General features: G+C 29.1%; 1 protein-coding gene across 3 annotated transcripts; it reads left to right on the top strand.

Moving 5' to 3' along the window:
* The first annotated feature begins 19,165 nt into the window (after positions 1–19,165).
* Positions 19,166–71,746, top strand: LOC130669276 (hemicentin-1-like). 3 transcript variants are annotated; one of them, XM_057472070.1, is made up of 8 exons: positions 19,166–19,271; positions 20,523–20,691; positions 21,045–21,328; positions 56,468–56,643; positions 56,737–56,947; positions 60,784–60,895; positions 62,025–62,203; positions 68,731–71,746. In XM_057472070.1, the coding sequence occupies exons 3-8, from the start codon at positions 21,259–21,261 to the stop codon at positions 68,838–68,840; spliced, it is 858 nt and encodes a 285-aa protein (XP_057328053.1). In that variant the 5' UTR covers positions 19,166–19,271; positions 20,523–20,691; positions 21,045–21,258; the 3' UTR covers positions 68,841–71,746. The 3 variants fall into 3 exon arrangements, with proteins under 3 accessions (XP_057328053.1, XP_057328045.1, XP_057328061.1); XM_057472062.1 differs by having other exon boundaries at positions 20,523–21,328; XM_057472078.1 differs by lacking the exon at positions 20,523–20,691 and having other exon boundaries at positions 19,202–19,271; positions 21,037–21,328.
* Positions 71,747–72,089: the final 343 nt, after the last annotated feature.

Raw genomic sequence — 72,089 nt, 5'->3', positions numbered from 1 at the left:
GGGGCATAATAGGTATAGTTTTATAACCTACTATGCTCCAAAGAGATTACTGTTACCATGTATTTATTTATCTTTCTTCCTTTCTCTCACTCTCTCTCTCTCGCTCCTTTCATTTTGGCTGTAGATGTGGCACGCTTGTATACCAAAAGTACATGTACATGCGTGCATGGATATGAACCGAGAGCTTAGTTTTGTTACACGCAAGTGACTCGGATCGTACCGAATAGAGGATCATACATGAGATAATATTAAAGCATTCGTGTTTTAATGTTTATAATTAAATTCAAACAAAATTTAGAGTAGGGCCGAGCAAAATGGGAGCCCCAAGAAAAAAAGTTCACACTTTTTATACTGAATACGCTAATTTTTTTTTTTTTTTTTTTAGCTTATTAACGATGAAAATAATTCAAATTCATAATTGCCGTGGGAATATTTTTTGTGGACAAAAGGAGCATCAGAAAAATAAACTAAAAATATTTTCTAAGCATTTTTGAAGAAGATATGTGATTTAAAAGTTCATAAAAGAAAATTTATTGCAAAATTTTAATTTTTGGATAATTATGAAAATTTTAAAAAAATCACACATCGGTCTTAGAAGCCTTAAATATTTATTTCGAGCCTTCAGCAGTCTGCCGATTAAATTTTTTCATTGTTAGTAGATATTATAGAAATCTGGCTACACGGAAAGAAAATTGTGGAAACGTTTCCCATATAATTCTATAAAATTTTTTTCCATAACCAGCGTAGGAATTATGACCATAAAGTATGCACGGAGAAAAAAATATTGCTCCTCGAACGATCTAAAGTATAGTAACTCGTAGATCGTTACAACAACAATACGTATGCTTATGGTAACAATACCGTATCGTTCCAGTAACTATCTATTAGATAACTGTGAGCCCTATACGACTTTCCGTAGTCGTCACCTTACACGGCACCACCTAACCTAACTAAACATCGATTTTCGCGCCAACTTTTGAATATTGTATAATTATTGCTAGCAGACGTTTAATAAAAAAAATAGTGTAAAACATAATTGTGATGTTGAAATATGGACCCACGGATAATTAATAAATTAACAGAGTAGAATCTCCATAACTATGTTGATATATTTATTGATAAGTGTTTTTTTATGCTTTTTGTAATCAAATATACATTCATAACCAAAAATCTAAATATTATATATAGTCGGTGTTTTATAATTTAAATGTAATACGTAAATAGTAGAAAAATAATTAATAAACAAATAAGATCTGAATTATTATTTAATTTAAAATTAAATTAATAATAAATAAATTCAAAAAATTAAAAGATATATTTATATTTATATTTATATTTCAAATTTATTTAGATTATAACTAACTAATAAATCAGTTTTATAAATTATTTTATTTAATCAAAGTTATTTGCTTATCATTTATTTATGAATGATAAAAGGTTTTTAAATATCTCATATAATTTTCAATGTGCGTGACGTCAGATAGGGCTCAGAACGATACCGTATAGATCTCAGAGCTATCCACCGTATTGTTGTCAGAACGATACAGTAGATCGTTGCAGTAACAATCTAGTAGATAACTATAGCGTATTGTTACTGTAACTATACAGTATACTTCTGAGAACAATATTTTTTTCGACTACAAAAAATTATTTACACGGAAAAAAAGTTGTGGTTCTTCTAATCACAATATTGTAGTGAAACGTTTATAGTAGCGGTTACTTAAATACGTAGTAAAGGATACTACATAAATAATACTGACGTTTTACAACGTGTGTGGAAAAAATTAAGATATTTACTACATATCCTCACAGTATCAAACTTTTTGGGTATTTTTTACTAAAAATTTCTCTGCGTGTATGCACTTAGAAAAAAAAATTTTGCCCAAGCGAATCCGATATATTTACCACAATTAACAGATTAAGAGATATGCCAAATTTTTATGACTCATATTATTTAAAAATAAATATATATATTATTTAATCAATAACCGGGTGAATAGAGCGCAATGAGTTAATAAAAAAAATGATTATTTATCCGTTCAAAACTTGATATTACTCTGTACCCGTATCCAGCAGGTCTATAGTCAAATATATCTGCTGGCAAAGCACTTATACCCGGATTCCAACAAACGATTGCCAACATCTGGTGCTCACTTATTGACTACTGCAGCTATGTTGCATAATATAATACCGAATAGTTGGTCTGTTATCTCGCACGCGTCTACATTCAATAAAAATATTATTATCTACTTTATATTATATATGTATAACTTGATGATACTTTTTATACCCATGCATACGTATTTACATGCTTCATGCTTCATGCTGACTTACAACAATGCCTGATATTTATTGGGTTTTAAATTTATTTAAAGTGCAATCAATTTTTTTAAACATTATTTTATGGAGTATGCGTGTTTGAGAGAAACAATAACGTTTTGTTTTTTTTCTCTTTCTTTTTTAGTATGAACAATTAATTGTTATCTTAAAGTTAGTACACAGGTGTAGAGCTATGTGTGCATACATAAGTAAACTGTATGTATGTGAGTAAGTGTAGCATATATATGAGAGTAAGGGTGTCACGATAACGTCGTTGGCCCTTACCTCAGGAAACTAGCCCGTAGTCCAGCTGGATATAATCATCGTGATTCATAACATCTCTAGCGTGCTTGAACACCGTAACACCGTACCAATGCTTCCTTTTCACCAATTGAAATTTATTGAAATTCTCACGATTAATTGCTCCCGAGTTCATCTACTAGATCGATGTCTACCATAAGAAAGAGGAAGAGAAATAAAAAAACATGTAACGATAAAAGCTGTTCATATTAAATTAAACTCGCGCGGAAACTTTTAAATTGAAAGTCATGAGAAAATTATTTCAAATATTTTTTATGTTCGACACAACTAGTAGAAAAAGAAGGTGGGGCACAACGGGATCACTCAAAAATTTGGTAGGATCATTTTTTGTAGTTATTTTGAGTTCATTATAGATTTTTTAAGGAAATCAATCATCAGAAATAAAATAGTTGAAATAAACTTTTTAATTTAAATTATTGAAAAATAGTCTCGGAAAAATTCACAAAAATGAATGACCTGCTCAGGGATCTCGCCTTGCCTCAACTCTATCATATTTAAACAGAAGTAGGAGTTGAGAAATTATGGAATTAATTTTTGTTCAAAGTTTTTTTATTATCTCGCCAAAAATAATTACTTGAAAATCGTTTTCAAGAGCTAAAAATTATTAATTTTTTTTTTAATTCTGGCTGTTTGAACTTCAATATTTACATCCCTCTAAATCCATATTTATTCAACGATATCCAGTAATTACAGGTTATTCTGGTTAAATTTTCTATTTCATCCAAAACAGAATTTCCCACAGATGAGTCGTGAATTATTAGCGTTTCGCTTCTGCTTCTTGCCTCTAATGACGTGAGCTTTTGATTTTCCTTTGAATCAGTTAATTTGAAAAAACTTATTGAAAAAGCGGTTCTATTTTTTTTTTTTTATTTAGTTTGATGTCTAAATCGTCATACATAGTAATGACAGAAATCCATATCGAAATATTGTCTAATCATTTATATATACATCTTATCATCCATTTTGTAACTCATGGTTTTAATAGCTGATTATTCTGTCAAACGAGTAAATTTTAGACCAATCTGATTTAGTGGGTATGAAATCATCGAGTTCCTCTCTAGGGCAAAACATGTTTAGTTTCACCCCTGACAGAATTGATATTGTTCATTGTAAGCCTCATAATACCATTACGACTGGCTCTGGGCATTTAAACTCAATTTTTGAATATCTACGGTATTATACACTAGTCTGATGCTACGTACTGAATACTACAGAGTTAAATTTAAAATCCACTTTTTATTTTAATTTTTTTTTTAATCTAAGGCAGTATTCTAACTATGAATAAAGATATATATGTAGGGTTTGTTAGGCTTAATAAATATACTATTAAAATACATCTAAAAAAATTTGATTACATATTTTACATACATTTAACATACAAAAGCATCATTCGAATACAACGCCTCGATTAGAAGGTGGATCTGCGCTTGGTGTTAGAATTTCAAAAATAGACAATCTGAAACAGATACTTTTTGAATTTTTAGATTCAATATATATATCACTAGCAACCGGCTGAACTAGAATTTTTAAAGTACATGGAAAAATCCTAGTTCACCCGTGTGCATTTTAATAAAAGTGATATCGCTCATTTTAAAATAAGTAATTAAATTTGTTTTTACCTCCATAAACGAAAGTTTCGTAATTTGAACGAAATATTATTATACTTATCTCTTTACTATTTTGTTGATCTTAAAACACTTATACGCACGCCCTCATACTCCGATCTGAGTAATTTACTCTGCATGTACACTGTTTGGATAACACCGCTAAGTAGCACTGCTACATCTGTGTGAGTTCATTTTAACATCACACGGGTGTTAAAATAAGTACACTTTAACACCGTTTTCCTTAGAGTGTATTATAAAATAAAGAAAGAATATTCTTCTATCTTTCATAAATTTTTAGACAATTTCAATATTTTTATTAAATTTCTAACTTTACTTCATTTTTCGTCCTCTCGGAGCATGGATATATATGTATATTTTTTTATGTATACGTATCAAATAACTCTGTTTCAATTTATCTTCTTCTATATTATGAAATAATAATATGTAATTAATAAAAAATGTAAGTATACTTGTTTAAAGATAACGATATATACATATACATGAGATTATATATAAAATTTAATTCATAATGACAATATGAATTTAAAATAACGTTATATTATATAGCTGTTAATGAATAGCTACATTAAAGAGAGAGCATGTGTGTATAACCAGACGAAGAAGCCTGAGCGTTGGAGTGGAAAGAAAGGACAGAATGATGGTCGCGGTAAGCTAACGGTAGGGGTGAGTTCACCCCGGACTCAACGCTGAGAATGGTAGGAAGCAATTAATAACTTTGTCGTGGCAGGTAGGCAGCTCGGCAGGCTGAAAGGCTGGCTGGCAGGCAGGCAGGCAGTGCAGGCTTCGTACTACACTACTACTACTACCACTACTTGACTATTACTCCTACAACAACAACTACTAGTACTACGTTGCAATAATTACGACGTTACGCCTCCTGCCCAACCTAATTAACTAATGTTATGGTACTCTCTTCTCTTTACTACTGCCGGTCTTAACATTATTTTTTGCTAATTCGTAAATTTTCTTACGTGATATACACGAAAAAGTTGCTGGCTCCTACCCAACTACCTCGAAAATCTACAACATTCTCAATTTTTCATACTTAAATGTATTACATATTACAAACTTTTTTCAAATCATTATTTCAGCCCAACAAAATCTACATTTTTCATTACTACACTTTTATAGTTTTTTAAGGTGTTTTTATTGGAACACTTATAGGTCACTTAAAGACCGATTTCTTCTGTTTGTTATTTTTCATATATTCAGCAAATCATTTTAAATTTGGCATAGACACAAAGTTAATCTTTTCAAATAAAATGGGAGCTTCAATAGTTATTAATAAAATTATTTTATTTATACACGCTGAGAATTTTATGGCAATTATTTGCATCGAGGACGCATACTGTGTATAGTAATTTTATAATTTTCTATAATAATGTTATTAAAAACCATCATATGATGATAACTATTAATATTTTCGAATAATAATCCTTCTCACCAACAATAGTATCACTTACAAATAGCAATATTGACAATTCTTATATTTTCCAATGAAATCAAAATAAACATAACAGGGATTATTAGATATTTTCGGCTGAGTTTTTTTCGGAACCAAAATCTCTAAATACAAACTATAGACCCCACATTGCTGCACTATTGTCTAATCTAGCGAAGTGCGCTTTAATTGTTTTATAGAATTCGTTTGTTCAAGAGAAAAACTCGGCCATAGTTGCCATTTACTGCACAAGTGCATCAAAGATAGTATCGTTTGAGGACTTGAGTGTAATAGAGAGAAAAGTGCAAACCCCTCATAATTAATAAATATTCAAATGTAAAGTAAATAACGAATTGAACACTAACTGCTCAACGCACTAAACAATCGATTTAAAACAGGTTGTTGTGGAATGTTTTTGAGTTTTTGAACATGATGACAATCATTCTCATCGGAAATTATAATACTTGTCATGTAATTTGTAATGATTACGATCGTGAGAAGACAACCACTACCATCGCTGTATTGTAAAAAATATCATCGAGTGATTGTAATATCTGCACGGAGAGAAATGTCAAGTAAATATGTCTATGGAAGCATAGTAATTACTACATTACTCTATAGTTTGTGCAATCAGTCACATAAGAGCGGCGTGACACAAACTATAGAGTAATGTAATTATTACTATGCTGCATATGCATATTTACTTGACTTTTCTCTCCGTGTGTCATGTGATATATTATGAGCTACTATTTTTGGGATGATAACTATAGTCATCGTGTGTTTTAAGTATTAACATATTATATTGCTAAGCTTACAATAATTATGAGATTAATAGGCACCGGGAGAAAAAAATTAATTCTATCATCATCAGATGATAATCATTACCATAAAATTATCAGCGTGTAGTGAGATTTTTTTGTGACAAAAATTTTTTTTTTCACTAATACACTGTAAAAAATTACCGGGGTAAGTCCAAAAGGTGTAGGTGTTAAAATTATCGGTGTTAAATTTACCCCCGAAAGCGGTGTGAAAATAACGCCGCCACCGGTGTAAATATTCTAGACCGGTGTTAAAATAACGCCGCCACCGGTGTAAATATTCTAGACCGGTGTTAAAATTACGCCACCGCCTGTGTAAATATTCTTTACCAGTGTTAAAATATTTTACTTTGTGAATATTTTTACTTACTCGATCACTATACTTGTTAATAAATGATATTCTTTATTAATTTTCATAAAAAACTGACATTTTTTGTGTTTTATAATCTTTAAAGTTAATAATCCAAGCGGACGCAGTTTACCCTGCTTTTACACCGGTTATTCCGTTTTTACACCGATGTTACTCCGTTTTTACACCGGTTACCCCGCCTTTACACCGATTTTACTCCGCTTTTACACCGGTTATCCCGATTTAACACCGGTATTTTTAACACCGGTGTAATTTTATTTTAACACCGAGCGGAGTTAAAATGAGTTCATTTTTAACACCGCTCTTTTTACAGTGTATGCCTATTGAGTATCAAGTGAAAGTTTTTGGCTCATAGATGATTGTTATATTTTTTGTAAATTATTTTCATGGGTTTAATGAGGTGAAAATCCTGATTAAAGATGCTTACTTGAATGTCTGTCATAATCTTCGAAGATATGATTTTAAAAAATTCAATATCACGTTGTGTTGTCTATATTCTTAGTAAAAATTACTTGCTTGTGTAAAAATGTTTATTTTTTTCTGCAAAGATTTATAAATTTCCTGATAAGTAGAAAAGTCTACTGTTTAAAATTAAAATATATAAAGAAAATATCAAGTACACAACGCCTCTTTAGACTAAATAATAAATTTTCGTTTGAAATTATGTATTTTTTAATTTATTAAAAAATTTAATTAAATATTGGGAAAAAGAAAATTGAAATTTCCGTGAGTAGTCTAACATGTCGTTAATGTTATTAAACGAACCGTGTAATATAATACTGAACCTGACTAAATAAAATCTGTTTCTGACAGAAAGTTTTTAAGCAATTTTTAACAAAACACGATGCAGTAACTGTTAAAATTATAAAATAGTTATGTCCGCTCTAGATGCGTACATTATTTTTATATTATATCATATAGAAACAAAAAGTTATGTACATAATTCATTTTTAACGGAAACTTTTTAGCCAAAATATTATTAACACTGTTTCCATAAAATTTACATTTATAATTGAATATTAAACGAATAATATTACATATACATTTAGATATATTATAGCGATTCAAAAAAATCAATTATTTTTTTTTTATGGACACACACGCAAAAGTTTATTAAAATAAAAAGAGACGCCTGTTAAAATTCGAGCCCTTGATATTAAAATTAAACACTTCTTAATTACAATTTTCTATTTCCTTTTTAAATAACACGGGGAAATTAGTTTTTTTAAATTTGAAACTTTGTCATCTAATAATTGTACCTGAACTCTTGTAGGAAGTGAAAATGGACCCAGGCTTGGTTGAAGCTTGGCCCAATACTTACTAATTCTGGGCCAAGCTAGAAATCCAAGCCTGGTCCAAACTTGTTTGAGTATCGGAATGATAACTTCATGCCAGGCCTGACACTCTATCCTGGCCCAATAACGAGTACCAGTAACGTGCCAAGACTATATCTTAATATTGTCCCAATATCGAATGTCAGTAATGTGTCAAGACTACATCTAAGTATTGGTCCAATATGCGTCTTGGCCCAATTAGCGTCTTCTTTTATCGTACTGAAACTTTTGAGTGTGTCGTTGAAAAAAAAACACTGATTTTTTTGAATCGGTCTAATATATATATATATATATATATATATATATATATATATATATATATATATATATATATATACCTAAGAACCTTATTTGCCAGACTTAATTAATCCATAAATAAATTTTTCTACAAGACGTTTAAATGTTGAACATCTATTAAGAAGTAGATTCGGCCTGGTACAAGTCATGCACTTTGATCTGTAATCACGAGTCAAAAGGCGTTTGAGTTCTTACAAAGTTCGTTAATGATTTGTAAACTGACACAACGCTTTTCTTTTACAAAATATTCAACTCTCTAATTGCTAAACAAACTCGATGGCTAACGTCAACTTTCTTAAATATTTCTCGTCATTATTATTATTATTATTATTATTATTATTATTATTATTATTATTAATATTACTATCATTATTATTACAGTTGGATGCTAATTTTCACAGTAATTTCTACAGCAATGTCTGTCGCTTTAAATAGTCGTGCTAACTTTTGGAGTACGGCGGTTACATTGAATCTACGGGTTCTAGTAAACTACCGTCCGCAACGAAGCTAACGAGAATTAAAATCGTAGAGGTTGATTAACGGCAGACGTTATATCGAATAACAACTTCTTTATTCTTATATACATACTAAATTACATGCATCTTCTATATACATAAATACAGAAGGACAGTATGAAATGAGGACACTAGGAAATGATTAAATTTTTATGATCCTGAATACGCTAAATCTTTACTTTTCACTTATATTTAAAAAAGTTGAACAGAATTTTAATTGTCATTGAAAAAAATTTTATTTTATTTTCATCTGAGAAGGGGTAAGACTAAATAACATGAAAAGAACTAAAATTTAGTCACTAATAAATCACTACTCCATTTTTCTTGGACTTTCTCAATGTACATATACTATGACTGTGCGGGGGTGTGTGATTGTAAATAAATCTATACACAGATTGATCGATCATTAGCTCAGAAAATAATCAATGATTGAATTAAGCTGATTTATATCCAATAATTGCTCTTAAAAACTATCATAAATCATCAAACTTCAAACTTACATCCTTCTCTTATATTATTTGACTTCACTCATTTTGTGCATGAAATGGAAGTACTTGGAATAAAAAAAAACAATGAAAATTTTTAATTTTCGTTAAGGGTGTATAGTAAGCTCCAATTAGATTATAAATATATAAATTGATTAATCATTAAGTATTGAATAAAGTTGTTTCCGAACTAACAGTTGATGTTCGAAAATATCATAGTTCACGAAGTTTAGTAACTTCTAACATGCTCTTTCGTTATACCTTTAGTATCGTGTTTTTGACTGTCTTTATTAACAGCAACATTTTTTCACATGATTGCTGCGATGGTTCACTACATACTTGAGAAAATTATCAACGTAGAACCTCGATTAGAATTCCAAGTCATGAATGATTTCATGATATTATTTACCTTTCAAAATTCAATTAAATTAACTTTTACAATTTTTGAAATATTTTTGTCAACTTCCCGCTATAGAAATTAACGATTTCTGAAAATTCGGGGTTATTGTTCTCACCCCGATTTTCGAAAATCGAGTTTTCATCAGATGTCGACATTTTGAAGTTGTAGAAAGCTATTCATACTACTTTCAGAATGATGACCGAATGTTTGTGTATATGCGTGTGTGTAAACTTTTTCAGGAACAATCAGATTGCTGGCAGTTATTGTTAACTGAGTCAAAAATGTTTTTATTTTCTTATAAAATAAGAATTGTCAATTTTAGTAAACTGAAAAAATCCCATAAACTTGTGATAACATCAAATTAATTATTTAGGAACCATATTATTATGATTTTTATCACAAGTCTGATGTTTTTCATAAGATACTTTTAGGATAAAAATTTTATTTTATTCTTCTTGCTGATTTAGTTTGCAAAGAAACTTGAATCATAAAAATTTGTTTCCGATATTTTATAAAGTGGCATTAACTTGTGATTGTAGACAAATATTCTCTGGATTTCTCTGTAGGTAGATCTGTCGTATCATTAATTTTCAAAACAATTTAAAATTTATTTTGTATTTGAAATACAATTCAACTTCTGATTTTTCTAAAATAAAACTATTTCTTTTTTGAACACCGGGATAGCGTGGATTTACACCGGCTTTTTTGCAATATATAACACAGCGGGTTATAATTACACCTAATTGTTCAAGTTGTGACGTCCGCCATACAAAAAACATTATTTTTTAGTTGCACGCAATATAGCTAGCGTGCAAAAAATATCGAAGTAACTCATTGAGCCATCTAGTGACAAAATTTTTCATCATATTTATAAGCGCGCTATATTATCTGCTGTCATAGGCACTTATTAGTGTGCTTTGCGAGTATTTCTCACAACAACTAATATATATATCTTGTATAAGTGCAATTTCGTATAAGATACTCGCCTCCGACTTGGTAATCAATCATTACAACTCGCATCTTATACACAATCGCACTCGATGCATAAACTACTATTTCTATACAAAATGGAAGCTGTCGCTGAATTAAGAAAACTTTATTTTATCTCTTTACCGAAATTTGTAATAATTAGCTGAGTGTATTCAAAGACATTAAATATCGATTGATCGAAACGGACATCTGAGTCCATTTATAAGTGTTTGATTACGACCCCACTAAGAAAACAATTAAAATTAAAAAATTTTTCATCATAATTATTTAATATTGAAGTTCGCAATCTATTGAAAATCATTCAATATGAAAACTAGTGAATCAAACGATTTTGTTTTACTTTTGACTGCATTTAATTAATTTTTGTTTAAGCTTCTTTTTACTCATTGTAACAACCAGAAATTTAATATTTAAATGAAAAAAAAAAAAAAAATTACTTCCACTTGGCATAAATAACATCATACTTTGTTACAACTTTATGATTAAAAACGTTTGCGTGTCTTTTTAACCACAAAAAGTCCATTACAATTATTTTTTAATAATGCATTGAATTCATAATTTATTTTTTATAAAAAATTTCATACCATCCATCATTTCCTCTTCTCTACATCATTTTGTTTACATTTAGAGCATTACTACCTTGTACATAAAACCATAATGATAATGAGAACGTGGAATGTTATTTCTGCGATTTGTGGAATTTTGCTATTTGCATAAAATTATGCATTTATATGCATACATCATAAAGTATATTGAACAATTTATGTTCATTCGTGTTCATTCGATTTTCAAAGTGAGAAAAGAGAAAGAGAACAGATAGTTAGTTGTTTGAATAACATAAATATTTAGATAGCTTGTATAAACTTATGATGGAATAAAATCTCGACATATCAAGCGATAATAACATCATGTATATATAAATACATTGGATTATATGTATGTACGTGATGATGTTTAAAATAGTATTAAGCTCTAGTAATTAATTATAAGCATGAGTTTACGAAACTATAAAAGCGATAGATTTAAGTACAAACGTGATCATGTAGGGGAGGGTGGGGCAGAGCGGCCCCCCTAAGCCAATTATTATTTTTTGTGGCTTTCAACCATAAGATCAATTTACTTTTGTCCTATTTCGAACAAATTTATGGACATTTTGCCAAAATTCTGAAAAATTTTTTTTTTTTTTTTGTGGGGCAGAGCGGCCCCCTTCAAAAAGTGATAAAAAAAATTTTTTTTTTTGTTTTTTTTTTTTAAATTGTTTTCATCATTAAGAATGTATTTCTTTCTCTTGACAACTATTTTTGGTTTTATATTACTCGAAAAAAATTTTTTAAAGCGTAAAAAATCGTTCACTCTCGATTACCTTAATTACTAATTGTTATTTAATAAAAAAAAAAATCAATTCTATAATTTTACTTTATTTCAAAAATTTATCAACTAAAAAAAAAAATTTAATTTTTATAAATTTTTAGTGACCAAATTTGCCTCTTACATAGAGAAACGGCCGAAAAATATGAAAAAATAATTTTTTCGGAAGTTTCGGCTGGTCCATTTTGCCCCAGGTGTTATGCGTAGGGCTAGAAATGTGGAATTATAATAATTTTTTTTTAATTTGACGATAAAGATATAAAAAAATCACTTTTTCAAAATTTTGGGCTTGTCCATTTTGCCCCAAATGTCATGCGTAGGGGTAAAAATGCGCAAACATATCGGATTTATAGTAATTAGTCGAAAAAAAAAAAAATTTTTTTTTGATCAAAATTTCTGGGGGGCCGCTCTGCCTCATGGGGGCCGCTCTGCCCCACCCTCCCCTATATTTATTTGTTATTACACTGAAAAAAAACTAAATGGAGCGAAAAAATAGGTGTTATTCCTATTTTACCATAAGTACAATTCCTATGTTGACATAGAAATATTTACTATGACAATATAGGAATTATACCTATGCGTAAATCGAAGTGGTGCCCATTTTTTACAAGGATTTTCCTATAAACATACACATGTGATCTTGAAAGTGTAAATATAATATTCATTATGATGTCAAAGAATAACTGATAAAGAAGTAAAAAATCTGTGCTGCAATGATTGACGTGATTTTTATATAATATTCTTTTGTACTTTGTTTAATTTTTAGCCTGTAAATGGAATATTTAAAGAAATTGGATAACTTTTTTTTGAATAAGGATATCCTGTTGAGGTCCTGATCAGGAACTCGTCAGGTTGACTCGATGGCAAATAACTTTTTTTTGAATAAGGATATCCTGATGAGGTCCTGACAGGAACTTGTCAGGTTTGCCCTAATAAGGCAAACCTTATATTAACCTGATTAAACTTCAGGCAAATCAGGAAGAAATTCTAGTCGGGACATAGGGGTCACTCCAGTGGTAACTCTGCTTACATAATCCGATAGGTTCTTATAGCTGTATGTATAAGGCCCTATACTTAACTATAGCACTTCTCATAGAACGAATTCATTCTTATAAAATCTCTATGAGAATTTATGAGAATCTATTGGATTCTATGAGATTTTCTAAACAGGGAACATAGGAAAATTTTCTATAAAAACAGAATATTTGAAATAACAGTTGTAGTCTTGTAGGTCATAAAATATTTATACTCACGTTCTCATACTCCGATTAGAGTTAGTTTACTCCCCATATACATCGTTTTAACACTGGTCGGATATCACCGCTAAATAGCACTGCTACCCTAGTGCTTCATTTCAACATCACGTTTTTTCACAGTGTAATTATATTCTAAGTATTTTAGAGGTTATCGAAATACATTATGAAGAAAATCCGTGGAATTGAAAATAGCAAATCAATAGCTCATGATGATTATTTGTTGAAAACGGTAATTAATTATTTACATCCACGAAATGTAAATAATCAAAAACTTATTTTCTGAATTTTGTATGTGTATTTTTGTTCCGGATGGTTTTTTTCAGGATGTTAACATAACAGAGTACTAAAGTAAAAATTACATTACTCTTCAGTAAATTCATAACATGAGCTATTTTATTTGTATATAAGTTTCTTACAATTTTCATAAAACTTTATTTACGTCCAAGTTTAAGAAATACTTTTCAACTATTTTAAAACAACAATTTCGTCAAATGTGAGATGACCCGAGTCAAAAACCAAAGTCTAGTTTAGTCTTCAAAAGCGTCTATACTTAGACTATATATAGACTCTATTCTCTATGGTATGCATCTTTTGAAAACAAAAAATGCTTCTTTCAAGAGTAAAATTTTGAAATTGAAAAGCTTAAATATTTTGAAACAAGAATGATATTTTGAAGAAAATAATTTACTTGAACTAAGTTAATTTTTTTTTCCATGTATTTAAAATCTAGACAACGACACGTTATTTTAAGACATATTTCCCTATTTTCGAGCATTTAATTCTGATCTGGAAGGGGTGCGCATATTTAATCGGCTTCCATTGTGTTTCTTAACCCGTTGAATCGTTGAAAATACATTAGAAAAATTATTATAAGAATCTATCTTACGTAAGCTTTAATTTAATATCCAACATGTAATTTTTACTGAAAGAATTTTCTTTATTGTAAATTAATCCCCATATAAATTATAAAAAATTTTTAACATAAAAACTGGGAGTCCTCAGAGCTTTGAAAAGATTTATTTGATTTTTACGCCAAATTTAATACTAATCGGTTTTAAATTTTAAGAGATATTTAACTTTCACTTTAAATGTGAGTCGGACATCCAAGCGATTTTGCAAGTGTTCCATAGCAAATATTCTAATAATAAATAATTGTACTGCTTGACATTTCAAAAAAAAATATATTACATCTATTTCCCACATATATTTTTTCATAAAATAAAGAAGACAATAAAGATATTACGTAATCCGGTGTCACGATTTCTTGTGTCTTACGCATTTTAAGCGTAGACTTTTTCTTCTCTTAATAATTCCAAGACTTATTCTTTTATTTATCAGTTTAAAAATCTCTGAATTTCTGGTAATTACCAAAAAGTACATCTAAATTGGAATACTAAATTTTACCAACCCCAAAACCCTAAATTTTTTGCTAATCTTCTAAATAACCGTAGTAATTAAACTCAGATGCTTTATTGATTTTAGCTGCGACGCAATTCCAGCTTTATACTTTCATTCAACCTCATTTCTCACCCCACAGTATTTTTGTACAACTAATATATGTGAACAATTAAGAAGACAAAATTTTCTCACATCCTCAAAAATTCCCTGACTCTGTTTGCATCTTTCTCTTATTGTTTGCCGTCACCCAATCCTCAAACTTATCAGCTCTTTTACTGAACACTCAGTGAAACTTATCTACGTTCTGTGTTTTCATCTTCAAGGACTTTAAGTAAGCAAATAAGAAACCAAAGAGACAAATCGCCAAGTTCTCTACCATCGTAATATCCATCAGACAATTGTAACCTATAATACCCGCAGAAATATATACGGAACTTGTGTAATATCCTGACAATCGATTTCTTTTAAATTAAATTTCTATTAATTCTTATCATTTATTTTAAATTAAACTTATCTACTCATTGCGGTGTTAAAGTTTTAGAAATAATTTTTTTGTAAGAATGAAAACAGAGAAATTTGCACTTGAAATTACCCAAATATTGTAGGTAACATAATTATCAAATTATTCACTTATTAGTTCACATATAGCATACACTACTATTTTTGAATTTATTGACTTTATTATATATTTTACGAATACTATACCAAGTATTCTAATTCAGCATAATTAATTACGATGCAGATGGTGAAAATTTCTATAATGAAATATAATCTGTTGCTTTGTCAAAATTATAATGCACATTGTAAATTCTATTTAAATGTTTTGAAAAATTTTCACATTACCGGTTATTTGTATTACGTATGTATAATTCCGTACTGTCCTCATGCTACTATTACGATATTAATGTTTCTATAAATTTTTAATGTAAAAAATACCGTAAAATTCTCTGAGTGTACCATCAAAGTAGTTTCTATTTCTTCAATATATACCTCCTTGAATTTTAACACCAACTGTGTTATGCAATACCGCAAGTCGTGTTTAAGCTATCGTTTTTTATTCAAAAGTCATTTGGAACGAAATTGATAGAAAACGAGTTTAACACTAAAATGAAAATAACTAGAAAATAATGCGGAATTTAAAAAAACTTTACTGGAAATAATTTGTAGAGAATAAAATTGTCTACAAAAAAGGTTCCATGACATTTTGTGATAAGTCTGATAGTTTCGCCGGAAAAGTAAAAAGATCTCAAAATTTAATATAAATTTGCCTTCAAGCTCAAATATCTTTTGAACAGATGGATTTATCAAAAAATGATAAAAGTCTTTTTTAGTAGAGCATTCAATTCTCTACTGATTAGTCTGCATTTTTTCTACGACGCATCGTTAGCTAGTTATAAAAATCAGAAGACGTAAAAAAAATTTTTTCCATGTTATTCTTATGGAAAATAGATAAATGCGATGCGGAACCTCTTACTGTTAAGATTAAAAGTTCTAATTTTCACAGGCGTATTTTTAGATCTAACTGAAACTTTTCAACCTGTTTCCGAGAAGAAAAAAAAGATTGTTTCTTTTTGAAACACCCTTATATACATTCATACATATATGAATTAGTTTCAACGAACAGTATTTTTGGAACTTACTCGGCAAATTATGTTAGGTTATGACAAAATTCTACCATGAAGACAAAGGCAATAGCTAGATTTTGATAAGAAATCTTCTAAAAAGTGTACAGCTGAAAAGAATTATCAAAAAATATCTGATTTGGCACAAAATGGATGATATGTTAATTGTATGTAGAGCTAATACCGATAATTCATGGAGTATAGAAATTAATACATTGCATATAATGCTCTAGAATTTATCGAAACAGCCGGTGCTCATGTGATATCGATGACATACTTGCATGTGACAAACAATATAACCGAAACCAATGAACATCATCAATAATTGGTAATTCAATACAACACTTTTTAAAACATCATCTATTACTTTAATAAAATTTATAAATTGAAAATAATATAAATGACTTGAAACTCGACACCGAATCAATTACATCAATCGTGAAAGATAGAGAAATAAGTAAAAAAAGAACATAATTGTTTAAATATTACATTTGATGTATTGATCATAGACAAGAACTATCACACGTTTCCTCTTGAGAACACACAACTGCGCGGTGGGTGAACATTTGTCTTCATTTCTTGCGCTACTTTGAATAGATCATAGTTATGATTTAACGCTAGAGTTCCTCTAGCTGGAGATCGAGATGTGTGCGACAAGTTTAGGAAGTACTTACGTAATCATTTAACTCTCCCTCGTCCTTCGTTGTTACACAGTAATCTATATAAAACTTTTTTTGCTTAATCCACATTACATAATAGCTGGATAAGAAATAGTTTTACTCTTTATTAACATTTATCTTGCATTAGAAAATCGACTTTATGTCACTCATATACCTTAATATTTATGTGCTATAGATATTTGCTATGGACTAGAAAAAAAATATAAAATAAAATAAATAAATAAGTAAATAGTTATAAATATTGTATGTAACCTTTGGTTTTGTAAATATATATGCACAATAAAAATTATCTGAATATCAAAATATATTATGACATTTTTACGAGGGAACACTGTAGTTGGTTTAATGCACATGTCTTGTTTCTCTATTGAGATCGAAGATTCGTGATTTATTGTTTTAAACTGAGGTAACAGTTTAACGTGTATATTCCGATCCATACATATATTTATAATATAGCTCTCTCAAAAAAAAAAAAATATGAGTACAAATAAGTTATTCATAACAATTACTGTTATCATTTGACAAATTATAAAAAAATTTTTATTACAAGAAGTGAAAAGTCACAAAAAATTGATGTGAGGCAAAATGGGATTTTCTTAAGAATTAAAAACATTTTTTTTTTTCTTAATTTTTATTTTAGTTTTCAAGCAAAATTAGCATCCTTGCAAAAAATAAAACTTTTTAAATTTACTCTCAACATTAAAATCGGTTTTTTTTTATCGACCGTGATAAATATAGTTTGTAGAATTTCATATTAAAAGAATATCAGTTTTTAAAAATAAATTATATTAATTCCGTCTAGTAGTCAGCTGAATCTTATTAATGCGTGAATTATTTTTAATTTTTAATCGTGAAAATTTTAATTAAATTACTTGAATAAAAATTCGTATGGCTGATGTCAGGTTTGAAATTTTTTGTAAGCAGTTGTGGGGAGCCTAATCATTCCATGATGTCTGTGTTGCCGCTACAATTTTTTTTCTTAATTTCTGGGAGCTCACTTGTCCCCTTATAATTTAAATTTATAAACGTCTTTAAATGCTCTATTTTGCTTTCTCTCCGATTCGGGGCTGCCTAATTTGTGTCAAATAATTTTTTTTTTTAATTAAAAATTTTATGAATCTATATTTTGATAGCGACAATAATAATCTAACATTGAAACAATTCTTTGTTTTTTTTCCACTAAAAAAAGTTTATAAGATTAACTTCCTCTGTAAGATTATAAGGGTAAACTCTTATAACTTTACACATACATATTTATAATAATTTGTTGGTGATAAAAAAACTAGAAAAAATAAAATTAGCCGGGTTAACCTATTGGCGAACTTTGCGCAAATCGATAGACTGGTGTGACAAATTATACTCATTGCACAATAAATGTAATAATACTGTTAGAATGTGCGATGTAAAAAGATTATCCTGCCAAAAGTCTAAGTCACTTTGTTTAATATACATATACAGTAAAATTCGTATTGCACGATGGCGGTATTTTTTTTCTACTGTTTTTTTTTATCATTTCATTCTATTCTATTTTATTTTATTTTTTTTATTTTTTCCACCGAACAGGGTGGAACTGAAGTGGGGTAACGTACGAGTCGGGGTGATAACACTCTGGTGGCGGTCCCGGGAAACTCGCTGGGGTTGGCCCGTAAGCGCTCAGTCGCGAACAAACCGTTACGCGGTAGTGTCCTATCACGCGATACATCGTCAGTGTTAAGTTTATTACTTTTTTTATTTTCTCAAAATGTTAACTCAACACATACAACTGTGATTCGCTCTGCCATATAATCATCATTTTTTTTTTATTATTCCGCCGAAGCAAAGTACACTTTTTTTTTTTAATTACTTTTATCATAATGTGATGTGAATTATATTAGCCTGTGATTAATTTGAATATCTAAACTATAAAAAAAAAAAAAAAAAAAAAAAAAAAAAAAAAAAAAAAAAAAAAAACAGTTTTTTTTAGGTTTTATAAATTAATGTTATGATGAAAAATTTTAAAATTTTTATAAATTGCTGTTTTATATAAGAAGTAATTAACTACTTAAATTGCTTACTAATTATTATCCTTTATAGATAACAATAACAAAATATTTTTTTTTTTAATATTTCTAAAAAACAATATTGATGAGAACAAACAAAAGTAAAGGAGATATATAAAAGTTAAAAGATAGTGTTGTTGAAAAACATTTATTGAATCAAGTACTTGGTCGATATAATACTTCTCGTATTTCTCTTGCGGAATGACAACTGTCGTAATATCTTGTTCAATAAATTCGATAAAATATATTTCGTTGCAGTCTTATCAAATGTATATTGCACTTTAATGTCCTTTACAAACTAACACACCGCAATATTTCGAATTCATTTGTCATTGTTTTATTTGCCATGGCCCAGTATACATTTACATACAATATCAAAACGCATCATTAACCCAAATGAAATTTATTCTCAATATTAACATCTATAAATATATAACCGATAACTATAATTAGCCCTATGATCAAACGTATCATGTAAGCTATTATACGCAATGTAGTCATATATGTTTTAAAATACACTGTATATGTTCATACACGCGACATATCGGGTAATTTCATCTGAAGTATTAATACAAATTATGCTAACATTGTTAACATTCCAATCTCCATATTTAACACTATTGAGACTAACTAACCGCGATATCTACTTCAAAGATATACATATCATCAACGATACACTTAACAATCCCAAAATTATTATTATTATTCTTAAATAAAATTTTAGCTCGGAATTAAGGTGCATTCAAGTAATTAGCAAATTACATGATATAAGTAGTACACAAAACTCTTGGAGACTCTTTATAAGTCAAGAGTATATGAGATCAAGTTTCTAACGTATACATTGTAGTGTCATATATTCTTAAACTATATACTGAAATATGAAAATCGTACCCAATATTCTTTCATCTAATTAATAATAATAATAATAATAATAATTATTAATTATATTCATTTTTTTCTCGGCATAATTTTACGGTAAAGCTAATTTAGATCTCAGAGATCTCTAGTCATGCAGATCTTTTTAATTATAAAAATTTTCTGGAATACTGTTTTTTTAAAATAAGTCTCGACTTATTGCTTACAAAAAAGATTGAAAATTTTTAGTGTTTATTACATTGGATTTTTTTTTTAGTTTCGGTCCGTTTAGATCTACATGAATTTAAAAAAAAAAAATTATATTTACGCAGATCTGAACAGAATGTAGCACTTAGGTCTAAATTATTTTTTTCTGGGTTATATAGGAATTATTTAAAATTTTGAAAACTACATATTTATGACCGTCGGAAAATATATTATTTAAAATAATAAAAAAGAGACTTATGATTAAATATTCATAAAATTCTATCCAAAATGTATTTATAATTTATTAAAAGACGATAATTAATGTAATAAGAGGGTATCAAATTTAAGGTGAATAAATTAAAATTAATTAAATACAAAAAGGACATAATTAAGTAGAAATAAAATGATACTATTATTATTATATTGAGTTATTATTATTATTATAAATACGCACTAAAAAATAATAAATAGAACACTGTGTTTTCATTTAAAATTGAACATTAATCATAATCCTCTTGGATTGTGATTACCGTTATGTGTGTAGGTGCGCATGCAATTGTGTCTGTGTCTATTGTGTATATTACGTTGGAACATTGTTTACCACTTTACTGTTAAACGTCAAGTGCTTTAGAGACAATTATTTATAATTTAACAGCAAATTCTGTCACATCATTAATAAAAATTTTGTTTAAGGACATCAGTGACTCTATAATATGATAAATATTTTAAATTAATGAGAGGAACTGTAATCTCTATTGTTCAACTCTATTGTAATTACGATGATAATCAATAATTGTTGATAAAAAATTAAAAAAAAATAAATGGTGTCTGCAAATGACTAGTGGGTGTGAGTTGATAATAATAAGTGGGTGTGTGGTTGCGGTGTGACAAAATTTTATAAAGAAAAATCACATCATGAAGGAGAACCGTCAAAGATGGTTACAAGCCATTTGGCCGCTGATAGCAGTTCTTTGTCATCAATCAGGTAACTTTCTCCGTTATTCTTTTTCATTGTCTCATTTATTGCGGTTAAGACCAACATATAGTATACCTATAGGGCATAGTAGTTTATTAGGGAATAGAAGCTGACACAACAATTTTTACTCCTTATATAATCCTAAATTAGATGTTTGTTACTGCTAACGTATCAATTTGACAAATAATTATTTTTGTACTTTATTGTTATATAAACTTATATAATGTAATGGTTAATGCTTTCTTTCAATTGCCATTTCATTGGCCATTTATTTAAGTTAATAGCTATATAAATATATAGATATAGATAAAACCCGGTAAAACGGGGACGCTAAAGAATCAATGCAAATGCGTGGATTTGAATTGAGCTGAATTACTTTTTTAGGAGGAACGAAAAAAAACAATTTAGTTGTAGAGAAAAGTAGGGTAGGTCTAGAAAATGGCAATAAAATATTTTCTTTTGGGTAATTGCAAACTCATAGTTAAAGTTACATGTGGGTCATCGCATACAGGATTGACTTTATTAAAACTTCTAATTTATATGATTTTTTTATGTTACCTTCCGCATTGAAGTTCGCGCCCAACTTTCGAACTCTTGATATCTATAAGTTAAGAATTTTCACAAAATAATGAAGGCTATTGTAAAATATGCAGAAGCTTTATCTATTTAAGACAATAAAAAATTTCGCTGTGGCTGTAATTTTTTTTCCGTAAGCTTATTTGACCGCGGATTAAAAGATAAAAAAATTTTACTGAAAAATTTTAATATTATAGTGAGTTTGAAAAAAATATGAAAACTGTTTTACTGGAGTTAAGTGACGTTACGACTGACTTTTTTTTTATTTTTTCCCCGTTTTTAATTCTTTGTTTGTTTTTTATCAGCATTCATAAAAATAAACAATTGAAAAAAATCACTTCAACAAGTACAGGAATAGAGTCACTGTTAAAAAAAAATATTTTTTAATTTTTATATTTAATAAAAGTATTTTTTTTTTTCCATACGATTCACACAGTGCACCAAATTCCGGATTCTAGATAAATCTGTTCAGCCACTCATGGACAGAAAAATTTTTATTTACACTTTTTTTTCTGTTTGTTTATGCGGAAACTTCAAATATTACCTTCGGATATTCTTCATGTATCCGTCGAACTCGGATTCGCCTGTATTATCAAAAACATTTTTTTTACCCGTAACCAAATAAGAAAATTTAATATTTGGTTTTCGCAATTTGATTTTAAAAATTTTTCGACCACTAGATTACTTTAATTTTATCAATCGAAGATAAAAGAATTTGTTACTTTTCATTTTTTTAAGATATTTCAATTTTTATTATTGAAAATATCTTAAATTATAACAGATTAGAAAAATAAATTTAATAATAGAAATTTATTGTTAATAGTATACTTGAATGAATTTCATCCTATCAAAAGATTTAGATATTTCTTAAGAAATAGACAGAAATTGTTTAAAATAAAATTGAAACATCATATAAATTTATCGATTATTGGCTATTTTATTATTCAACAACAAATTCTGGTGATTGTTGAAATAAAACTTAAACGTGACAAAAAAATAATAAAAGTAACAAAAAGGTCGCTTACGTCATTCTTGACCCATGATGGAAGTTGTGATAACAGTAGTCTATATTGGTAGATAGCAAATTTAGCCACCAAAAGTAAAAATTAGATCATGTCCAGAGAAGTAAAAAAATAAATATTTTATAATGTTTCAGTTAGAAATTATCGGAACATTGAAAATTTAAGAAACATGGGTCACTTGAAAAACAAATTGATCCATCTTTTTCTCGGAATTACTAAACCAATAAGCAGAAGATCAATTTACTCAGACAATATATGAAGATCACAAAGTTTGCGAAGAGACTTGAATTATAAAAATCTGTATCCCACACTTTATACTATAAACTTGGCGTATCATAGAGGACAAATATCCTTTGGATTTCTCTATAAAGTAGTAAACAGTAAATCGTTCATTAGTTTTTGAAACAATGAAAATTTTTTTTTTTTTGCATTTGGAATCCAATTCGATTTCTGGTACTTCTAAAATAAAAAGACTTTTTTTGTAACACCGCTTAACACCGGGAAAAATTTCAACACCGTTTTCGACGTTTAATTGAACACTGATAACCTTAACACTGGTATGGCATAGACTTACAAGGATTGTTTTTTTACATAATGCGGGAAAACTGTGTGGTGTATAAATGATTAACTACTTCTCTACAATATAAAATAAATCTGTCTCTAGTGACTTTACGACAGTATCCCAAATAAGTATTTAAGTATACGGAGAAATTATTCTTGTTTGGAATGCTATGGTGTCATAGTAGTGCCGGACCATGTTGGCCACCTGTCGGAAATTGAAGTAAACACATGCAAAAATTACTATGGCCAAAGAAAAATAGACAGCGATTATATCAAAATTACTCTAACCATTGGATATTTTATTATGGTGATAGCAATTTCTGCATATGTTTATTTCAATTTCTGACAGGTGGCCAGCACGGTCTGGCACTACTATGACACCATAGCAATCCAAAAAAAATAATTTCTCCCTGTAATTTTAACTCAAATTATAATTTTCACTCAAAAATTCTTTGCGTGTAGAAATTTGAAGAAAAAAAATTTTTTGCATGCATTTTAAATGAAACAAATTAAATTAAATTAAAATAGTAATTACCTAGCATTGGAAATAAGAGCTCATGTTTTGTAAGATGTTTTTTTTCTATATGTAGATTGACATTTTGCTTGAGCACTTGAAAAAAAAACGTTTGCGGAAATGAATCACCCTAATATATATATATATATATATATATATATATATATATATATATATATATATATATATATATATATATATATATATATATATATATATATATGTATTTTAACGGTTAAATGATTAAATTATTCATGTATATTAAGATACGGATATTTATCGGTAACCACATATCCGTTACCGGATGCCAGCATGACGAACGCGCATCGTCAATATTTCGAGGTTAAATAATTGACTATTAATTTTTTATATTCCAATTTTTGTGACAATAATTAATGTGATCTTTATGAATGATAATATAATAAGTTATAACTATACGCCGCGAATAACGCGATCAATACTTGGTGAAAAAAAAAATTTGTTGTGTTTTTCATTAAATTTTATTTTTAATATTCTTTGACAATATCAAAGAGATAGAAGAATATATTACAAACTTTATTAAAAAAAAAATAAATAAAAGTAGTCGGGAATTTTAAAAGTTCATGCCTCAAATACTCATTTTGTAATAAAAATACTGAATACATAAAATATTATGATGAAAATTTTTTAAATTTTGTTTAATTTAATTCAATACTTCAATCAGCTAAAGAATCAATTAATTACTTTAAATTAATATAATAATAAATCCTACGAAAAAAAAATTCTTTTGCGAAAAATTTTAGGATGACCATCTTCTCTCACGTTTTTTTCCTTCATTACATTATAGTAATTTGTACTTATGTATATACTAAAACATTTTTACTGTTTTCATTTCCCTTAATAGGTCAACCGGCGACAATAAAATTAAAATATATTTTTTATTGATGTCAAAATGCGTTAACATAAAATTGCGCAAGAATTATTTCTCAGGATTTTTTTTTTTATAATATTACGCTTGTTATTTATAGGATTCCAATGTAAAAACGACTTAATTGAAGTGTTGATAGAAAAATTTAAAACGCGACTTGAAGACTCTCAGCGCTTCGTACTTGAGATTTGCAATTCAATAAATACGAATAAAAGTTTTATTGTCAATATTAAAATTTATCAAGTTCAAGAATATTATTTTTTTTTATAATTTAATATAGATATTAAATTTATATCATACATCACAGACATTATTATGCAAGAAAATATATAAATTATTTTTTATCGTTAACTCTAATCAACTAAGGTAAAAGTTCCTATACCCGCTCAGTACCATTAGTCGCTCTTTAACTGTTTAAGGCGTTTTTTTATAATTTTTATAAAAAAAAATTACAACTAAAAATATTATCATTGATAAATAATTATTTGTGAATCTAAATATATTAAAATATGATGTATCAAATTATTTGATAATAGATTATAAATTAAAATTAAATGACTGTTTTCAAAATCGCGCTCAGCCGGGCATTTTTTACTTTAACGTTCATTCGTTAGATGAAATTTAAGTTACGTCAAATTTTTTAAGAATTGTTATAACTATGTCTTATTAAATACATTTTTAAAATTCATGAAATTTTATATTATAAAAGAATAAAGTAGTATAATTTATAAATTATTTGTCCAAATCAATAAACTTATTATAGTTTAATTGATATTGTCTTTAAGCGACTATTGGGCCATGTGTTGATCGAGTAATGGTACATCACAACTTTTAGTGAGCGACTATGGGTCCACTCAAGGATTTTATTTAAAAAATTAATAATAATTAATTACCAACATTATTCTTCAAACTAAAATTTTATTCTAATACTCAAAACTTCAAAAAATAACTATATAAAAAAAAATGGTTTTTCATTTCATTTATTAATTTATATTGAGTGATTTAATCTTACACCAATGAAAAGTGCACTGGTATAGGGGCTTTTACCTTATGTGTTATTTTATTTTTAACTCCCCGCTATAAAAATTGAAAATTTTCAAAAAAAAAGAAGTTATTGGTTTCGATGCCCGTCCGCGCGCGTGTGTGTATGTGTAAACTTTTTTTGTCCGACGATATCTTTGGAACGAATCAACCGATTTGAACGTTTTTGGCGGCAATCGAAAGAGCACACCAAGATCTAATACAATAGATTTTGAAGTCGATCGGTCGAGTAGTTTACGAGTTATGTAAAAAATTGAAATAAAAAAATGTTTTTTTGAGATTTTTTTCGTATAACTCATAAAACCACTTGTGCGATTTGCCTCAAAATGTAATCAGTTCTTCACCGTCGCGATTTCATTTTACGCCGCTTTTCTACAGTGTACAAGAACATGGAATAGTATAATTTAAATATTTATTGTTCAAGAATTATCAATTCATTAAAATATTTTTTTCGTAATAATTAATAATAATAATTTATTTAAAAAGTTTATTTGTTTCTTTTGATAATATATAATTTAGTTTTGCGACTGCGTTACTTTTAAAAGTGACGAGGACAAAGATGCAAATACAGGAATACGACGACGGTACGATACGAAATATCAAGAAGAAAATAAGTTTCTCGGATAATCAAGGCGCGCAGTAGATGGAACTGTACTTCTGCAATAATCTCGCGTCAGACCTGTGAAACTTTGCAACTAATATTAATAATGCGAAACTGTAAGCAGAACAAGTCATCGTCCGTCCCTTTGGCGAGATTTGTAACTTGATTAATTTTACTGGTTATAATTGCCATCTTACAAACTTTCTGTACAACTGATGCAGAAATAAAATACACTTTAATATACATCAAAACTATAAAGTTTATTTAAATAGTTAATGTTAATTGGTTCGTACTGTGCATGCAAGATGGAATTTCGTTACTATGATGGAAAAGAATTTTTAATTACCATGATCAATAAAAGTCACGAACATACAACGGACACTAATACTGACTCAATATTGTCGATAATAAATGTTCTCATTAATCTGCAATTGCTTTCAAGTTGTCATTATTATTATTATTATTATTATTATTATTATTATTATTATTATTATTATTATTAGAAAATAAAATGAACAGTAAAAATTGTATAAAAAAAAAATCTAAAAAACAGTTGACCCTGTGGGACAACCCTGAAACTTTTCGCTGTTTTCGAGCTCAGGAGCTTCAAAAACGTAATGATAAGTAAACTTTTGAGCTATTTAAGTTTAAAAAATTGTTAGATCGAAAGACATTGCACTGAAAAAAAAATCTTTCTTGTCTCACAATATCTTGGGAACAAATTAACCGATTTGAGCATCCTTGGCAGCAATCGAAAGAGCTCATTAAGACTTAGAACTGAATATATTCTGAGGCAAATCGGACAAGTGGTTTATGAATTATACGAAAAAAACCTAAAAAAACATTTGATAACTCGTAAACTACTCAACCAATCGACTTCCGACCGGAAATAGAATAGCTTCCTAGGAGCTCAAAACGCCGAGATCTGATAACAACTCAATTTTCAAAAGTCGAACTGAAACCAATAACTTCCCTTTATTTAAAAATTTTCTATTTTCATGGCGGGAATTTTAAAAAATTGAATGCTTAAGACCCAATATTTTTTTTTAATTTAATAGACTTTTTAGACGTAATAATTGAATTGGATAAATTATTAGATCAACTTGTGAATTATACCAGTTATTTACAATTGTAAAAATGAATAAACTCAATTACAGAGTGAATGAAGAGAACTGAAGTACATTGATAGGAAGTATACAGTTTAATTATTGAACAGGTTTAAATCTGATTGAGAGAAACCATTGGTAAAATTTAGAATAGTTCGTTATCGATCGTATTTTTTTAGTGGTTGATTAAATGCAAATATATGGTTGTTATTTATAGGCTTGGGAGGACTCAGCAAAGTTTAGTACAACAAATGTTTATTTTTTCTTTCAGAATTTTAAATAGCAGTTTGTTAGTTTCATGAATATTTTCAAGTAATTTGGAGTACCAGGATATAATTTTTGAAAGAGTTTTTAATACTTTTACTCTTGCATTTGTTAAAAATTAAAAAAAAAATTTGGTTAATTTTTTTTTCAAAGCCTCCCTATTTAATCTGAAAGTCAAAAAAATTCCTCTTATTTTATTTCAATGTAGAAGAATGATCAAAGATTTAGTGTATTTAGGATAAAATTTTATTTCTTAGCGTCCCCATTTTATTCAGCTTTCTCTGATCAATAGAAGAGGATAATTTTTTTAAAAATATGTCTCATACCCGTGTAATAAATATTTGCTCTAAAGATGTTCCATAAAGGTTCATAACCGTAATCATTTTCGGAATTCAAGAGTAAATAGAATTTTCAACTGAGTACTTTTTTAGGAACATTTTTCTAAATTATTTGAACGAAAATAATTCGACTCGAGGTCTGAATTGGAAATTTTTCTACTCTTCATTTTTTTTAAAGTTACAAAAATAGTCACCTCAAAGTTCAGAATCGTCTCAAATTTGGAAGTTCACTATTGGGAACATTTTTGGCACTAACTTTTTTTACATCGGTACACCGAAAGAAAATTATGGGAACTTTTGCTATGTATAATGGGAATAATTCCCATAATGGTATAGGAATTGTACCCATACTATTATAGGGATAGTTCCCATAATATTATAGGAATAGTTCCCATACCATTATGGTGACCATTCCCATTATGTTATGGGAACTATTCCCATTATGGTATGGGAACTATTCCTATAATATTATGAGGACGATTCCCATAATGTTATGGGAACCAGTTCCATAATATCATAAAAAATTTTTTTGCAGAATAGTGTAGAAATTTCCCTCATGATATGGAAAGATTCAAATAAAGCATCTTCGACGCTAAATTTGTTAAAAAAAAAAATGTTTTTGCCATGAACGAATTTTTTTTTAACGTTTGAATTTTAATTTTTATATTTAACAATGTTTCTGTATAGTGTAGAAGTGATTGGCACACTTTTCTTCAAATTAATTTTTCCATGATAGTATGGGAACTATTCCCATAATGGTATAGGAACTATTCCAATAGCATTATGGGAACCATTCCTGTAATGTTATGGGAATAGTTCCCATACTATTATAGGAAACATTCCTATAATATTATGGGAATGGTTCCTATAATTTATGGGAATGATTCCTATAAAATATAGGGTTCATTACTATATATTATGGGAATGATTCCCGTAATATTATAGGAACAATTCCTATAAACTATAGGAACTACTCCTATAATTATAGGAACCATTCCTATAATGTTATGGATAGCATTCTCATAATTATGGGAACTGCTCCCATAATTTATGGACATAATTCCTATGTTGGTATAGAAAATAATTTAATAGAATTACGGGAACCGTTTCCATAATTTTCTTTCCGTGTAGTTAAAAATATTTCTAGTAATTTCGGATTGCAAATTTTCTGCGTGTTTGGGATTAAAAATAATAACTATAATTTTAGTATTTAAGTTAAGCCACTCGTAATTTATGGGGAAGCATATTCGCGAGATCTGCTACTTTTCACGATTGTGCAGTTATTCTTGTTGATGACATAACTTGTTGACACGTTGAAACGTGCGGATACTAGAGCTAACAGCAATTGTCCATACAAGTTCTGTACTTTATCGTTGTCTCCGTCGTAGTCGTCTTCGTTGTAAGATAAACTTATGCTCGAGTAACCTCGCGTGTAGGAGATATGTTGTTATGTAAAATGTATAGCTTGCATAAATTTTAAAGTATCGATTACACTAAAGTGAACATTCGTACGGTTTTTTCCAGCTTTAATCTAGTACACCATTTTAAAGTGGGTATCCCAAGATGATAACTGATTTATTATTTAAATGCCTCTTTTTTATATTAGATACTCAAACTTAACTTTCATCCCTTTTTAACCCATTGATAAATTTTATCGTTCTCTAATCAGAAGTAACAGTCAGTTAAAGTATACGAAAAAATAACAAATGGTATAGTTTTGATATATTATAGTTTTTCGTTGAGAAAGTGGAGTAATTGCGACCGCGCAATGAAGCCGAACGATGCGATATTTCTATGCTCTGTTTCCACTTACCAGAAAATTTTAACTTTTATGATTTATACGCATGCTAAGTGTTGTTGAAATATAAATTGCTAGAGATTACGCACTCACTTTAAAAGATGACATTCAATTATTTCATAGAATCTGATTTAATATTTTTCTATATGTATATTATTTTATCAAATTAGTTTTTATATAACTTGCGCTGGAATGAGTTTGTCTGTCAAGATAACTGTCTAGCCAAGCAGTACAACCCAATTTAAGACCAATGCGAGATAGCGGGACGAAAACAGTTTTTATTCCTAGAGATGAAAAGACGCCATCTGCTGCATTAAATTATGACTTCATTTCAACCCGTCAGAATCACATTTGTTTTTTCTAAACCTCATTATACCCAACTAAAATGATAACAGTATATATAGAGTAAGTGTGGACATTACTGCAGGTGTCCTTCTCACTGCGATTTAGTTTGAAGTTAAATAATTAAATAGAATAGACTTATTTTAAGCTTTAATTATTTATTGCTTTTTATTTAATTTCAATACATGTCCATTAATTAAAGCAAATTTTTTTATCAGAATAACATTGAATATGCGACGGGCGTAGATTTTTAATCCCGGTAGTGCTTACATTTTTACCCTGTGTCCCATAAGTTTTAAATTAACTTTTTTTGACTGGCTGCAGACACTTCAACTTAAAGCTTTCACGCAGATGATATAAAAAATATATGTGACTCGGACAGTCAGCCTTATCTTTGTCAGGATTCCTATTGTTGTATCCCTTGCTCCACAGTATACCATTATTTTCATTTATTATCTCACTGAATAAATAATTAAAGAACATGCATTTAATAAAAATTCCATTGCTTTAGTTTTAAGTCAAAGAGATGTTGTAGTTTTGTGTTTTTTATATTTTACTTTTTTTCGCATTCTGTTCACGGAATGTTGGTGAACGTGGCTTAACTTAGTTCAGGTTCGCCCTACATTGATCTCGGACGAATATATTTAAATAAAAGTTATTTTACATAATGACAATAATGATAATCTCAAACAAAAGGAGAAGATAAAAACTATTTGAAAATTTATTTCAAAACACGAGTTGAAATCTAAGGCATACTTTGGACCTAAATGAATATTGAAAACCTAAAATAGATTTTTTAGGACATAATAATTGCAAAAGCGTGAAATGAACCAACTTAGACTTACAAAGGCATTAATTAGACCTACAAAGACATGTATCATAAAACGAATGAACTCAGAATTTTTTAAATCGACCCTCTGTTAGTCCCAGGCTGCCTGTGGAGCCTAATCCACCCTTGGGTATCATTGGCCTGCGGGAGGAATGACTGGATCACTTGCATCAATTCTCGAGTAGTCCGCGAATTTAACAATTTTTCTTTTATATAATATTCCTTGTTCTGTTAAATCTAGGTACGTTCGTTTCACGATCTGTGTCTATGAAGGTCTAATTCACGTCTCCATAAGTCCAAGTAGGTTCAATTCAAGCATTTGTGGGTCTAAGTAGGTCCGTTTCAAGCTTTTACAATAATCATATTCTGAAAAGTCTATTGTAGATTTTCAATGCTTATTCAGGTTCAAAGTATGCCTTAGATTTCGACTCGGGACTACATCAGTTTTTCACTATTGTGCTAAGGGTTCCACAACAACTGATCCCAGATAACCGATCCTACGACAAGACATTCTTAATAAACCAAAAATTTTTGATGGTGTGCGTATTTGTGGAGATGGTAACACATACGACGCCATTTTTTGATGTATAACTGAAACGTGTACGCTGATATCCGGCTAATAACTGGTCAATAATTAGTGGATATTCACGTAATCAAAAATGTGTAATTTATCACGTCAATTGATAACATCATTTTCTTGTAAAATAAGAAATATTTTTAATTTTCATTTAAAAAAAATTTTTCCTATCGATCAAAATAGGGTAGCGTTGAAAAATAACACTACTATTTTTTAAACGTTTTTAATCAACTTGGTTATTCATATGCAAATTTAAGTAGAAAAACATGACTAAGTCATACATTTTGTAAATGAATGCGTAACAAAAAAAATTTCATAAATAATTCCTAGGCCCGTTACATTGTTTAAAAATAATTGTAGAAATAATAAATTCCATTAAGAAACATTTAATATCACAAAAAAAAAATTATTGTTAGTACCCTATTTTACACGGCCCTCTACTAATTAGTACATAAAACATTCCAAGTTAGATTAATATTATTTAATTCAACTTTATATTCTAATTAAGCATTGCCCATTTAAATCCACATAGGATAGATACTTTAATAAATTACTCGCTGTAAGCCCAAATATTCTCATTTTTTTAATGGACATTAATTAATTTATTAAAATTAACAATGAATTTAAAAATCGTGAATCAACAATCACTTATTTATTTACATTAAAGACAATTAAATATACTAATTAACTGTAGACGTATTTCGCTTTATGAAACTAACAATTATTCAGATGGTTCTATAGAAATGTACTAATCTCTAACCTGGTTGTTTAATGTACAAGTAGTACAGTCTACAAGCTAAATAACTCCCGACAAATTTACTTTAAAGTTAAACAAGCATTAAATATATTCATGGTTCTCACTGTTAGTTATCAACTTCTTACCAGGTATCTGGAACTTTATATACTTGGTATTATTTTAATTATACTTAGCAAATCATGTTATCCACATGATTATCCTCCATAATCTACTTCAAAGTAATTTCATTATTCTTATCACACTTTTACTTGTTTGTGAAGGCGGTAGTGACTTGAATGAATTTAAATTTGAAAACAAAAATTTTAATTGGTCTGGAAAAAATAATAATTCAATGAAATCACATTATATCAATATTTATATCGATAGATCTATCCAGACTTAATCACATTCATGTAGATCATTTAAGTAGAATGCAGAATGTAGATCTCTATCAATCTGAATTCTTTCTCTGGTAATATTACGGTCTGCATGTTTTGATCTAATTCAATTAGTCTTACTGTTTAATCAGTAATTTTAGTATAATGACAAGTGATGGTTAGTAAAGATGGATAAATGGTCCCTTCTATATGAGTAGAGTCAAGGACGGTTGAGGATGCAACGTGAGGAACCCGATTCCAATGCTAACCCGTTAGCTATCTCTGTGGAATTAGTGGTGACGTTCATCTGTTGGATGGTTGGTTATCCATATATAGGATGTATACTAAAATCGATATTGCATGAATCCGAATGAGCTCACTTAGGATCAGCCATGGCATACCGCGCAACGACAGAGAGTGACGTCAGAAGTCTAAAGAACGAATAGACTGCATAGATAAAGACAGATATTCCTGGCACAAAATGTGCGGTGACGAGAAATAGTATACATACTCTGCCATTGCCCGGATGCTGAATGTATACAAACATACATTTTAGTTATTATTTGTTTTCACTAATGTATTAGGACGCTCCTTATTAGCGGCGTAAATATCCTTAGCAGCATTCAGATCCCTATCGAACGGTTCCTTGCATTGAAGGCAGCGAACATCACTAGTCTCTGGGTCGTAAACGACTTTAGTGAATATTCCGTTGACTTGTAGACAATGAGACCTAGCTTGTGAAGTCCTGCATCCGTACAATGCATATCCTGACTCCGTCACCATACTGAATTTCAACAATTAGTCGTCTTCTTATTTTCTTGTCCTCTATTAGAGTGTAGTCATTTAGTTTGTGTAATTTATCTTGACGCCGAGCAGAATTTCTGTCAATAAACAAATTTACTCAGCTCTTTTGACGTTCGAGACGATTCAGGAGCTAGCACTAGTTTTTCTTTCTAACTAAAGGCCTCTAACATCGACGACACTCAGCAACAATAATGATATCGAGATTATATGCCTATTTCGGTTTTCGAAAAATCAATCTAAAGTACGATAAAAAAGATCCAAATAGCCTCTTTCAGTTTTCAGCTGAAGACTATTTAAATAGTGGAAACCTAAACATGCAAACATGCAAATAACCTTCTCTATAAGACAATTTATAGATAAATTGAGAAAATTACATAGCAAAAAAATAGTTTTTTATAACTTATACTTGAAAAATGAACTTAGGTTTTTTTCAGCACCGCTTCCTGTGTTATTTTAACACCGTTTTTTAGATTTAAGTTAACACCTATAACCGTAACACTGGGATAGTGTCGGCTTATACCGGTTTTTAATTTCCCGCTATGAAAATCGACGATTTTCGAAAAGTTCGGGGTTATTGTTTCCACCCCGATTTTCAAAAGATATCGACGATGAAACGTTTAAAGAATAACACTTTATGTCGTTTTTCCTGGATAGATTTTAATATAATGTACTCGAATGTGTTCAAAATCATACCTACTCTTTGTCTTTTTTGTCTCTCTCAATTAGCACATAATGTAATAGGACTCGTTCTTTAGTTTAAAAGTAATATTATCAGCAAAAAAATTGAAAATTAAAAAATGACCGTTTTCAACGATTTTCTAGCTCGAAAATGTATTCACAATAATGTTTTCATGTAACTCAAAAACAACGGGAGATATTAGAGCTGACCTGCAGGGCCAACCGTTGCTCAAATTTTTTCTACAGTGTATAGAATATTTAGTACACTGGTGATATTATTATTGAATCACTTTTTTCCGCGCAGATAAGAAGGGAAGACAATATAATTATAGGTTAGTTTATAAATGTTTGGAATCTCATTTTATTTTGAGGTACACAATTAATTTTGAATACTCACCTGAACTAACTCAAATATTCAATTTTAATATTCAGGACGTTTAAATGGGTCAATTTAATATTGATGACGGGAAAAACGATTGGTAGATGCATAGTTATGAATTATGATCACAAATAAAACGTTGTGATTTAGTAATATTGACAACTGTCTGTTACGTTGGCTACAATAATAGAGAAGATTAAATTCTGAAGTTAATAATGAATGCTATGCAAGCTTATTCTCTTTCAAATTCTATTGGAAATACGTGGAGTAAGAATAGAAAATGACAACTAGTTCAAGGAGAACATTGTGCGAATGTTTTAAAAAATTATTTTCCAGTCATTGGTAGGACAATTTGCAACATAGTCTAAACTATTAGAAAACTAAAATTATTAGTTTAGAAAACTGTAGAAAAAGTTTGAGCGAAATGACTCCGTAGGGAATTCATGTTCTCTGAGTAGTTTTTTTTTTTTTTTGGTATTTCTGGGGTACGTGGATACTATTAAAATTCAAAGACTGGAAATTCGAATGCCCTTTTTCTATCGTGAGGAAAGTAAACAGAAAAAATTGAGGTCGTAGATAAATTTTTTCTTTGAGTTTACTTTGAGAATTTGAATAATAACTCAAGATATTTTTGATCAGAATAAAAATTCAATCAAAGATAATAAAATAATTTTGATCCCTTTTTTTTTTCAATATCGACCGTGATCTCGATTATTTTTAAAATAAATCAAAATAGACTGTAATACAAATGATTTTTTTAGTAATTGACTGAGGTGATTAATCGAAACTTTGAACCACTTCTGTGCATAAAAGCTCCGCAAAAAAAACCAAACTTTTCTAGCATCATTCAAACCTTAATGGGAAAATTATTGGATAAACAAAACTTTTCGGATTATTTTAAACTGCAAGTTTTATTGAATAGAGCTATAAACGTTAGTTTTTATATTCCCAAACATCGTGAATTTTTTTCGTGAAAATACTACTTTTTTAAATGAAAAATTACTTGGACCACAGTTTGAAATCGATAACAAATAAAAATTTAATTAAAAAAAAAGGTTCAATTATCGGAATGATCAAACTTGCTTGGATAAGCCATTTTGCACCGAATAACCATTTCACTGTTAATGAACAAAAAGAAATATTCTTTTTTATTATTCTAGTTTCTTAGATCTCCTACACGGAGAGAAATTAATTATTGTATCTACAATACAAAAATTGTAATTTTAACTATCTAAAATGGTAATAAAATTTTTTAGTGGTTACAATGATTAGTATTACTATTGAAAATGATAACAGGTATAATTGATGATGGTAACGGTTACTATCGAAGATGCTAATTGTAGTTATTAAAAATTATAATTGCCACAATAGAAAATGGTAACTCTTACCATTCAAAGTTGTAAAAATTCTTAACTAAGAGTGTTTGTGTGCATGAGTGCGCTCGCGTGTGTGTGCAAGTGTGTGCGTGTGTTTGAGCGAGTGTGCGCGGCCGTGTATATGTACATGTGTGCGCACCCGTGCGTGCATGTGTACGTGCGTAGGTATATGTGTGTGTGTGTATGTGAAATTAATCACTTCCTCAGTTAAAAAAATTCCACATAGGCAAGCGTCAAACTATGACGTTTATATATTAATTTTTTATTAGCTTAGATGGTCATCATTATTTAGGCTGATAGTAACCATTACCATCAGGTTATTGAGGATTACGATTTTTCATAATAGTAGTAATTATTTAAGATCATAACAATTATAATTTCTGGTTATCATAAGTAATTGTAAACTTTACCATAAAGATGGTAGATACTACCATTCAGATTGTTTATTTAATAATTTAAATGATATTATCAATCATTCAATTCAGTTTAAAAATTGTACTATAACTTGATGGTAACTTTTACCATAAAATTCTCTCCGTGTACTTATAACTAATAAATGCTTAATGAAACCTAAACATTATAAAATCTATTTTAAATCGTTTATTACCAAAAGTATCATTTTTTAAAAAAGATTATTTTTATTTTATTTTTACAGTTCAAGTTATTTAAGCTGCTATTGACTTTTACTTAAATACTTATTTACCCAATTAAATGGAGCTGTTCTCAAAAGAAGCATACTTCCGATCAGCTTTGTATCCTACATCCTGCCTTCTTTCCTTTTATTTCTTTAGAGATTTTCCTTTTGAAAGATTTTTCCCGTAGCAACTAATTAGAATCGTTATTCTGCATGATTTTCTACTTTGTGTTGATATTTGGACATTTGAATAGAACATTAAGTCAAACAAACTCCTTAAAAAAAAGAAAAAAAGTCGTTTATATTAAAATTTCTGGATTCACCATTTCTCTCGACCCTGTTCAATAGCATAATTTAAACCCCGTAATTTCGAAAAAAATTGCTCTGTTGTTTTTATTTTTATCTTTTTATATGAAGATTAATATTCTTCTAAAAAAAAGGACAATTAGGTAACAAAGTTTATCAAACTAACGTTCAACAAATTTATCAATTCCAATGAATCTTACGCAATCAACGGCTTTATCTGAACAAAATCTATCTAACTTGGAAACCAATCGGACTAATAGCTTACAAGTTATTATTCAAAGAAAACAGACAAAAACCGTTATTTTTAAAAACTTTGGTTCTCTATATCTTCCAAATGAATTAACGGAATCGAATGAATCCTGTGGCAAATAAAAACTTTCATCATGTCCAGTTGATTAGATTTCGAAAATAATCACCCAAATAGAGTTACGATTATTCAAGATGTAAAAATAAATTATTTTAGATAAATGGAAAATCATTCGATCAATTCCGAAATCTAATCAACCAGAGTTCTCAGTAAAAACTCTCGTTTTTCGTAGCAAACATTCGAATCAGTAAATTCTTTCGAGATGGAAAACGGTAGAGGCACACATACACACATTCTATGATACACATACTTACACACACATACCCATGAACTCTGAATTTACTTTAAAAATAATCCAGAATAGTTCGCTGGACTTCAAAATGTCATATTCATTTAAAAAAAAAAAAAAGTCTTTGCAATAATTTCTTTTTAATTAAAAAAAATTTTTTTAAATTCCCGTATGAAAACATAATATATGGTTTAAATATATAAAATCATATATGTTTGCAACAAAAAAATTTATAATATATTATATTGTATATTCTTAAAAATCATATAGAGATTTTGGCCGATTTAATATAAAATTATATACAGTAGTAAATATATGTATTCCATATATGTAACTTGTATGTTTTTTATATTAAGCTATATATACATTTACATTTACCTTATAATATATTGTATTGATATATTTCCTTTTATATTCAAAAAATATATAATTTTTATATGAAATGAAATATATGGTAGCATATAATTTATATTATATATGGCACCATATATTTTCTTTGTTATGTTTAAGCATATATTTTATTCGGTGTATGTATATGTATATGGGTATATATATTCGCATCAAATTAACTAATTTTGAAAAATTTGACTGCAATTTTAAGAGTATATTGAAATTTAGATCTAATTTGCTTGGAGTTGGTCATACGAATAAGAAACTTTTTTTTTCCATATGCAATATAAATATATGTTTTTATATATAATCAGAATATATTTTTCGTATATGATATAAATATATATTTTTATGTATGATAAAAATATAGTTTTCGTATATGACAAGAATAAATATTTTCATATATGATAAAAATATATTTTTGTATATGATTAAGATATATATTTTATATATGCTAAACATATACGGACTGTTATTTGATGAATATTATATTTTTTAGTATATAAAAAAATATATCAGAAAATATAGTTAAATTGGCCACATATATTTCTGATATTTATTATATATTTTGACCATATATGTTATTTTCATACGGGTTCTTAGCAAATAAAAAAGATGCAATTTTCTTATCAATTTAATTTAGTTTTACGATAATTGTACAAAAAAAACACATCCAATGTTATAAATCGTAATATGAGGACAGATTATTGATATCCAGTATGGTGACGGAGTCAGGATATGCAATGTAAGACAAGTCCAGGTAGATAAAAAACTCTGGGCACGTACGAGAAAACTCACGTTCTTGTGCCACTAGACAGCGAGTAAAGACAACCAACGAGGATTTCAGAACAGTGATATTCCGCTTATCTGACTCTCGACTTGCTTCTCAAGTTAATCTCTGCAAATTTTTTTATTATTTAACCGCAATATAAAAATAATTGTTAAAGAGTTTTTTGTAATTGCTTAACATAGATTTAATTATTTATAATTATAATTGCTAATTAAATATATTAGACTCTTCCTGGCTTCTTACTCCTCACTCTTGACTTTTCTTTCGATATAAAAAAAAAACTTTAAAGTAAAAATAATTAAATTTAACTCATTAAAAGTTAACGATGATTTTTTTTCAACTGTTAATTTAAAAAAATACATACAGGGGAAGGGCGGGCAAATTGAAACCGCTAAGGAAATAATGGATTTTTATGCATTTGAATACGGTGATTTTTTTTTTTTACTTCCATTTGAAGTAATTAAAGCCAATTTCCAATTGCCATCAAAAGAAATTTTTTAAAAAATTATTTACGAATAATTCTTAAGCTAAAATAATTCTCATACTCCTGATTGATATAGATGTACGTAATTCGAAAATAATAATTTAATAAAATTCAATTACACTTTATGTCAGTGTAATTGTTACGTGATTATAATAAAGTGATGCATTGGCTTCCGTCTTAAGCTGTAGCCATTAATGTCGTAGCAAAACTTATACTTTCTAATCACGCAGGCGTACTGCGCATAAGAATTTACGATCTCAAATATATGTATATGTATACATATATATTTCTATACCATCTGATTTCAGTTAATTACAAAGTTAATTAATTACTTGATAAATCGGTTAGCAGGATAAAGACCGTTTATTTAATTCTGTTTAGCATATAATCTGGGTTATTTATTATACCGATTGAAATATTATTAAATATTTTTTCCCTATATATAGGGAATGGGTGGTTAAAACGGACCACCCCAAAAATTTGATAAAACTATTTTTGCTCAAATTGATTTTATTCGTAATTATAATCAATTAATTATTATCATTTTTTTTCACAATTCTGAGTGTCTCTAAATTTAAAAAAATATATGTTTCCAAAATTGTTTTTTATGACTCAATGTATCGTTAGCCAAATTTTCAAATTTTGTTATTCTGCAGAATGTTTCCAATGTGAATTAAAAAAGCAATAATTAATGAATTTATTTTTAATCAAATATTATCCGAGCCTGTATCCTACGTTACAATAATTGATATAAAAAAAAACATCTTTTTTTGATGATTACCAATATCTTCAAATAATATAAATTACATTACTTATGAACTTTAATAAAATGAAACGTCGGCTTGCCGGAAATACGTTAACATCATTCCTTATGAGAGTTTAACCATTGAACAATGTAAATATAACATGGCTGCTATATCAAATAAACACGAGCTACTTTGTATAATTAACGTTGTATTTACTTTGTATAATTTTCATTAGTACCGCCGTCAATCCCATAGCAATTTCTGCTAAGTTTGCATAGCTATTTTTGTCACGAGTATTTAACCTCTGTTTGGAGAAAAATAATTACATTAATATATACAATGTACAAAAAAGTACAACTGCTTTTCTGAATGAAATTAATAGAGACGAAAAATAAAATTGTACATTTCGAACGCCAAGTGATGAGCGTGTTTTACTTTTACTCAAAAATTTTACATCGATCTACTTAAGTTATATCGTATCTACTGCACTCAGATAGTTTAATAAGCACACTATTTTATAAAGAACAGTCCACGAAACAAGTTTTATTAAAATGCGAGTCTATTTATTTAGATAGATGTATCGAGTCGAAATATTAGACGTAAATTGAACTGATTCCGCTAATTTGGGTAGTGATAATAAAACCCCGGGTCAAAAATAAAACTTGATTTAGACTTAGTCTTAAATTCTGACTAATTAAGACCAGTTAAGTCGAAACCAAGGCGAATCACGCAAATTACACGACTTGTAATGCGAAGCATTAGAGTGTGCTTTACGATCGAAAAATTCAGTTTGCCTCTTTTTCGCTACTGTTTTTACTGTTTTACTTTTGTTAGTCCACGGAGCTTAACCAAGTTACACATCATCGGATAGAGAATTTAATAAGGATTAATTTTATTACTTATAAAGACTAATTTGATGTATTAAATAACTAAAAAAACATCAAAATGTAAAAAAAAAATTTCCCGTCAAGCAGTAAAAAAAAGTGTCCGTAACCCGCAAACACAAAAACTCGAGAAAAAAGCCATTATTTGGATCATTTTTTTTTTTTTAAAGATCATTTTAGGGCCAAAGAAGAAGTGTATTATAAACGGCCATCAAATTCGGCCCCGTTTAATTATAATTAATAAAAAGAACTTAATTAATTTTGTATATCTATAAATGTTTTTACATATACTTTCGTCAAACCAGTCGCGTCTGCGCGAAAAAATACATCTGACTATTTTTCGGAGCGAAATTTAAATTTCTAGTGTAATAGAAAGAAAAAAAAATTGCCCTTGAAACTTTTATCGTATTTTTCATTTTTTTTGCAAACGAGCATTAAGAGTCGTGCACTTTTGGATTTACCGAACTTTTTGTTAGTTGTTAAGATTTTCTCGGCGTCTTCTTTTGCCCCGGATACATTGTTTTATTCCAAAATCACCAATAAACTCTGAATCACGATATAACTTTCGACGAATAAGTTTCTTTTTTTTCAAGTATGTATTGAGATTGAACCGTTGTGCCTCACTTTTGATAATACCCATAAAGAATGTTTGATTATCTTCATAAATATTTTTATAATTTATTTAAAACTTGCCCTGATCTCTAGTGAGCCTAGAAAATCATTATTCAATAAATTATTATTTAGCCATTAGATCTAACCCATCAGAAGCTCAAAAGGAATAAAATGAATTTTCGTACAACGTAAAGAGCAAAAATATACTCAAGTGTGTGTATATATATACACTTGACAGCTGGTTAAAAAAAAAAAAAAAAAGTTAATGTACCTCGCAATCGCCGAAATTTTATTCCGCCATCCACATTCACTGTGTAGATAAAAGTTCTATTTGGAGTAGACGTAAAAACGTTGGCTTGTAAGTGGGTTAGCAAGCGGTTATGCGATGTCAGAATATTTTATTTTTGAACAAAGAGTTGGAATTTATCTTTAAGAATTTTTCATCTCTTACCATTCGTCTGGACAAGCTAAAAAAGAGTGAAAACAAGGAGGAAACTTTTGAATGCCATGTATGAATACGTGTAAATATATATCTATATTTTTATATGTATGGATATATGCAGATGAATTTAAGCGATCAAACCGAGATCTACTTTAAAATTCTACACTTGTATTTTAAATTATACAAGTCGATTCTTTTTTATCAACTACTCGACATGTATTCTAACTGTGTATGTGAATACATTTATGTATACGTATAAATATGATGATTGATGTTACATTCACAGTTTTTTACCTTCATGTGCATATAAATAGTCAAAGAAGAAATAAAACCAACAGAAAAATTAATCACGCCTTTTAAAATTTAGATTTATATGCACATATAACATGAATCTATTAAAAAATACTTTTCTATTTACAGTAACACGAGAATGCACGATAATTTAAATTTCACCCTTCCGTAGAATTCAATTTATTTATGTTTTATTTTCATTTTAATGAAAAAACAAAAAAAAAAAAATTACGCATATTTTTTTTTTCCAAAATGCGTTTTATTAACTCAATTTTTTTTTAACAACACGTTTTGCTTGATGCATAAATAAATTTAATACTTTAGCTTAAGTGAATAAAATAATGGAAATAATTTACAACAAAAAGTTATTTCCGCTTGTACATGAAAACAAATTCAGACACATGCCATTTATCTTCTAACAGCCGTTCAGATTTGATCGCTAGGTATTAGTGCACAACGAAAAAGCTGCATATTATTTCCTTGTTTGATTGCAGCTTTATCTCCATTTTTTAAATTACGATCAACTTGCACAGCGGTTGGATTAGTGATTACCAAAATATCTATAGTAATTGTTAACCGTGATTATAAAAGCTGGTTCGCTGTCCTATATAACATAAGAATTATTCCTACACTGAAAAAAAATATTGCTGTACCCGAGTCAAAAATAAAACTTGATTTAGACTTGGTTTACCAAGTCGATATTTGGAGCTGTTTTTTATAAGACAAACTCGACTTTTTTTACGGAGATATGAAATACATTGAGTTTTCGCCTTGGTTTAGACTTAACTGGCTTACTTAGTCACGATTTAAGACGAAAAAGTTGAAAGCAAGTCGAAAATAGACTTGGTTTAGACTTATTCGACTTAAAATATAAGGCGAAAAAGTCTAAATCAAGTCGAAATCGATTTGATTTAGACTTATTCGACTTAGCCAAAACTACGGTGAAATAATTTTTTTGTGACAGACACTTGAAATCTACGACATTTAGCGCCTATAGCCGGCAACTAAAAATATTAGATAAGAAACAGCTGGTAAAAAAGATACCTAATCGTTCTAATAATGACGTCATCATCGGATCAAAAAATATTTTTTGGTTACATGTGCGATAGCAAACGACCAAAAAATATCGAAGTAACTTAATGAGCCACCTTGTGACAAAATTTATCATCATTTTAATTCGTCCACTTACCGACTTCTCTCTAATTTTCAACAAATACTCAAAACAATCTTACCAAATAAATAAACGCGGATTTCTAACCTGCCATTTATAGGCACTAAATGTAGTAAATTTCAAATATTTGTCACAAAAACTAATGTATTTATCTAGTACAATCGAGTCTAAGACGCTCGTGTGTTGGTACCCTTGCCTTCAGCTCGGGCACCAATCTTCACACTCGCGTCTTAAACACGACGCACTCGATAGATAAACTACTATTATAAATTAAGGCGAAAGTAAGGTGAATAAATAACTTGTACTTGATTCAGCAAGTCATAAGTAAGGTGAATGACTATTATGCTCGAAGCAAAGACGAATAAGTTCAAACTAAAATCAGAAAGTACAAATAAGTTGAAACTAAGATGAAAAAAATTTAATTTAAGTAGAAAAAGTCGAGATCTTATCGAAAAATCGTCGGGAAATCGATAACTTCAAACGAAAATAAGGTGAAGCGAGCCTGAATCAAGTTTTATTTTTGACCCGAGTAATAGCAATACCGTTAGGTTAAAGTAACCATCTAAAGTTTGGAAAATCGTAGATTGTTAATATAGCAATACTTTATTTGCGTGAAGGCTAGATTGCTATTTTACCATTTGCGTGAAGGCTAGATTGCTATTTTACCCATACAATGTTTTGTTAAATCAACTATCTATATAAATGGTTGCTACGGCAATACGTATTGCTATATTAACAATACGTATTAATATATCTACAATCCGGATTGCTATATTAACCATTTGGATTGTTGTAATAACAATTCAGATTGCTGTAATAGCAATATATAGGAATCGTTAAAACAGCAATACTAAGTATGGGGGATATAACCAAAGAATATAGTTAAATTGACAATATTTTTATTTAAAATTGAAGATAGTTAATGCAGCAATCTAGTATTGCCAAGTTAACGATACATTTTGTCATGACAACTATCTACCATTAGCACTACTTTAGCGATACAACCACTTTTTTTTAGTGAATGTTAACACAGTAAATTTTTCTATGTAACATAAGAAAATTACCTGTTTTTTTTCTCCGTGCTAAGGATCCTTCAGTGCATCAAAGTATAGAGGCGAGGAGTTGACGATGGTTAATTGCTACGAATGGCTCTTTATCCAAGCATGGGAGGGGGAGGGAAGTACATAAGATAAGGAAGTATTTAGTCATCCATTGCCGTAATTACTACGCGTAACTGTTTAGATTAGTGACTGGAATTACTTTTTCCCGGGCAGTTCTACATTAGGAGTCATTGTATTTTGCATTTTACTTACGTTTCATACTTAAGCAATTCAGTGAATAAATGTCATGGCTTAAACGATGAGTTTCGATATAAATAAATAAAAAAACAACAACAACAGTATTAATTCAGTGAAATAAACAAGATTATAATCAATCATAATTTCTTATTCCAATATTTTCGTTTTTCACTGAATAAGAACACGGAAAAAGTTTCATTTAATTTCGGTTATTAAAAAACTTACTTGTAGTTTTTATTACTAATTGTTATTTACAATTACACTGGCAAACTTCAGACAAAGTTACTCATTCATGAAACAACTTTCATTGAGAAACTTAAATCCTTTCTTCAATATTCGTTTACGAGTCGATTCATTAGTCAGTAATCAATTAGAATTCTTCGAATACATCAGCATAATAATACAAAGATTGATAATATATGTAGTTTGATTTAAAAATATTGAGATTTAAATAATATAAGGATTGTCAAGTTTTTATTTCATCTGTTCCTCAGCAAAATATTAAATAGCGAGTTTTCTACTTATTCTGCATCAAAAATTCATTCTGTTCTCATGGTTAAATTTTGTACATTGAATCGATCATAATAAAATCAAAATTGAATAATAAATCGATTCATTCGAGAGTTGGTTTAGTCTATATTATTTAATAATTCGTATTTTCCATTTTCGAAGCGTCGGTATTTATTAAGCTCTTGTTATTTTGGCTTATTGAATTTTTTATAGAATCGATATTAGCGAATTGATGTTACAGTTGTTTAATTAATATCGAATTTCAAAATTTCCGATTGGATTCACAGCACCAATGTACCAAAATAACGGTTTATATATATATATATATATATATATATATATATATATATATATTTATACATAGACATCGATAATATCAGATGTCAATACAAATTATTTGTAATTCAATATTAAAAAACTCTGTTGTTAATAACAATGAGAATTTTTTTTCAACTGTCAGTTTATTTGCTAATAAAACAACGCCATTGTCGATGACCACAAACAAAATCGGAACAATAAGTGACGGAAGCCGATATTTCTTAACAAGAAAAAAAAAATTTATGTTTTAATTCAAATTAATGGGTATTAAATTTCTGGTATTACACGCAATTATTCATCTGTATTAATGCGAATTCACATGAAAATTGGTATAAAATTATATAAATGTTAAACCAAAGGGAATCTGAATTTATATGGAAAAATTTTCTATAATTTGTATTGAGATTTATTTATCTCAGAAATATTCTCCTTACTAAAATTGCATGGGAATTTTGCACACTTCGAACGCGGAGTGAAAAGGCAGTGCTCTATCCCGTATGAAAATAAAATATATGGTCAAAATATATGTAAAAATATATGATAAACATCAGAAAATATTCGTGGCCAATTTAACTATATTTTCTGATATATTTTTCTTTATATTAAAAAATATAATATTCATCATATACGAATCCCTATATGTTTAGCATATATAAAATATATATCTCAATATTATACAAAAAATATACATACACCGAATGCAATATATGCTAAAATATATGATGCCCTATATAAGATAAATTATATGCTTCCATATATTTCATTTCATATAAAAATTTTATATTTTTTGAATATAGAAGAAAAAATATATCAATACAATATATTATAAGGTAAATGTAAACGTATATATAGCTTAATATAAAAAACACATAAGTTACATATATGAAATACATATATTTACTACTATATATAATTTTATATCAAATCGGCCAAAATCTCTATATGATTTTTTATTATATATCGTATATTTTTTAGGTAGATTTTTCTAAAATCTAACTATTGTATTTGTCCTCATGGTCGATTTTTCAAGCAATTTTGTCACAACCTATCATAATTAGTTGAGTAGGGTTCGAAAATACCATCCGTTAAAAAATTTATATATGTATGTATATATATATATATATATATATATATATGGGATATAACGCAGTTTTGAGGACACGATTACGCCTACAATTCTTATCAGATCTTAATGAAATTTTTCACACTTATTCTATGGGCGATTATCACGGTTAAGTTCGAAGATGGGCAAAATCGGTTGATTAGTTTAGAAGTTATGGCTTTTTGAAATTTCCATGATTTTTTGAAAAAATCAATTTTTTTCCACATTCAAGTTCATATAATTTTAAAACTAATACTCATAGACAATTTCCGTAAAAAGTATCTGAAAGCTTGTCTAATAAGCTTTAATTTATGACCTTAGACTTTATATTTCGACCATTTCATCCTATAATTTGATGGCCTTGAAAATTTTAATGGAATCAAAAAATGTTGAAAATATGGGTTTCATTCCACATAACTTATGAATTTCCCATTATAATCCGGTTTCGTCAGTTGTATTTTATTGTGCACAAAATAACCTGTAAATTTCACAGCTATTTTATATTTCAAAAGTATTTCTTTTATTACTTATGATGGATCAAATGTACCTCTACTCCCTATGATTATCACTGGTCTTGTCATTACGATAGCACCTACAGTTCTTATCGGATCTTAATGAAATTTTCCACACTTATTCTATAGGCGATTATCTTGATCAAGTTCAAAGATGGGCTAAATCGTTCAAATAGTTTTGAAGTTATGGCTGTTTAAAATTTTCACGATTTTTCGAAAAAATCAGTTTTTATTCACTTTTAAAGTTTATATAACTTTAAAACTGAAACTCATAGATAATTTCTGTAAAAAGTATTCTAAAGCTTGACTAATAAGCTTTAATTTATGACCTTAACCTTTATGTTTCGAGTATTTCTTTCAATAATTTGATAGCCTTGAAATTTTCATGAAATCAAAAAAGTTGAAAATATGGTTTTCATTCCACATAACTTATGTATTTTCCATTATACTACAATTTTGTCAGTTGTACTTTATTGTGAACAAAATAACCTGCAAATTTTACAGCTATTTTATATTTTAAAAGTATTTCTTTTAATATTTATGATGTTTCAATCGTACCTGTAGTCCTAAAATTATATCTGATCTTGCCATCGTAATAGCAATTATAATTATGATCTCATACTAATTAAATTTTCTATAGTTTTTTCCGTGAAGGTTACTTTGTTAGGTTACCTATAAAATGTTTTGTCGAATCAACTATCTGAAGTTCTCTATCGAAAATAGTCGTCTTTTTTTACCCTCACTCTAAGAAAACGAGCCTAATATCATATCATGTCTATATACACTAACATGTATCGCAAGATATGTCTGTATGTGACTTTTTATAAATCTACCTTCCATTTCGGCTGCCGAATGGCCTTTTTTTTTTTGTTGTAAACATATATGATTTTATATATTTTAACCATATATTGTTTTTTCATACGGATACTTCCGCCAAACTTGAAAGCCGGGTTGTCGTCATCACTAATTTTGTATAGAATTTAAATAAAAAATAATTTGGGCAATGGTTGGCCTCTATTAGCATGAAGAAGAAGCTCAGGGATTAAGTGCCGTAATTACTACCCGTAATTACATGGGAATCCAATAAACAATTTTTTTTCTAAATAAAAATGTTTAGAAGACAACGAGCAGTTTTTAATGAACGATAAATTTAACTGTTGACTTTAAAAATTAATAAAAATAAAAACATAATTTTTTTTTCCTATAATAAATGAAATATTTATTTCATTAATTCAGAGTTATTCGGCCATTACCGCGATTGTCACGGTAATTTGTAATCGAAAATTCTCTGTGAATAAATTATTCTCGGCCATTTACTATACCTTCATTGTACGTTCACTGTAAATCTAAATGTTTTATCAGTATTTTAATTTAAAATACCTAAACGTTTTATTCCCATTTAAATACGTTAAATTATAATCCTTTTTTCGTAAAACATTATTTTTATTTTTCAATAAAAATTACATTAAAGTTGAACTAAAGATACACTTTTTAAAATTAGAAGTAACTTTTATTTCAATCCACGTCTGCTCTGTTTACGGATTTTAAATGTTGGAATAAATTTATATTTAATACAGACATTATTTCACAAAAAAATAATTCGCTCCAAAGTTACTCTGTAATTTTTTACTATATATTGAATAAAATCACACCCATTTTTTTTTTCATTACCGGCCCATATTGCATTCCGATTCTACTCGACACCCATAAAATGATGTAGGGGAGGGTGGGGCAGAGCGGCCCCCCTAAGCCAATTATTATTTTTTGTGGCTTTCAACCATAAGATCACTTTACTTTTGTCCTATTTCGAACAAATTTATGGACGTTTTGCCAAAATTCTGAAAAATTTTTTTTTTTTTTTTGTGGGGCAGAGCGACCCCCCTTCAAAAAGTGATAAAAAAATTTTGTTTTTTTCGTTTTTATTTTTTTTAAATTGTTTTTATCATTAAGAATGTATTTCTTTCTCTTGACAACTATTTTTGGTTTTATATTACTCGAAAAAAATTTTTTAAAGCGTAAAAAATCGTTCACTCTCGATTACCTTAATTACTAATTGTTATTTAATAAAAAAAAAAAATCAATTCTATAATTTTACTTTATTTCAAAAATTTATCAAGTAAAAAAAAAAATTTAATTTTTATAAATTTTTAGTGACCAAATTTGCCTCTCACATAGAGAAACGGCCGAAAAATATGAAAAAATAATTTTTTCGGAAGTTTCGGCTGGTCCATTTTGCCCCAGGTGTTATGCGTAGGGCTAGAAATGTGGAATTATAATAATTTTTTTTTTAATTTGACGATAAAAATATGAAAAAATCACTTTTTCAAAATTTTGGGCTTGTCCATTTTGCCCCAAATGTCATGCGTAGAGGTAAAAATGCGCAAACATATCGGATTTATAGTAATTAGTCGAAAAACAAAAAATTTTTTTTTTGGTCAAAATTTCAGGGGGGCCGCTCTGCCCTATGGGGGCCGCTCTGCCCCACCCTCCCCTATTGATTTTAATTTTAATACCAAGTTATTTTCTTGATTATTCTAAAAATAATTTTTAAAAATATAAACTCGGTTACTATTGTAATTATTTATAATTACAGTATCCGCAGTACATGGCGCGAGCAATCGTGTGAAAAAACATGCAAGTGTTCAAAGGCTAAATAAATTGAAGTAATTAACACCTTTTCGCTTTGATGTACCGGGAAATATGGTTTTTTTTCGTTCAAATTATTTCCAGAAGAAAGTAATTTGACTCATTAACGAATAAATTTTAATATCATAATTATTTTCTTAATGCTGTTGCTCGAGGATTTCAATATGTTTGTAACTAATTAATTAAATAATTCTCATTTGCTCATTAAGTTTTCAGTTATTTGTCGTCATTGTTTCAAATCTATAAAGTTAACTTGAATACTTACTCTATATTCTAATCACGTTTTGCAACAACTTATAATTGACTGAACGTTTGCCCGTGACAGTTTCTTGTTCCGCCTGCTCTTCGTGCTGCGAATCAACGAAATCGCAGCTACATGCTACCGCTGGTTCTAGTAAGATAACGTCGTGTGGATAGGATGTAATTTCGCTAATGCAAACCACGCAACATTTAAGAAAAACTAGAACCGCCATTTACCCTTACTGTCTTTTATTATTATTATTTTTCATTTTATTATTAAATCTTCTAGTCTATCTTGATTGCATAAATTTTGTTAATTTGATCACTATAACGATTTTATTCTTTTATTGTATTCCTTTTGTATGCATAGATTTAATTAATTTTTCAAAATAAGTTAAATGAATGCTTGAAGAAAAGTATCTGACTAAAATTGCCGGTAGTTCTATTGTGTAAGAACTAGAAGTGAGTTTAGTAGTTTCAACTGAAGTAGAAAGTGCTGAGTCACGTGGTAAAATTTTGTGGTTAGGCGGTTCGTTAGTTTGAACATGGTACGATATTCTCAGCATGTAATAGTCACCTCTAAGAGACACTGTAGCAGCAAAAGCAAAACCAGGAGCACCAGTAATAGTAGTAGCAATTGCAGACAGAAAGAGAAAACCTCTTTTACTTTGCTACAGGCAAATACCCTGTGACAGCATACCATAGTTGTTACGACCGGAGCAATATAAATTTCGCTACTGGCGTATCACGAATATATATATATATATATATTTATATATATAAAGGGATGGGCTGAGAGAAATGAAAACGCTAAGGAAACAATACACTTTCTTGATCCCGACTTCACTAAATCTTGTATTTTACGCTGACATTTTTAAAAAATGAGGATAATTTTTTAGTATTATTGAAAAAAATGTCTTTTTTCATTTTCGCACAAAATGGGATACTAAAAAAAATGAGAATTTTTTTTTTTTTTTTTTATTTCGAAAAAAATTTGTTAAGTATGATGAGGTAGCAGAGAATTTTAGAGTCGAAATTGCACATAAAGTTTGGTGCTGTAAGAACATTTAGCCAGTAACTGAATTTTTACTACGTTGTTAGTACACTGTAAAAAATCACCGGGGTAAGTCCAAACGGTGTAGATGTTAAAATCGCCGGTGTTAAATTTCAACACCGAAAGCGGTGTCAAAATAACGCCGCCACCGGTGTAAATATTCTGTACCGGTGTTAAAAAAAAATCTCCGGTGTTAAAATAATGCCGCTGCTGGTGTAAATATTCTAGACCGGTGTTAAAATAACGCCGCCGTCGGTGTAGATATTCTTTACCGCTGTGAAAATATTTCACTTTGTAAATATTTTTACCTACTCGATCACTATACTTGTTAATAAATGATATTCTTTAATTATTTTCATAAAGAACTGATATTTTTTGTGTTTTATAATCTTTAAAGTTAATACTCCAAAGCGGACGCAGTTTATCCTGCCTTTACACCGGTATTACTCCGCTTTTACACCGGTTACCCCGCTTTCACACCGATTTTACTCCGCTTTTACACCGGTTATCCCGATTTAACACCGGTATTTTTAACACCGGTGAATTACTCCTTCTACACCGGTGTAATTTTATTTTAACACCGGGTGGAGTTAAAATGAGTCCATTTTTAACACCGCTCTTTTTACAGTGTAGAAATTGCGCTTCATTTACATGCTATCGAGTAGTATATTTTACAATGTGCATACGAAAAATTTTGATATTTACTACATGTCCTCACAGTATCAAATTTTTTGAGTAATTTTTACTATAAATTTCTATCCGTGTAGAAGGGCTTGTACCCGATCACTCCATGTATTTGTATTTCGATATTTAATAATATTTAGTATACAAATACATGAGTGATCGGGTACTAGTTTGTTGGTCGAGTACTCGGTCACCTCCGTCTAAAATTTGAATGACCATGAAAAAAAAAATGTTTCATTCCATTTAAAAAATTTTTTTTTCTAGGTCACAGAAGAACACAAACAAAATTATTTTTGATAATGATACTGATTATTTCACTGTTTTTTTTTTTTACTAAAAGTAAAAAAGCTTGCTTATATCAAACAGGGTTTGAAATTTATAAAATCTGAATAGTGGAGAAATAACATCTGTGCAGTAGATTACAAAGCATAAACTGTCATTGTTGAAATTTCAAACTTATATTTTAAGAGAAAATTACATCAGTCTAAGAAAATTGACATAAATCTAATACCCTAGATTTTATGAAGATCAACGTAAATCCAAATAATCTTTTGATTAAATAGACAAATATAATTTCTGACTTTTAGAAGTGAATAAATTTTTCTCTTTTTTAAATCCAGTGTCTGCTGCTGGAAATTTTCATTCACTTGTTTTATAATAGCAGATAACTTTAGAATAACAATGTAAAGCCTCCGGGAACCAAATCAAATGTAAAATGTCAAAAAATATTTTATATCCGTTAAATGAATACCAAGTATCTCGAGTTAACCAAAAACAATTCAAAAATGGATGAAAAAGACATTTGGTTTAAACTTGCTTTTAGATAACTTGACTTATTTCGTATCTATTTAAGTCAAAAGAGTCAAATGTAAATTATTTTTTTCACCCCGATAATTCATTCACTCAATTCAAAATTTTTGATGCATCCCTTTTTCCGTTTATTCAAATGTGATAAATAAATTTTTTTTCATCGTCATTGATAGTCAAAAACTATAAACTCAAACACTATTGCTCATTTATTTTATAGACAATAATTGTTCTCGACAGAGCATTTTGAACATGACTGAAATTTTTCGGTGCCTCAATTTTTGTGCGGCTAAATTTTCACAATAATATTTTTCACATCATCAGTTACACTGTAAAAAATCACCGGAGTAAGTCCAAGCGGTGTAGGTGTTAAAATTGGCGGTGTTAAATTTTAACATCGAAAGCGGTGTGAAAATAACGCCGCCGCCGGTGTAAAAATTCCTTACCGGTGTTAAAATCCAATTTTCCAGTGTTAAAATATTTTACTTTGGGATTGTGTGCATATGTGTGTGCGTGTGTGTGAGTGTGTATGTTTGAGTGCAAGTGTGTGTGTCAAAATATTTTTTGCGTTTCCCCCGCTTTTACACCAGTATTTTAACACCCCTGAATTACACCTCCTACACCGGTGTAATTTCATTTTAACATCAGGTGGAGTTAAAATGAGTCCATTTTTAACACCGCTCTTTTTACAATGTATAAATATTAACAGTAAATAAAAACTTCTGTACACTACATTGTTTTGATGTTGAAAACTCTATATCCTGATAACTTATATATATATCACTAGAATAATGAGATTGATTAATATTTTATTTCGAGTACTGTGAAATCGATAAGGCGTGAGCGGGAAATGAATAAATAAAACAGCAAATACTGACACGTGAGCGAGATATACATCGAAACCTCTTGATTTTTTTATAAACCACTGAAACAAAACGGCCTCTTAAATTTTTTTTCTAAAAAAAAAAAGAAAAAAAAATATATATATTATGATATTCACGATTCAAGATGAGTTTCGGAATACTTTTTACAGTTACATAAATCGTGTAAATATTATAACACAAAAACCAACATTTGTTTTTTTTTAAATTTCTCAAAATTCTTTTAGTTCCACTGAAATAACTTTTCAATTATTTATACTCTATAAAAAACAAGTATTTCAAATAATCCTTAAGTCAAAAAAGTAATTTTTTTTTCTTTTTAGACCGCAAATGGGCTAAACAAATATTTTTGTTCCACTGTGGCACTTCTTTTCAAGTAGCATATGAATTAACCCTGAGTACAAAAAAAAAATAATTTATTGGAAATGTATAAAAACCTCTAAAAAAAATTATTATTCCAATGCAATAAAAATTAACAATAATAAAATTATATATAAAATGTGACTATTGATTTTTGAGTATTTGAATTTTAAATTGATTAATTAAAAATGTTTTTTTACGTGAAATGAAAAATAAACTCTGAAAATACGTCCATGCGAAAATTGATGATAAAAGCTTTTTTTTTTTGTAGATAGAAAAATATATAAAGAGAAATTTCGCCTCGTTATAAAAGTGTTATCGGATTCTAGTGCATATCATATCACTTTACTCCACATTGGAACGTTTGAAATTTTTTAGATTATTCACATGCCTGAAATAATTTTCTAATTTCGGTCTCTGGAAAAATATAAAATATATGAGCTTTTGTGTATTATTATTATTAACGTATATATGAAAAAAGTTAATTCGATTAAAATTTATAAATATTTTTTTTAGTTTATCGTACGTAATAAAAGAAATTAAAATGTTCCTAGAGAGGTGAAATTTTTTTTTTTTTATATAGATTTCAAAGTAAGATTGGGTCAGTATGATTTCGCTCAGTGTATAATGAGAGTATTTCGTGTTGAGGTAACTAATGATGTGAAACATGCAACGTTTTGTAGAATTCAACACCCTAAAGACTGATTTAGTAACATATATATATATATATTACTCACCAAGAAATAATTTGTTTCAATACATGTGTGCACGACGACATTGTTCCATTTGGATTGAGATTTACTCAACAATGTTATTTCAGAAATTAGTTATACCCACATACACATTTATTAAAATCAAAATACGTTGTAATCAAGATTCAAGAATTATTTTTTTTTTAATTTTATAATAAAATTATTAATTTCAAAAAAATATCACGAGTAAAATAGTTGCTTTATTTATACCGTAAGTGTTGTGAGATTGACAGCAAGAGTAATGTAATTTATAAAAATTTATGAGTTGTGATTACATTAGTTAAATGTAGATTTTTTATTGAAATTATTATTAATTATACAAAGTCACTTGTGTTTATTTTATAAAACAACCATCATATATTTACATCGCTGGATTGTTTAGGTCTCACGAGGAGCAACGTAAATATATTTATGGCAAACTGACGTTTGTTTTCAAAGTTCAAGTAACATAGATTTTCATATTCGAAAATTAAATTGATCAACAAATGAGATTTTTTAATGACAAGTATTAAAAAACAGGATAGAGAAACAGTTAGAAACTTTTAAATAAAAAATAAATTTATTAACCATTACTTTTTGAATGCACAATAGAAATACGCTGAAGTAAAAATAAAATTGAATAATCAAAGAAAATTCATTGAATTTATAATGAAAATTTAATAGTCGATAGAATCATTTTAAATTAAAAGTGAATATTTTATGACTAAAGGAATTTCATTGGATTAAAAGTACTAAACCAATAGCTTGTAAGGACATTTATGTATTGGAAAAAGTAATTAATAATTCACAACTGTGTAGATGAACACTAGAAATTTTATTTTGTAAATTTTATATTTGTATTTTTGTTTGCAATTTTTTTCGGGAGTGTTAACATAACAGAGTACTGATATTTTAAAAAAATTTTACCGATCATAAATTTTAATTTATTACTTAATACTTTATAATACTAAATAAATTTTATAAAATTATTATCCGCGAAAGATCGATAGTAAATTTTCATCATTAATTTTGATATTTTGTTCCTATTGTTAGTTTATAATTTATAGAATTTTAACGGAGGCTTATAACGGGCTGTCTGGTACGAAACTCAAAAAAGTGGTTAAGTGGGGAAGCTGTTTGGACTCAGTACCTGCCGATTAAGGGAAAGAGGCTTACAACGGGCAGGCTTATGTCGGGTCGTCGACTGTAGACATTTTTAGATGAGAAAATCTGCTCATCATTTATACAAAGGGAAAACAATTTAAGTAACGAAAAACTTTTTTTTCGCAAAGACAATATCACTCCGGCAGATGAAAGTTATCAAGCTGTTCGTATAGAAAAGTATCAGCAATAATGTATCATGTTTACGTCATTTTAGTTTTTCTTTCTAACCAAATATCGATTTTATAAGTACGTGTGAACCACTATTTGTCAATGTCACGTAAACGTGACTAAACATCACCGTATGTCCATGTACATTTTACCAATCTATTATATATCAGATTTCTCAGCACAACTTTTAGCTATACATGGTGATATATTACCTACAAACTCTACAATAGCAACAATAAATAATACTTGTTACTTGTTACTCATTACTCATTCCTCATTACTCATTTCTCATAATTATTATAAATTTATCGTTACAATTGCATACATAGGTGCCTAAAAAATTACCACTAAGTACTGACCACATACCATCACTTGTATTTGCAAATAACAAACAGAGAGATTAATGCTAGATGACATTAAATGATAATTAGATCGAGAATTAGATAAAAACCGAAACAAAAAATTATAAATAAAACTGTAGTGGTAAACTTTATTTGACAGGTTGCGCGGCTAAAAGTGGTAATGGCGGTTCAGTGATAGAACACCATCCATCTTCCTACTGGGAGCAACCTTTCAGTCAACCTTACTTTGACAACACGACCAAAAGAGAAACAACAACAACAGTCGGGCAATCTGCTTACTTATATTGCAGGGTTCGCAATCTCGGTGATCGTGCTGTGAGTTTTTTTAAATTTGTTATATATGTATATATATTTAAATATAAGTGGAAATAATATTAAATTTTTTCGTTTAAATTGAATGTACCGCAGGTCTCGTGGATTCGTAAACGAGATCTTCATATTCTGACAGTCGGAATTTTGACGTACACTAATGACCAAAGGTTTCAAGCGATGCACAGCGATGGAAGTGATGAATGGACACTTAAGATAACATCACCGCAAGTCCGTGACAGTGGGACATACGAATGCCAAGTTTCAACAGAACCGAAAATAAGTCAAGCTTATAAATTAAATGTCGTTGGTGAGTATTCATTTATATATCTACCTACATTAATATATATTAAACAATCACTTTATATTTTATTGTTCACCGAAATTAAACTGTAAGGACGTTTATGCAGCGAGTGCTTCAAATTAGGATTTGTTATTTCAAAGTTTAAAATTCAATTAAAATTGTTTTTTTCATATAATAATTGTGTTAATTGACACTCAAAGTATGTTATTTCTTTTAAATACATGGGATTAAGTGGTAGAAACTTTTAACAGACTTTTTAGCGTGTCACCATTTAAGCTCATGGATTTTGCGAAAAAAAATAACAAACTTGATAACACGTGTTTTTAAAGTGAACAAGAGCTGACATGAATCTAGAGTTTTATTCTACAGGTTTTTCATCAAATTATTTTTTTATTACTTTTGAATATTCATTCGTATTTTCCCACCACGGGTTAGTAGTTTTTAAATTACCAAAGGAGATTTTGTAAAAAAATTTTATTAAATAACGCATCGGACGTTACGAAAGTTTACTAACCTCGTTATAAGACTGAGTACACGGAAATAAAAGAATTGTAGCAGCTACAGGAAAGGTCCTGTAGTATTCACAAGATCAGTCCTGTTGCAGCCATAGAAATAATCCTGTTGCAGTTACAGGACAAGTCCTAGAATAGACCTACAGCTGCAACAGGACTGATCTTGTAGCTGTAACAAGGTGGGTCCTGTTGCAGCCACAAATTATTCCTGTTGTTAGGTTGATATTATCTTGATTTACGCTCTTTCTAAAACAAAATTAGAATCGATAATAATTACATTATAATCCATTTCATTCACACCGCTCCCGAGAGTATTTTTCGTAAGCCCATTTCACGCTCTCGAAGCTCATGTTTTTCCAAATCCAATAAACAAATACGGGAATCACTGGTAATTTATTTTTTCTCGTTAAATTTGTATTTTACGCCAATATATACACGTCATGTAAAGGAAAAGTAGGTTGATGGGTATCATTGAGATCTAAAGTAAGAAAAAAAGCGATCTCACGGTTGCTAGGATGTCAATATCAAAGGATGTCACCACAGAAATTCAAATAAAACATAAAACCAGATAATTTGAAAACAGAGTTGGAACGTTCTTCTTCTAAAAATAAAATACCCACGTTGAGAAATTTTGCTTCAATCCAGTTATTATCATTGTAAGTTAATTATCTAAGAAGTTTTATTTATGAAAGCTATACACGCTGAAAAAAAAGTGGTACTACTTCCCATCTTAACGAAGTAACTATTCCCATCTTTACATTTTAATGATTCTCGTTCTTTTATATTAACTGTTCCTATCGGAGATGATAAGCATTCTTTTCCGAGATGATAAACATTACTTTCTCAGACGGCAAAATTCAAAATTTTTCAGACACAACTCTCTAAAAATGAATTAGTGACATTCACTGCGAATCAGTGGATAGTCACTACTTCTACAGCTATAAGTAGACCACTAATTCAACCAGTGGTACACTTATAGCTGGTTCCCAGTGAATATTCACTAATTCGAAGTGAATTTCACTGATTCATTTTTGCAGAGAAGAAATATCAGTATCTAGATGATAACTATTACTATCGGCAATAGTACACGCTGAAAAAATAATGCTAACTATCACCATATTGTCATAGGGAATGATTACCATCTGTATGTGATAATCATTATCATACTTTTATGTTAACTATTCGTTTCTCGTAAAAATTTTTTAATTTTGCTATCTAAGATAGTACACGGAGAGAAAAATATCGCCAAAATGACTATCCAATGTATCCTCAAATGACGTATCGTCAGAATAACGATTCGTATACCTAATTTAGGAATACTCTCATATTAATTTAATAATCTATAGTATCTTTAAAATAAAGATACGTATTTGGGTTAGGTTAAGTATTCGTTTATTTAATTTAACAATACGACGAATAGCCTTTGTAACGATATGTAGTTTCGTTGATATAGGTATCTGTATCGCCAGCGTGAGGATCCGTATAGCTAAATTGGCTATACGTATCATCGTTCTCGGTTGCCGGATGCCTAAATACAGAGTTTGCGCAATAGTCATGTCAGCGATTCATAAAATGCCTAAAATAAGGATACGGATCGTCATTTTGACGATCCACTGTGAGGATACTCTGTATAGCTGAATTGGCTATACGGCGTATCGTTAAGTAAGATGACTGTACAGCGTATAGCCAGAATAGCGATACGTATACTTAATCTGGCGATATTTTTCTCTCCGTGTAATGATTATCATCACGGATAAGAATGCTTACCATCTCCGATAGGAAAAGTTCACACAAAAGAATGAGAATCATTAAAATGTAAGGATGATTAATTAATGTGAATAACAATAAACAGTGAATAGTCACTATTTTCACTGTTTTAAATTTAAGAGAGTAAGATGGGAAGTATTACCACTTTTTTTCAGCATGTAAATATTACTATACACGGAAAGAAAATTATGGAAGCTGTTCTCATAATTTTGTGAAATTTTTTCCTATACCATCATAGGAATTACGACCGTAAATTATGGGAGCAGTTCCTATAATTATAGGAATGTTTCCCATAATTATAGAAATAATTCCTATAATTATAGGAGTGATACCCATTACGTTATAGGAATGGTTCCTCTAATTATAGGAATGGTCCCTATAATTTATAGGAATATTTTTTATAATATTATGGGAATCATTCCAATAATATATAGGAACTATTCCTATAAATTATAGAAACCATTCCCATTAATTATAGGAACCATTTCCATAACATTATAGGAATGGTTCCTATAATAATATGAGAACTATTCCCATAATATTATGGGAATGGTTCCCATACTATCATGAAAAAATTAATTTAAAGAAAAGTGTAGTAATCACTTTTACAATACACAGAAATATTATTAAGTATAAAAACAAAAATTCAAACATTGAAAAAAAAATTTGTATTCGGCAAAAACATTGAAATTCTTAACAAAATTTTTTTTTTAACAAATTTAGCGTCGAAGAAGCTTCATTTGAATCTCTCCATATCATGAAGGAAATTTCTATACTATTTTGCAAAATAAACTTTTATGATATTATGGGAATGGTTCCCATAATATTATAGGAATAGTTTCCATACCATTATGGGAATAGTTCCCATAATATTATGGGATTGGTTCCCATATTGGTATAGAAACTATTCCCATACCATTATGGGAATGGTTACCATAATGGTATAGGAATTGTACCCATACTATTATAGGGATGGTTCCCATAATATATGGGAACCATCCCTATAATAGTATGGGTACAATTCCTATAGTAGTATGGGTATGATTCCCATATCATTATGGGAATTATTCCCATAATGCATAGCAAAACTTCCTATAATTTTTTTTCCGTGTACGAGCAACAAATAGTTAACATAAAAGCATGATAATGATTATCACATACAGATGGTAATCATTCCCTATTGCAAGATGGTAATAGTTAGCATTTTTTTTAGCGTGTAAAAGCTATGTTAAGATTAATACAATAGTGCAAAAAAAATGTACTTCAAAGTTTCTATGCATTTTTATTCCTCAAGCTGTAAGAAAAATAATCTTTTGTATCAACTCAAGTACACTAAGTTAAAAATTTACGTGTAGCTGTGTTGAAAACGATTTGTGTCAAATTTTCATGTTAAATATTAACAGTCACGACGGTCATGCATCAACGTCCTTAAAAAATATAATATAAGTCTGTCAATTTAATTGCAAACATCAATTTCTTGAAACAAAAATAAATAAATAACGAAGAAAAAAGTATTTTGCTTTACGTAGCAATAACATATTTTTTACTTTTATGTTTTTCTAGTGTCAAAAGCAAAAATTGCTGGGAATTCCGAGCTATACATCAAAAGTGGAAGTGATATAAATCTTACTTGCATCGTACTACAGACACCTGAACCACCATCTTTTATCTACTGGTAATTTTTTTTTTCTTCTCTTACCTTTTAATTTATTCACTTTATCATTATGTCTTTGATATTCTATAACAGTGTCGTATTTATATAATTATATAAACAAATTAATGTTTTTTTAAAATAAAATTTGTATCTAATTAAAAACAGTACTGCTGTCAATTTACATTCGATACTTTAACGTATTATTCAGTATACAAAATATATAATCCAAGCTTTTAAAAATCTTGCAGTTTATAATTTTCATTTTTTATCAAATGAAATTAATTTACTCCTACGAGTTTTTAAATTAATTTATTGTAGAAAATCAAATTCAATTATAACTTTAAAAAAATTTCGAGATTAACGTAAATCAGATAAAACATTCTGCAAAAAATTATTTTTCTAGGCATCAAAAAATTGAATATCACTGAAGATAGTCACGAAAATTATTTGTTAGTCCGGGCATTTTTTCATGAATATTTAGTTGAGATATCAATTCCTATTATTGACCTATTGACAGTTGAGGTCAGACGTAGGTAACCTTTTTCGCTTATGATGTAGCATAGATTAGTCTCATATTACATTATGGATTAAACTACTGAGGTTCGAAGAGTAAAGGTTAATCCATATTGGGTTCAAATAGAATCTTAAACTGCAACTCTATCATGTACTTCAATTCAATTTATATCGATTTTTCATCAATATACCATTACTCGTAAACGAAAAAAAAAAAAGTGAAGTAAAAATTACGGAACGCTAAATTAGCATTATGCTAAAAATTGAAATTTTTGTATACGGATAGTAATTTTAAAAAAAAAATTTAGAAAGCCAAAAAGGCATTGAGCTTAAATTATATGGCCTTTGGCTTTAAAATCAAAATTTTTTTTCGCTTTTCCAGCTTTAGAATATAAGTCTACAATATGATTATCAATTCAAAAAAAAATCATCCGTCCCTTTGGTTTTAAACAGTTTTAAACAGAAAAAATTCAAAGTCTAATTTGTAAAGAGTCTGGAGACTCAGTTCTCCCTAATGAACAATAAAATTTAAACAAAATAGTTGGGTAATTTAATTAAACTCTTGGTTCCATAGAGTCTAAAAAAAAGCAATAAATGTTATATAATATAAAAACAAGTATCACTTTGTAAATTAAAGGTACAGAGGTGAGCATGTGATAAACTACAGTCAACGAGGAGGAATCAGTGTCGTGACAGAGAAACAGACCAGGACATCGCGTCTGTTGATTTCTCGGGCACTCCCAACAGATTCTGGCAATTACACCTGCGCTCCTTCTACAGCAGAGTCAGCCAGTGTCCTAGTACACGTACTTAATGGTAGGTGAATTCCCAAGCTATTCGTTCTCATCTCTCAATTCCTCGTCGCATCGTTGATTTTCATTAGTGCCCTTGCGCAACCCTCTCTCATCTTTTTCCTCATTTAATTTTACTTCCTATACAATTTATCGTCTGTTTCAGTGTCTATACATAAACTAACTCAATAAACGACGATTGATAGCTGTCTTATAGCATTAAAATTATCTCAATTTACTCTTTTATTGAACTTCGATCCATTTTAAACTCACTAATGCACACCTTAAATTCGAGGCACTGAATAGTTGAAAATTTTGTGTTTAATTTAACATAAACCCTGCACAGTAAAAAATTTTTTGTGTGAGTGTTTTAACACGGTGTGAGTCTTATCTTTCGCACCGTTCAGTTTTATTAGCTCGAAACTAATTGTCCGATCATATGACTAGTAGTCAAAAGTGACCCAATAGTTGTTTTAATATCAAAATTAATTAATTTGACTTTAAGTCAACAAATTATCGACTTACTATCTTTAAAAATAATTTTAATAAATACAATAAATAACTGAACCAATAATGAAATATAATGTTTAGTATTTTCAATTGAAAAAATTACGGAAAATATACACATTTCGCTGGAAAGAAAGTAATTTTTGTCCAACGATATCTTCGGAACAAATCAACCGATTTGGACATGCTTTAGGGCAATCGAAAGAGCTTGTTGAGACTTAAATTTTATCAGACCAAGAAACAAATCGGTCAAGAGATTTGCGAGTTATGCAACAAAACAAAGAAAAATTTTGAAAATCCAAAAGTGCACGCCTCGAACGCTCATGTTATGTTTTTTTTTAAAAGTTAAATTTCGAATAAAATTGAATATCCCGCTCTTTTCCCATAGAAATTTCCATGGTAAATATACGGTAATAAAAGTAAAAAAAAAAATAAATAAGGAGAACATTCCTAATGAAAAATGGCGGCAGTGTGTGTTTGTTTACATGTAAGATTGCCGGTTTTAACCGTAATGATTTATTTTTAAAAAAACGAGAAGGCCTACAGTAGTGATTTTCGAAAGGAACCTTCTCTGCTTATTTCTGAAAATTTTGAAAAAAAAATTAAGTAGTTTCGTCAAGTCGTTCTCGAGATATCCGTACCACGCCGTTTTTGTGAACCACAGACTAATGGACGTCCACGATAAATTTTTTTTAATGAACTTTTTTTTATATTAATACATATTGGACAAATTAAAAAAAGTATCAGGATTATTCATTAGTGTTTCAGCTTTATATTGATGTGCTTTTCATAATGTGTAAGAGTAATAGAAAAAGAATATATGCACTTTAATGAGTGGAAATCGTGTGACCTTGACAGGTCGGTTATAAAGCACAACCTCTCCGCTTTGCTTCCGAGGCGTGCAAAATTTATAATTTTTATTTTTCGTATAAGTTGTATATCGATTCTAAAATCTATTGTTCTAAGTCTTGTGAGCCCTTACGATTGTCACCAAGAACGTTCAAATCGGTTGATTCGTTTCAAAGATATCGTCGGATAAAAAAAGTTTACACACCCACACACACACACACACACACACACACACACACACACACACACACAGCCGGGCATCCATCCGGAAATAGTCAGAATAGCTTCCAAGGACCTCAAAACGTCGAAATCTGATGAAAACTCGATTTCGAAAATCGGACCGAAACCAATAACTTCCCTTTTTTGAAAATTTTCAATTTTTATAGCAGGAAGTTTAAAAGTTTAATGGGTGCATGACCTCAATTGTACGCCCTTTTGGCTATCAAAAATTTTTTTTCAATTTTGAAATTTAAATAAGTCACCAAAACGATTTGTAATAAAAACAAAAACGTTATACCCCATTTTGTCTCTAAGAATCTCCCTAAAATGAAAACGGGCGTGTAAAAACGTGCCGTTTTAAAATTGTAACGTGATATATTACATTAAAAATTGACATTATTAAGTAAAATTTGCGGCCATTTTTTTTTTGAAACATTAAATATAACAAACTTACAAATTTAAGATTTGATATTTACATAAATCAATAATAAATTTGTTTGTGATTCTCTCCTCAAATTAGATAAATGTTTTAATAAATTAAAAAAATTACTTTTGATAAATTGTTTGAGAGATATCGCGCACTAATTGAATGAAACAATTATAAAATTGAAAGATTTTAATTTTTAGTTTCATTTTTAATAAATTTCATTTAATTCTTTTTCAAATATATCATACCCATTTTAGTCATACTGTAATACATTTTTCTTTACGAAATATCAAAGTATATAAGCAAGTATTAAAGTATATGCTTTTAAAATACAATGCAACACAGGTTATTTTTTAATGCTATCGACATATGAACATATGAAATGTTTCGTTCATTAAATCAGCTTTTAGATACATTTGCTATTAATTTTAACGCGTCTTTTATTCTGCAGCCAAGTTGATTAAAGCCACAGGAAAAAACAATTTTTTTTTTTTTTGACATAAATCTGAAAGCAGTCATTATATTTCTACTAAAGCTTCATATATAATATATAATAGTATAATATACTACATTATGTTTTTATATATAAAAAAAAGGAATATGTGAAGAAAAGATATAAAAATGATTAAATAATACATTAAAGTAAAAACTTAAAATAAAATTAAATGCAAATATTTTTTATGTATATAAAAAAAAATAAAGCAACGCAGTACTCGCTTTATTTTAGAAATATATACAAAAAAATGTTATTTATATATTTTGTACGTGTGTGTGCAATAGATATGATGGTAAGTTTTTTGAGAAAACATTCTTTATTTAATATTTTTGTATCATCTGTTTTCATGTCACGTTTATATACATCGTATCGTCGTCCTCCTTGTCATCTGATGGTTATACATGGTAAACAATATTGCGAAAAATTGAAATAATAAATAATAACGTTTCAAAAAAAGTCAAATTTTTTTATTCATTCTTGGAAAATATGAGAACTGGTGAAGAAAACCCCCGAGGCTTAGAGAGAGAAAGAGGGTTCGACCCTTTTAAAGATTGGGAAGTATTTGATCAAATTTGGGATGGAAAAAAAAATCCAGACTTTTTGTTGAGTTGCGAACGTGGAATCACCGAAGCATATTCGTTAAATAATTTTATTTTTGTAAAAATAAACTAAAAATAATGCGATCAGATTATTTTGGCGTAGAATGGTTGGCTTATTGATTGTTAGACTGAGTAATGCGCTTATTTTGTAGAGGATATTTTTAACAGAAAGTAATTTTTATGAAGCTAATTGCTCAGTGACAGATACTTTTTTCAATGGAAACTAAAACATCTACAAGACCATAAATAAATATTTTAAAAATATAAACGTCAACAAGTTCTGAATTTTTTTCCAACCCCTAGTAGATAAGGGAAGTAGGAAATTATTTAAAGGTCATGAATTAATTTTTTTATCTAGTAAATTTATTAAAATTAAATACATAAAAATACTCAGGGGATTCGTCAGAAATAACTGACTAAAATTACCCGGTTAAAATATTAGAAATAAAATCACCGACTTCAAAGTAATCGCATTACCCATAGAAATTTTGTATTAAGGATTTTTACTTTAGTGATTCAAGATTTGAAGATTCATATTCCCGCATATTATAAAAATCTATTCCACATAAGCTTTCAGTTGAATCCCACCCTCTACTTCTAAAAAAAAAGTTTTTTATTAAAAAAGAAACTCCAATATAAATTGAAGAAACTATTTACTATAAAATCTAGACGGAAAAAAATTGTGATGCTAAAATAATTCCATTACAGTAAGTACTTACTGATATTAAAATAGTGTCAGTACACGGAGAGAAATTTATGGTAACCGTTCCTAGTAAGTTTATGAAATATCATCCCATACCGTTATGGTAATGATTACTTGGAATTATGGGCAATAGGCCCATACTTTCTGGGAAAAGTTCCCATACGTATGGGAACAATTCCCATTATTATGGTAACAGTTCCCATATCGCATGGTACTAGAATTATGGTAATGATTACCATACTCATAGGAATAGTTCCCATAAGAAAATAGGAACTAATCCTATAACCACATTGTAACGATTCCTAAGTGCATATGGTAACTATTCCCATAATATTATGGTAATCATTCCCTTAAGAAATGAGGGTAATTGTTGGCAATAGCGACTCCACACATTTTCTAAAGTTCCAAGTGCTTACACATTAAAGATCTATAATTAAACTTTTTCCACGTGTTCTGCTACACGGCGGAAAGAATTTTCTGTATGCATTTATGTCTATAACACAAGATATCTATCCGAACCTTGCAACTAAAGTGTGCAAAATTGAGCAAAAATGACAAAAATCATGTTGATTTTCCAAAATAAATTTAATAAATTTCTAATAAATACTAATAATTAATTTTATTAATACCGTAAGATGGACGGTGGCGATAGAAAGGTCTAACTAAGAGTTAAAATATTTTTTGAGCTCTTGTATAGTGGAAAATTGACATATTTCTGTTATTTCAATACACTAATGGTGTACAACAGCTCACCTAGCACTTGGTTACAAGTAGTTTGGACGGTATCCGCCTTCCTTTGCTAGTATAGTGTCTGGCTGAAGCCCGCAACACAGTTTCACGCCGGCTCGTACTAGTAAGAGATGTAGTCTAAGGCATGAGTACGTTAACATAGCCTTACTGACGAGTCCGTTAACGTACTTAGGACGAAACTACAGAAATTATGGCAAATAGGCATATACCTTAAGTTTTGGTGGTTGACTTAAGAGTCAATACATAGAATAAAAAGAAAAATATGTCAAATGGTGCAGGGTAGCACGGAACAGAAAAATTTCAAACTTAATCTTGAAATCAAGCTAATTTATACCTATGGTACACATGTACAATTTATTAATGCTTAAATAACACCTAAATAAGCAAACACATCTTTAATGCGCCGACAAATGCCAGAGAATGAAACAAGTCTCTTGGCAATTTGCATAATTTTGGTTTTTTGCTTGATACAAACAGGTGGAGGAGTGATTGTAAACAAGTACCGAAATGAGAGCTTATATGTAATATGTCAGCCCATTTTGCCCCCAGGGGTCCATTTTGCCCCACTCTCCACTAATAGAAGAAGGGAAGGGGGTGAATGGGCCACTTAAAATTTTGAGTGCCTCAATTGATTTGGGGACAAAATGGGCCCCTTAAATTTTGGGGACCCATTCCCCCCCCCCCTTCTCCTACTTAAATTTCTAAACATTATGGTAACCATTACCATAATAGTATGGTAACCATTACCATAATATTATAGTAACCATTACCATACTTACATAGTAACGATTACCATAATTCCATAGGAACTATTCCGGTACCATATAGGAATTATACCCATAATTATGGGAATGATTACCATAATATATATGGTTGCCGTTCCTATAATCAACATTTCAAAAAAACCGGTTACCATGCATTATGGGAACCATTACCATTATATATTGTAATTGTTACCATAAATTTCTCTCCGTGTAGTGTGGTACAAATCTAGAACTACAGTGACACAAATTTTGGATCAGTTTTCGCGCGCGTACAACCCAACTGTAAAATGTATTTTCGTCAAATGTCCGTCAACTTCGGGCTTTTGCGTTTTTGATGACAATTTGTAAAAAATTTGATCTAAACATACTTCCCGAATTAGAATGCAAGTTCACTTCAAAAGTTGTATACAAACTGTCGTCAAAAACGGAAAAGCCCGAAGTGGACGGACATTTGACGAAAAATTCAAGGAAACTTTTATTAGGGTTCTTTTCTAGTAACAAAAGTTACCTTCAAATTGAGGAAAAATTGACCGCAAATTTTTCTTTTCAACTTTTGCTGCCAAATGTCAACAAATTCGGGCAGCAAATTGCGGTAATTTCAATTGTCAAATTGCTGTCAATTTCGCGACAGTCAGGTATGCGATAATCAGGCATGCGTTGAATAAAAAATTTATGTGACTCGTCTACGGCTCGGGCAGCCAACACCCTAGTCTGAAATCGTCTTGTTTCATCCCTTGTCACATATACTCTTCTGTACAGGATTAAATTTTATTTCAATCCAAAAATTACGTCATAACCTCAAGCTAACTCTAAAACCATACTTCTATCTTAAAATGAGTGACACCATATAATATTACTGATATTCATTTATTATTCACTAGCTGTCAATTCTATTAGTTAATTATTTATAAAACCCATTTTCGGCTAAAGTGTTGAATCTATTAATATCAGAAGATATTGTACTTACTGATATTATTTATTCAGCTTACTCAAGTATTTAAGTACACGGATTAATTTTCTCAAGATATTTTATAATTAATTTAATCTTTAGTACAAACATGTACATCGATTATAACCAACTACAAATTTCCAATAATTAAAATAAAAAATGTATAAATTTACATGCGCTAGTCATATAAAGTCACTATCAATAATTAAATTTTTATCTCCACTATAAACCATCTCCATCTTTTAAATTATTCATATATATCGTTTTAAAAATCTACTTAATGTTTCAGGAGAACATCCAGCGGCAATGCAACATGGGAATTCAAGTAATAGTGGTGCAGCAACTTGTACACTAGCACTACTACTTCTTTTTCTTTATGCTGGCTCTTTTGTAAGATGACTGATTAGTGATAATAATGATAGTTATTATTATTATTATGAACTCTAATAACTTTTTAAGAGACATTTTACTTTAAATTGTGGTGCATTTGAGTGCGTTCAGAATTTTAGACAGTTATTATCTATCTCGGCGTATATATACACATATATATATGCTCTTTACCTGATTGAATGGAATTTGTCGTATCGCATGACAAGAGTATTTGTGATTTATATCTTATTTTGTATAATAGTGTAAAATTATCTACATCTAATCAGGCGGGTGATATTCTCGCAATAAATTTATCTCCATTACGCGCCTGTGTCACAATACGCATTGACATGATTTGTATTATAAAATAATGGTGTGAGATAACATTTAAGTAATTCAATATATACATACTTATATATATATTGATTCCCCCAAAGTTGTTTAGCACTTTTGTGTATTTTATTATTCGTTGTTTTATTTACTATTATGATGAATAAATAAAATGGTTTATTATACTGTAGTATGTATATTTACACAAACGAGGGAAAATTTTAAATCCGGTAAATAATATTATTTATTTACTACAGATATAAAATAACGAATTATACGTGAATGTAATGTAAGTCATATATATATATATATTGGGGGATAAATATGTGCATTTATTTTATAGACGATAAATAAAGAAAATATCACACTTATATGCGGTAATTAATAACATTGTAATGATCAATTTTTAAATGTAATAATAACAACGTTCATGTATGCTAAAGAAATAATTCATCAGTATGTTTAAAAATTTAACAAATAAATAACTAAATACCTGTGTAGAGATTAATTGAATTGATCCTGTTTGATCAAACGATGTTGACTACGAAAATAGAAATTGGTTAAATATCAAGTTTAATGTAAAATAAGGAAGTGGGGGTAAAATAGGTCGGTTGAATTTTTTCTTTAGTTTGTCGGGGGAAACAAAATACCCATACAGAAAAATATATAAATAACATATATGTCCCATATAGCCAATACATGATGCATATATGTTACATATATATTTTTCGTGCGGGTAGTCGAGGTAAATCGGACCGATTGCGAGTGAAATTTTTTTGTCATTATTTTATTGAAAGGATTTTATTCAAATGAGTTGACAATAAAATTTTTGATTTCACTTAATGTAATTTTTGAAAGGAAAAAATATTTTTATGTGATTTTAAATAGAGGGGAAGAAAAACATTTTTGAGCGCCATTACGCTGAAGTTTCTATTTTCTACTTATGTTTGAAATAAAGTATGAAAAATTTTTTATTACCGTTGAATTTTTGGTAGCCCCAAAAAAATTTTATTATCTTGTAATCTAGGATAAAAATATCATTTGCAACACAATTTGAGCAGAATAATTTTAAAAAAACATTTCCAAAACAATTTTTTTAAAAAAATTATCGAAAAATAATTCCTGCACGGAAAAAAATAGGTATTACAAAAAGATGCAGCAACAGGATTTTCATGTTACAGCAACAGGATACATCCTGTGGGAGCAACAGGACAAAATCCTGTTGTAGCAACGAAACTTTTTCTGTCGTAGCAACAGGATTTTTTCTGTGGAATCAACAGAATAAGAAACAAGTTCAATTTTGAAAACAAAATTTTCTTCATCACTATAAGAAGCATACAAATTTCAGCCCGTTGCTTCCACAAGATGTGTCCTGATGCTGTAACATGAAACTCCTGTCGCTGCAACAGGATTTCGTCCTGTTGCAGCGCCTATTTTTTTTCCGTGTAGATTTTTTGAATACTTAAAAATAATTAAATAAATACCGAATTAGGATTCAGAACCATTTTGTAAAATTTATTTAGGCGACTCCCCTCGCTCCCCCTTTTCTTCAAAAATACAGTCCAGTCGCGTTATAAGTCCGATGACTTATATTTCTTGGAAGACATTCCCCCTCTATGGGGAAGTTTGAGTTACGGCGTTCAACTGCTGAGCAGAATGGGGGGTACAGGAATTCTTAGAATTATATTCCCCTACACTCCTGTAGGCGGACTTATAACGCGATTCGACTGTAATACAGATTATAAAATTTTTTCGCCGGCCTATTTTGCCCCACAGTTTTTATTATCATACTAAGACTTATCTTATTAATATGAAATAATTATTTCAAAACTCAAAGGAAATAGTAAAAAATATGACTCATTTTTTTTCAACCCCCACCCCCTTTCTTGATATTTTTCATTTCAATACAAAAATTTATTTATACATCACACATTGATTACTTCCAATATAGTCCAGTCGGCCTGGAAAAAAAAAGGGGTTTGTTGGCAACTTTTCGACAAAATGGTCCGATTTTGAATTTTTTTTTTTTAAAATACTCAGAAAAATATTCTAAACATTTGTGTGTATGTGGGAAGTGTTGCTTTTTTTTTGTTTAAAAAATAGCGTTTTAGCGTTGAGCTTTAAATTAAAATATCTCAGAAACTACGCAAAAGTAGTCGAGACATGCTGCGTATGAAATTTAGAGAATTGAATAACGAACAAAATGAGCCCAACCCGATTTCTCTACGACCAATAGTTTGCGAGATATTAATTTTTTAATGAAGAAAAACGCGGTTCCGCTCGAACGCTTATAAACAAATAGCTGTAACTCCTCGAAAAATCATTCGATTTACTTTTTTTTTTTTTTGAATTACAGCTATTGTTGTCTACTATAAGCAAAAAAATCAGCTAAGCTAAAAAAAATTTTTTTGAATTTATAGGAATTATTTTCAGTTTTTCGAATTTATGCATTAAAAAATAGTTAAAATTCGAAAAAAAATATTTTGTTTGCATATAAAACTTTGACCAGCACCATAGAATCGATGTGAGAAAAAATATTTTTTTTAAAAAATTTTTTTTATGCAAAAATTTAGCTTACAAGTTTAAAAAAATATGAGCTCTACGGGGACTTGAACTCAACTCCGAGACAGTGCGCGTGCGCCATTCCCCTCAAACCGTTGTCGGCGAAATATGGGGGAAATAATAATAATGTGAGGCATATAATAATAATAGCAAGCGGCCGCTCAGATACTCGGAGTAATTCGTTTTTTCATTCTTATTTATAATTTATTTTTTTTTTAAAGTCTTAATTAACTTTCAAAAAATCGTTACGACAATATAGGTATCAATCGATTCCAAATTTTGTGAATCGTCCAGAAAATCTATCGATTTAAGATCGATTTTTGAAATGTTAACTAACATTTTTTATAAACAAATAAGTTTATGGATTTTCAAAAAATCGTTACGACA

The sequence above is a fragment of the Microplitis mediator genome, chromosome 1 (genome assembly GCF_029852145.1).
Source record: "Microplitis mediator isolate UGA2020A chromosome 1, iyMicMedi2.1, whole genome shotgun sequence".
Classification (NCBI taxonomy): Eukaryota; Metazoa; Arthropoda; class Insecta; order Hymenoptera; family Braconidae; genus Microplitis; species Microplitis mediator.
Note: the sequence above shows the minus strand (reverse complement) of the source record. Positions and strands in the feature narration are given on the sequence as shown.

Bases quoted from the DNA above. Each gene is read 5' to 3' on its own strand.
- LOC130669276 (XM_057472070.1), top strand. From the start codon at position 21,259: ATGAAGGAGAACCGTCAAAGATGGTTACAAGCCATTTGGCCGCTGATA. The intron at 56,644-56,736 runs GTGAGTTTTTTT...AATGTACCGCAG, and splicing joins GCAATCTCGGTGATCGTGCT to GTCTCGTGGATTCGTAAACG. The intron at 56,948-60,783 runs GTGAGTATTCAT...ATGTTTTTCTAG, and splicing joins TTATAAATTAAATGTCGTTG to TGTCAAAAGCAAAAATTGCT.